Source organism: Paroedura picta, chromosome 13, assembly GCF_049243985.1.
Source record: "Paroedura picta isolate Pp20150507F chromosome 13, Ppicta_v3.0, whole genome shotgun sequence".
NCBI classification, from domain to species: domain Eukaryota; kingdom Metazoa; phylum Chordata; class Lepidosauria; order Squamata; family Gekkonidae; genus Paroedura; species Paroedura picta.
The window spans coordinates 43,036,674-43,097,621 of NC_135381.1; the positions used below are offsets into that span (position 1 = coordinate 43,036,674).

The following is a 60,948-nucleotide window of genomic DNA, read 5'->3' on the forward strand; positions in this document are numbered from 1 at the left end:
AAGTGCCTCATTCCCCTGGAAGATGCCTAGTCTTAGACAGGAAGAACTGGGGATGGGGTCTCCAGAGATTCTGCCACAGCAACTCAAGAACGTGGGGTTTCTAGGAGTGCTTCAGTTGTTTATTTACCAGCAATGTAACAGCAGCTTTCAGAAAGAGGTAAACGGTGCACGTACGCTGTACGAAACACTGTCAGGCACAAGTGAGTGGGAAGTGATCATTCTGTCACTGGCTTCTCCTCCAGGGTTTCCTTCCTGTCTCCTACCAGGAGTACAGCAGGGGTGTGCAAGGAGACTGGCTTCCTAATGTTGCCATGAAAACTCTTTCACATCTTTTCACCCAGCTTGAAAGTGGTCTGTCTATTCAAGTGCTTGTTCAGATTTGTTGTTAGAAATAGCTCTCTCCAAAGCAAGGCCTCTTTGCCTCTACCTGCAGAATCTCTTTACCATAGAGCTAGTGAGATAGATAGCAACACTGACCACTCACCTTTCTTATCTTACTGACCTGTCCCTACAGGGCTAAGTTCCTGTTTCTTACTTCCTCCTTCCCCTCTTGCCCTCCATTGTTGAAGCCTGCAACATGGTGAGTGTAGAGATGCCTCCAGTATCTCTCTCCATCCAGCTATTTAGACTCTTCGCCTTTTTGTGTGTACAACTGTGTTTCCAAATATATAGTGTCTTGGAGAATGTGTTTTTCTTAGTTATTTGCTGACCACATGCACTCATCTGCACGCTCGGCTTACTAGTCCAACCGGGCACTCTGCTAACTTTACCACAAGTCTACAAGGATATTAAGACTTTACCACAAGTCTACCAATCAATATCCTTCATATGTAGCTACTTGTGCCTACAGAAATCTCTCCCATCCCTTGTTTCCCCCATACTGTTTTGTCCATTCTTTATGTCAGATTGTAAGTGGGGGTGGCCCCAAGCTAGATGCCTCAGGATACCCTGTTGTTGTCATGCCTCAGAAGCTAAGCAGGGTAGGCCCTGGTGAACGATTGTATTTTGCCTGGAGATTAGTAGCAATCTCACGAGGTCTCGAACCACTAGCTGGAAGTTGGCAATTCAAGGCTTTGAGGTCATAATCCCTCGTGATGGGGAACACAGCAAATGTCTGTTAGCAAGTTTGCAGGAAGCCCATTTCTGGCTGCTGAGTAACGCTATAAGAAAGGATGCAATTAAACACATGCAACTCCAGTAATGCAGTGGGGTGATTTACAGAATTATTGGGGGTAACTGGATAGAACAGACACCAAGGCTCATTCCACACACATAGGATAATGCACTTTCAATGTGCTTTGGCAGTTGGATTTTCCTGTGTTGGAAAAGGAAAATCTACTTCTAAAGTGCATTGAAAGTGCATTATCTATTGTGTCCGGAATAGGCCCAGGAGTCCAGTAATTCAATCTGGACCAAAACAAATGCAGCCTGATATCAAACCTGGATTCTACACTTTGACACATGGCTGTCCATATATCTTTCCTTGCCTTGATCAGTTCCCTTGAAGAGGCATCCAAAATCTAATCTGATTTTTATAGCAGCTGCAGAACATTATATTTACGGCTTAGGCGTCCTCAGTACTTCTGTGCTCATTTCTTTTCGACAGTATTTCACTTACCAAGTAGATTAAGCTCTCGTTGGTATTCAGGTGGCTCAGAGCTTAGATTCCCTTTGTTGCAGTGCTGATATTAAATCCTTTAGAATGTGAGCCTATGAAGATGAGAGCTTGGTACTGACATTCGTTTATGGGTGGCACATCCAGAAAAGGTCTTCTTTCCCAACAACAGACTCTGTGAGCTCGGTGAGGCTGAGAGAGCTGTGAGAGAACTGCGACTGGCCCAAGGTCACCCAGCTGGCTGCAAGTGGAGACGGAGGGATGGCCGCTACTCTTAACCACTACACCACCTGGTTCCCATCTCTGGGATGGGAAATACCTGGAGGTTTGGGGGCTAGGTCCTGAGGAGGATGGGGCTTGGAGGGAGGAGGGACTTCAATAGCATATTAATGTCACAGAGTCCATTTTCCAAGACAGCCATTTTCTCCGGGTTCTCTGTTGCCGGGAGATCAGCTTCAATCCCAGGAGATCTCCAGGCACCACCTGGAGGTTGGTAACCCTGGTTCAGCAGGAACATCTGAGGACGGCATAAAAAAGTATTCCACTCCAGGGCCTTCAGGGGAGCAGAGAAGATTCAGTGTCAAAGACTGTTTTGCAGTCCCCGTGCCGAAGAAACTTCGTAGCACTTTGACATTGATTCTGGGACACAACTCCTGTTGCTTTGATTTTGGATTAAAGCAGCCTCTGGTTTCCTGCATAAGCCAGTGGGAAAATGAAGCTTATAGGCAGTCTCATCCACTTACCTGCCGCCACCTTCCAGTGACAGCGCTCTTATTGAACGGTACAATGCCCAATTGAACACTGAATGCAATCGCAGTTGAGGAAATAATTTCACATTATGATGAACTGCTTGCGACTTATTTCCATGCAGGCTGCAGGACACCTCTGACAGATTCCACCTGTGGTCTGTTTGTATACATATATTTTATGAAGCTCTGTCAAAACAGAGTGTGGCTGGCTCTGAGTTGGAAATCCTTGGAAATGTGGGGGGTTCACCGTGAAGAGGGTGGGGTCTGCGGTGGGGGAGGATCCTCAGAGGGATGGACCGTCAAAAAGTTCACCTTCCAAAGCCGCCATTTTCTCCAGTGGAAATGGTTTCCGTAATCAGGAGACCAGTTCTGATTTTATGAGATCTTCTCCAACCACTCCAACCCTAGGAAACTGGTTTTACAATTTGGCCCTTCCTGCCCACCTCCGTTGTGTACAAAGACTCTTTTCTCTTGCAGTGTAATTGTGGCAGATATGGCCACCCACTGCTGTTTCTCACTTGCCCTGAAAGCCCCTTGCTGGGGTTGTCATAATTTGGAAGATACAGGAGCAGGACTTACAAAAGAGGCCACCAACTAAGGCTCTACAGAGGAAGGCCATGGCCAGCCACCTCTGCTTTTTTCTTGCTTTGAGAGCCCCTTGCTGGGAGGGCCATAAGCTCAGCAGGGTCAGTGCTTGGGAGGGAGACCACCAAGGACATCTCTGCAGAGGAAGGCCATGGCCAACCACCTCTGTTCCTCCCTTGCCTTGAGAACCCCTTGCTGGGGTTGCCATGAGCTAAGCAGGGTCAGTGCTTGGAAGGGAGACCACCAAGGAAGTCTCTGCAGAGGAAGGCCATGGCCAACCACCTCTGCTTCTCCTTTGCCTTGAAAGCCTCTCACGGAGGTGGGGGGGGGGGAAAGTTGGCTCTGACTTGACTGCCCTTGACTGCCCCATCCCAGCATTCTGTAGTTTTAAACAAGAAAGCAAAGTAAAGTTTGAAACTGGCCCAAAAGGATTTTTTGTTTGTTTTTGCACATCCAATCTGGAGTATTCTCTACCTCTCTGGTTCCAGTTCTGTTATGCAGCCCACCGCTCACAGAGTGAATTATTGATCTGCCATTCCAAGCTGAGGCTGTGTAACAGCTGCTGGTGTTCATCATTCTCTCAGGTCTCAGTGTGTTGTTTCCATGACTTTTGAGTTGATCACACCTGCCTGGCAGTGCCTTTCAGAGAACAGAAGAAGAAGAAGAAGAAGAAGAAGAAGAAGAAGAAGAAGAAGAAGAAGAAGAAGAAGAAGAAGAAGAGTTGGTTCTTATATGCCACTTTTCCCTACCCGAAGGAGGCTCAAAGCGGCTTACAGTCGCCTTCCCATTCCTCTCCCCACAACAGACACCCTGTGAGGTAGGTGAAGCTGAGAGAGCCCTAATATCACTGTTCGGTCAGAACAGTTTTATCAGTGCTGTGGCGAGCCCTAGGTCACCCAGCTGGCTGCATGTGGGGGAGTGCAGAATCGAACCTGGCTTGCCAGATTAGAAGTCCGCACTCCTAACCACTACACCAAACTGGCTCTCAAGAGAGTCTTGTCCTGAACTGCCATTTGCTTAAAAGTTTCACCTTCCTTTCATGAGCAGAAAAGGAAGGAAAGGCTAACCAAATTTGCCTTGAACCATAGAACAGTGTATTTTTAGCTCACAATTAAAAAATTTTCAATGTTGTTGACATTTGTTTTAGCAAATTAGTATCTGAGCAGCTAAAAAAGTGCCTCCAAGTGGCTTGGTCTGTGATCATGAACAATAGCAGAATGTTTATAGAACAGCTTCCTCATCTCAACTCAAATAACTCTGCAAACTAGAGCCACACAATATAATCTGTAGGATAAGACTCATAGAATCCTAGAGTGGGAGGGGGCCATGAAGGCCATCTAGTCCCACCCCCTGCTCAATGCAGGATCAGCCTCCAGCATCCAGGAGAAGGATCTGTCTGGCCGCTGCTTGAAGATGGCCAGTGAAGGGGAGCTCCCTACCCCCTTGGGCAGCCCATTCCACGGCTGAACTAGACTCCTGGAATCCTAGAGTGGGAAGGGGCCACACAGGCCATCTAGTTCCACCCCCTGATCAATGCAGGATCAGCCTCAAGCATCCAGGAGAAGGATACGAAGGATAAGAAGGGGAATGAGGTTGAATGCAGAACTGGGAGGAATTGATTGCCATGTAATCTCCCCCTAAGAAGAGTCTCCAGTCTGATTTTCCCTTCACATATCTGATGACCTGGCTCTGGAACGCTCATCTGTAACCACTATGCCACAATTCCCAAAGGTCAGTCCTGTCCCATACTCAATGAACATTCCAAACCACCGCCAAGCTCGAGCACACGTTGTATTCCTGGATACAATGGGCTTTGCCCCTAGTGTGTGTGTATAAAAATTGGTTAAACATTTCTTGGGTGGTATGACCATATTTGGCCATCCCCTCCCAAAATGGCCAATGATGGGCTTGGAGGGGATGGGAAGGGGAGGGCCCCAGGGTGGGTATGTACGCAACTCTGCTCCCCACCCATATTCTGCACCATCACACCTCTTCTGGGATTTCCTGAATCGTTCAGAGGGTTGCACTCAAAATATTTCTCAGCTAGGACCCATTCGGCACACATAGGATAATGCCCTTTCAATGTTGTGCTTTGGCAGCTGGATTTTCCTGTGCAGAACACTTATAAAGTGCATTGAAAGTGCATTATCTATTGTGTGAAGACTATGGCAGAGTCTGCACTTACTTTGTTTATTCCATTGTCAATCCTGTTGAATTCAGATCGCTTTGAACTCGAGTCTTCCTCTCCCCCCATCCCCGTTGAAACAGGAAAGTCTTCTGCACGTGGTTAGGGAGGCTCAGAAGAGGGGGGGGAGGCAAATGGAGACTCTTTCTTTGTTTCCTTGAAGGGGGGAGAGGATCCAAGAAGTCAGAGGAGGGCGGATCCTTTCTTTTCTTGAAGGTAAGAAGATCGAAGAAGGCAGAAAAAAAAATCCAAGACCAACGGAAGTTGAGAGAAATTAGGGGCTTCTCCTTTAAGGCAGGCTTATCACATGACCACCTGTGGCCAATCATGGGTTCCCTACCACAGAGGAGAGTCCAGATTCAAAACAATGTGATTTGAAAAATATTGAGCGTTAAAAGCACTCCAAGATATTGCACAATAAAGGTAGGGTTACTCTGGATCAATCCTTCTTACTGCAGAAGGAAATTTTAAATCGCCCCAAATCCAAACGGAAATCGCATTCTGCGTAGAGGGCAGGGACTGAATCGACCTGGGGTTGCAATAAAAGCTCCGTGCAGTTTACACCCAGGCCAAGATCTGCCAACCTCTGGGTGTGGCCTGGAGATCTCCCAGAATTAAACTGAATTACAACTGAAATGGCTGCAAGGGAGAGCGGATGCACGCTATGGCATTCTCCCTTGCTGAGGACCCTGCCCTCCTCAAACTCTACTCCTCCCATACTCCATTCCCTAATTTCCAGAACTCTCCTTACCCAGAGCTGCCAACCCTAGTTTACCATGAACATAAGCAACAAACAGGGGATTGGATCATTTGGGAATGGCGGATGTTTCCGGATTCAGTCTTTGCAGACCGAGCGACAGGCCGTCAGGAGGGTGTTTAGCCTGCTTGGAAAGATCAAAGGCCTCACGTGATGTTCTTGGAAAGGGTTCTGTGCTCAAGTCAAGGCATCCCTTTCAAGTGGTCCAGCAGGATGGCTTAGGCTGTGTTTGCCATTGGGGAGGGAGCGGCTGTCATCCCGATTTGCATCACAACATCGCTGCTTTGAACTTTGCATTGAAGATTAACAGTTTTAAAAGTTTGTTTTTAAAAGATAGGGAGGGCTTGCAGTATAATCTAACTTTCCAGGCAGGCAGAAACAATCAAAGAGGTGACAGTCTGCGTTAAGGGCTCGAGGTTCTCAAGTGTTTATTGTTCTCAAGTGTTTATTGTATACTAGCAGAAAAGCCCATTGTATGAAAAATACAACAGGCACTAGCCTTTGCACCCCCACCCTCAACCTGGGCCGGCACCAGGAGGCCGGCAAGGCTGCAGCAGGGCTACTTGGGGTGGGGGCGAGCGCTGGTGGGGGCTCCCTCCCCCCTCCCCCCTGGGCAGCCCTGCCAAGGCCTGGTGGGACCACAGCCATAGCTGATCGGGGTGGGGGGAGTGCTGAGGGGGGCTGCCTCCCTCCCCTCGGGCCTGCAGCCCCAGGCCCTGCCCCCTCCCTCCTAGCTCCCGCTTGCTGCCTGGCTTACTGCGGGCTGGTACTTCTTCCACATGGAAGAAATTGGAGGGGGATGTGGCGAGGGGCTGGACATCCTACCTGATTGGCCATTCATTGGACAGACGGCCAATCCGGTAGGTGATGAGTCCCAACTCCTTTCACCACCCCAGTCAGGCTTAGTTTGTATTAGAGACTAGCAGCAAAGGCGCCAGAACAGGGGAGGCCGTCCGGACTGCACCGGGCTGGGAGGTGGCAACTGCCCCGGCTGCCCTGACAGTGCTGAATTGAGAGGCAGCAGCAGCTACCTCGATGCTGCACCAGTCCCGCTTCCCCGGCCAGGGGGAGGCGGGCAGGCGGATGTGGTGTGCCGGAGGAAGGGAGGCAGCTTCCTGGCCAGGGCCCATGGCAGCCCTAATGCGCAGCCATACCCAGTCTTCCCGCAGCACAGGGTGGGCTGGTTAGAGGGCTCTTCACACTGCTGTGGGCATGGTCTGGCCAGCACACACCATGTTTGGGGCCGTCTCCCTCCCCCCCCCACCCCAAGACCCAGACGGGTGATGGAGAGCAAGGTAAGTCATCCGGGTCAGGGGTGGGTTGATCTCAGGGCACAGGCCAGGCTCTCCCTCCCTTCCTCCTTCCCCACTCAGCCAGCAGGGATATGGCCCATCCGAGGCCCCTCAAAAGACGCCCACTGCAAATTCTTCAACCCAGAGTTCCCACCTGGAAGTTGCCATTCATAGTCCTGTGGCATCCTATTCCCTGCCGAGCTCCCTCCCATTCTGAAACTCGATGGTCCCCTTGCACCACCCTCAAGTCTCCAGGTCTATCCCAGCCCAGAGTTGGCCGTCTTACGGTTATAGTTTCCAAGAAGTAGTATGACATTCTGTGTTTTGTTCCTGCAAGGGATGAGAATGAGCCAACAAACAACAGCAATCCCTTCTTCCTGGGCACAGACCTTAGAAAAGCCATTGCAATCAATGATCTGGACGTCTGTCATTAGCTGTGATGCTTCTTTCCTGCTCTTTTATTTGCAGGTGGGGAGAAAATATCGCAGAGGTATTCAATTAGTATTTGCTCTGACTGGCAGGAAGAACCCTCCTGGTTGATCAATGTCAGCAGCACCATTGCTGTGCTAATAAAATTAGTATTTACTGCAAAGCGTAATTGAATTCCATGTGCCGGCCCCTACTGGGCAGTTCTTTGGAAAGAAATGAGAGCATCAATATTTGCAGTTTAAAGGCCTTGATATGTGTATGATGGAGCAAAAAATAAAAGGAGAGAATTATTTGGATATGCTCGAAGCCTTGAGGAATAAGATCTATTTAAATTATTTAAGTATGATTTTTCTTGTAAGCAAAAATACAAGTGGGGTTGACATTAATGCACAACCAGCTGGAGCTACAACTTCAGGCCTTTGGCTGGGATGAGCAATACGAGGAGCACATCATGCTGAGCAAGAGAGACAGGATCCCACGATCTCCCGTGTCCTGCCTGCCATCTTGCATGTGTTGCATCTCTTGACATCCGTCACCAGGGTGAAGCATGCAAATGTCAGATGGCTCTGGATGTCAGCCAGCACAAGGAAGCAAAGGCAAAACTGGACATAATCAACAGCTTTTGTCTGTGTGTGTGTGTGTGAAGCTCTGAAAACTTTCCTTATCCAGCTTCATACAATTGGCGCCCAAATACGATTTGAGCAGAGAAATAACCACCGATCACTCAAATAAGATTGGGACAAAAAAACAGAATAATAAATAATAAATAAAATAAAAATAAGATATTCAAAACATAGAACGGACCAAACGCATTTTGACCCTGTGGAATGTATTCATGTATAAAATCAAAATCCAGAGTCTTGCTGGGTGGCAAAGAAAAATCTGTTCGGTGCTGCTCCAACTAGTCTTTCTGATGTGAAGGTATCTGATTTAGAGTCCACCTTCCAAAATATGCATTTCCGGAAGTCACCAGTCTTGGCTTTTGCCCAGCTCTTAATCACCAGTGCATTTCCACTGTGGAGTTGAATTGCCTTCTCTTGCATATCTGTTCCAGTTAATATTTCTGGTAAGGCCTTGGAAGAGTAGTGTGTTTCATGGCTTAAGTTTCACTCAGCATGTTAACACCCACTCAGGGTGGCTGTCCCGCCCCTGAGTGCCTCTTCCCCTGACCACCCCCTCATCCTTCCACTTCCCTCCAAGGCTCAGAGGCTGCAGATCCCTGCTGTGTGAGAGCTGCCCCTGCTGGTGAGTTGCCTTCCCTGAGGCCTGCAGCCTTTCCAGGTCATGCAGGGAGGAGGAGGCTGTCCACAGAGTTCTTCCACTCCATCCCCCTAATCTAGCGCCCGTTGTATTCCTGAAGTATAAGGCTGGCTAACTCAGCCTTAATTGATTGCTTTCCAGCACGAGCCATTGGATTTCTGATTCCCACCCTTGCAAAAAAAATAGCAGTGATGCCAGAACTCCTTTATAATGTGGTGTGAATCCTGCTTTCTTTCTGACTCAGTTAATGCTACCATCTAGCTCAGCACAAAAACATTCTCCTGGCTGGTGATGTGATGCTGCCGTCCCTCCCTCCTCAGATTTGCTTTCTGGCTGCTGCTTAAGATGTTTTCACAACCATCAGATTCTCACCAAATTTTTTGTCTTTTAATGCTGCTGCAGCAGACTTGACCTGCAAATTGAGCTGTCTTTAAATGCCCTTGAGTTCTGCAAGGTAAGGTAAAGGTAAAGGTATCCCCTGTGCAAGCACCGAGTCATGTCTGACCCTTGGGGTGACGCCCTCTAGCGTTTTCATGGCAGACTCAATATGGGGTGGTTTGCCAGTGCCTTCCCCAGTCATGACCGTTTACCCCCCAGCAGCAAGCTGGGTACTCATTTTACCGACCTCGGAAGGATGGAAGGCTGAGTCAACCTTGAGCCGGCTGCTGGGATTGAACTCCCAGCCTTATGGGCAAAGCTTTCAGACGGCTGCCTTACCACTCTGCGCCACAAGAGGCTCTTTCCTACCTCTACAAGGTAGGAAAGTTCTAATAAATATTTTAAATAAATAATGAATAAATAAAAATATTTCTTGTTGACAGTCCTACCCTGCTTCTTGGCAAAGACTGTTGGAGGAGGCGGTGTTTGCTAAGACTGCATCTTGAGACTTGGTTAATTTTCTCCCAATGATAACCTTCTGATTGAGAATCCTATTTGTTGTTGTTAGGTGCGAAGTCGTGTCTGACCCATCGCGACCCCATGGACAATGATCCTCCAGACCTTCCTGTCCTCTACCATTCCCCAGAGTCCATTTAAGTTTGCACCGAGTGCTTCAGTAACTCCATCCAGCCACCTCATTCTCTGTCATCCCCTTCTTCTTTTGCCCTCAATCACTCCCAGCATTAGGCTCTTCTCCAGGGAGCCCTTCCTTCTCATGAGGTGGCCAAAGTATTTGAGTTTCATCTTCAGGATCTGGCCTTCTAAGGAGCAGTCAGGGCTGATCTCCTCTAGGACTGACCAGTTTGTTCGCCTTGCAGTCCAAGGGACTCCCAAGAGTCTTCTCCAGCACCAGAGTTCAAAAGCCTCAGTTCTTTGACGCTCGGCCTTCCTTATGGTCCAACTTTCACAGCCATACATTGGAACTGGGAAGACCATAGCCTTGACTAGACACACTTTCGTTGGCAGCGTGATGTCTCTGCTTTTGCTGTCTAGATTTGCCATAGCATTAGAGTGGTATCATCTGAATATCTGAAGTTGTTGATATTTCTCCCTGTCTCTGCTTTTTAGGATGCTGTCTAGATTTGCCATAGCTTTCCTCCACAGGAGCAAGCGTCTTTTAATTTCTTTGCTGCAGTCTCCATCTGCAGTGATCTTGGAGCCCAGGAAAATAAAATCTGTCACTATCTCCATTTCTTCCCCCATCTATTTGCCAGGAATTGAGAGGGCCGGGTGCCATGATCTTCATTTTCTTGATGTTGAGTTTCAAGCCAGCTTTTGCACTCTCCTCCTTCACCCGCATCAACAGGCTCTTTAGTTCTTCTTCACTTTCTGCCATTAGAGTAGTATCATCTGCATATCTGAGGTTGTTGATATTTCTCCCTGCAATCTTGATCCCAATTTGTGACTCCTCTAATCCCGCCTTTCTCATGACGTGCTCCGCATACAAGTTAAATAGGCAAGGTGACCGTATACAGCCTTGCCGAACTCCTTTCTCAATTTTGAACCAATCAGTGATTCCATGCTTGGTTCTCACTGTTGCTTCTTGACCTGCGTATAGGTTTCTCCAGAGACAAATACCAGAGATGCTCTGGTATTCCCATCTCTTTAAGAACTTGCCACAATTTGTTGTGCTCCACACAATCAGCAGTGGTTGGGGCATAGACCTGTATTACTGTGATGTTGAATGGTTTGCCTTGGATTCGAACTGAGATCATTCTGTCATTTTGAATCCTATAGGCATGGCTTAAATTAAAATCAATAAGAAACATATTAAAATTTGATTGCTGGTTAAAGGGCCACAAATAAATGAATTGGGGGAAAATAAATATTAAAATAGGTTAACTTCCAGGACTGGAAATGACAAGCCAGGTTTTTATAATTAATTAATTAAATGAAATGAAAATTTCCTGTTTGTTCAACAGCTAATAACAAGTCTGAATTAGTGGTTCTGTTTGACCTGTCAAGAAGTTCTTATCATGAGTGATGTCTCACTAGCAAGGTAGAGAAACAGTCCTGAGTTAGGTAGTAAATATATTTTAATGGGTGTTATCAGGACAAAGTAAATTATAAAGCCTGCATGCAACACTTTGTTGTTGTTGTTATTGTTATTCTTGTTGTTGTTGTTGTTGTTGTTGTTGTTGTTGTTTCCCACCTTTCCCTGTAGGCTCGACTTTGATATTGGGGTGTGTTCAGGAGAAATAATATTGTGTGTGTGTGTGTGTGTGTGTTTGGTGATTCTGGCAGAAGTATCTTATTCTGCAGCTGCTGATTAAAGATCTTCACACATATATTCTAACTGGTTAATCCATGAATTAAAATTGGGCTGAGAGTTTCTAGCGCCAAGTCATGAATCTAGAAATTTGATAAGGAGCCCAGGAGTCCCATGACCATCGGCTCCTGCTTGTCACATGAGAAGCTATGAAAACGTTTTACTTCTCAGAAGCGTCTCTGTGTTGTTTCTAAATGGGAATTGCGCCTCTCATGGACTCCCATCCTGGAACTATATTGATCCAATTTAGCTTGCAAACACTGAATTGCTTGAATGCAGCATTCACCGGGCCGACAGAAAGAGCATCTGCTATCGATTTGGAAGTAAACTCTTTTACTGATGGTCATACAGGCAAAGTGCTCGACCAGACAGGAACGCACACTCAGGGGAAAAGTCGCTAAGCCAAAAAAAAAAAAAAAACCCTCCAAGCATGATCTGTACATGGGCTGGAGCTATCTGGGTGATCCTGTGAGTGACTCTATGTCCTGATTCACGACCTGGCTTCTACAGCTGCATCTGTGAAACTAAGGGTGTGTCACTAGACCACACCCAGGATTGGTTATTTATTTGTTAGTTTGTTTGTTTGTTTATTTATTTTTTATGAAATTTATATACTGCCAACTGCCAGACCAGCCGGCTCGTGGCAGTCCACAACAGAACAAAACCAGAGGAAAAACATAAGATGGTAAGATTGCCATCTCACCGATAAAAACACAATACAGTAATCACAATTTAAAAAGCACAGATGGCAAGCACAGCGATCCTTTGCTAGACCCCTATTCCTCATCCACCCTTTCCTGGCAGTGCCATCAGATGTAAAGCTGGGGCGATGGTAGGCCCTGGGGGAATCAAGACGCTGCAAGGATGCGGGATGGCCCCATCTTATGTAGCCTGGTGTTCAGCCCAGCCTCAGCCAAAAGCCTGGCGGAAGAGCTCCATCTTGCAGGCCCTGCGGAACCCAGAGAGCTCTAGCAAAGCCCGCAGCTCTCCCGGGAGCTCATCCCACCAGGTAGGGGCCGGGACCGAAAAGGCCTTGGCCCTGGTCGAGGCCAGACATACTTCCCGGGACTCACTTCCAGATACTGATCCAACAAGTACACAGAAGTGGCTAACTACGGCTCTCCACATGTCCATAGATCACAAGTACCATGAACCCCTGCCATATATTTTTTTTAAGAATTAAACCTGAAGAATGTTTCAGGGGTTTCTCAGGGGTAAAAAAAAAAGTTGAGAAAGGCTGATCTAATCCTCTCTGAGGGAGGCAGTTCTAACCTTGCCGAATATGCTTTGAAGTGTCTCATTTTCACAAGCGCTAATATTTTAAAGGTGCATCTTATTAAAACGTTTAGAATTGAACAAGGCAAATTCCTTTGAATTATTATTTTTTTCTAGAGACCGGTAACATTTTAAAAATTAAAACAGTATATTACGAAGCTGGCCTCAATTCCTCTGTGACCTAAAAGGCAGGAATTTTGTTCTCCGGCTGTAGACCATTAAAACCAAGGGAACTGAATAATGTATGTTCCAAGGGAGAATTGCAAATGAGGGCAGGTTCTAACCAAGTGTTTCTTACTCCGATAAAGATGGAAACAGGGCAAAAGATGTGACTCTCCTGGCAAGCAGGAGAGAGACAGAGGTAAAACAGGGATGACAGCCTCCAGGAGAGGCACCCTGGGCACCCCCCTGGAATCCCCTCTTCAGCCTACAGAAATCAGTTCCCCAGGAATAAAGGGGTGCTTTTGAGGGGGGGATCCATGGCACTGGACTCCTTTGAGGTCCATCCTAGGCTCCATTCCCAAATCTTCAGCAGTTTCCAAACTTGGACTGCCAGCCCCCCCCCCCCCCCCCGGCAACTGGTGGGGAGGGAGAGAGGACTTACCAAGAGCAATTCCGATGCACAGCAATATGTCTACATCCCTGCCCACATGACCCGGTAGTGACATCATCGTGTTTGGAATGTTGGAGTGACGCTCTGGTATTTGGCCAAGAACTCCATGATAAATCTGGCTTCCATGATAGAGTTTTTGCCCAAATATCAGTGAGTGGCTCCAATATCATGATGGGATGGTGTCAATTCTGGGTAATGTGAGCAATGACATAGATATGTCACTGCACGTTGGAGAGATTCCCCCTGTTTTTCAGGGTAAGTTCCCCCTGCCAGCCTGCTGACTACTGGATGGTAAATGAAGTCTGTTGGTGGGTGCCCCTTTGTCACCATGGGGGGGGGGTGTCTAATGACCCTATTCCCAACCTGGATCTGGAAATTCCACCCTCAATCCCATCAGAGGCCAGGAGGACCTGACAAATCTAGCTCTCACAGGGTTGGTTCTATACACTCCAGAACCCACACCTGACACCTCCCTGAAAAGCACATTCCTGGGGGCTCCCTGCACAAGGGTCCATAACTCAGACACACACAACCCTCCAATGTTCCTCAGACTTGGCAGGCAGCTAGAGAAGAGTCCTCTGGAAATGCTCTGCAATTTTGGAGTTTCTAGTTCTTGGCGGGCTGCCCCACTGCATTCTGAACTTCCCCAAGCGGTTCTGTTTGGCAGAACTGCTGGGTTCAGGTTCAGGACGTTTCCTGAACCTGAACTGAGTTTTCCTGGTTTGTGTCATCCCAACTCCAGAGTCTCGGGCAGGGGTCTATCACATCACCTAGAACCATAGAGCTGTCATCTAGTCACCTGCTGCAAAATACTTGGTCTGAGAGCTGGCTGTACAAGTTCAGAGGTGCTGAGCACTGAACCTGGGACCTTCAAGATGCCAAGCAAATGCTACACCCCAGGGTCAGTTCCATGCTCCAGGGAGCCCTGGACAGACAGCGCACAGGGACCTTTTTCTGTGCCCCTTCATGCCCCTCTTTACACTTCCACCCCTGCGCATTCCTCACCTGTCATGCAGTCTTGTCTCACTTGTAAGCCGTTCCATAGTAAGTTGCCTGCACACCTGTACATCCTTTCTGCATAAGTCCTGGCCAGTGTATGCATCCAACAGAGCTGCTACCAGTGCCACGATCCACAGGAGTGCATCCCCCTCATGCCCATCTTCATTGTTACTGGGGAGGGGGAAGAAGGGAATAGACAGGTGGCAAGGGAGGCAGGTAAGTGGGAGTCAGCAGCAGTAGGCCCTAACAGAGGTTCTGGGTCCCATGCAGCTGGCCTGGCACAGCTCCTCCCCTCATGGAGTGGCTGTCTCTATTTGTTTCTTTGTGGGATGTATAGTCTGGGCAGATCTTGTGCAGCTTGATAGAATATCTGAGCAACAGGACCTTGTAATGATGGGAGACTTCAGTTTTTTTGAGACATCACATCAAAATCACAAGATGTTCTAGTCCTGCTGTATATCGCATGGGTCAGGCCCCACCTGGAGTCTTGTGTGCAGTTCTGGAGGCCTCACTTCAAAAAGGATGTGGACAAAATGGAGAGGGTGCAGAGGAGAATGATGAGGATGATCCAAGGTCTGGGGACCAAGCCCTGGGAGGAAAGGCTGAGGGACTGGGGATGTTCAGCCTGAGAGGAGGAGGTTGAAAGGGGACAAGATGGCTCTCTTGAAGGATCTGAAAGGTTGTCAGAGGAGGGCAGGGAGCAGCTCCTGTTGGCAGTAGAGAGTGGGACACACGTAATGGATTTAAACTAAGTGCAGAATGGTGGCAGCTAGATTTCAGGAAAAAAATGTTCACTGTCCAAGTAGGGGAATTACCCAGAATTGACAGGGGAATCAGCTGCCTAAGGAGGTGGGGAGCTCCCCCTCACTGGTGGTCTTCAAGCAGCGGCTGGGCAGCGGCTGGGCAGATCCTTCTCCTGGATGCTTGAGGCTGATCCTGCATTGAGCAGGGGGTGGGACTAAATGGCCTGCATGGCCCCTTCCCACTCTAGGATTCTAGGAGTCTAGTTCAGCCCTGGAATCTGTGCCTGTTGACATGGATTTCATTGTGGAAACTGACAAAAAAAACCCTTTAAAATTTAGATCCAATTTTTTTTTTAAAGCTTCAAGGCTCCAGATTGCAAGAGGACTTGCAGTAAAAAACTGACTAGCCTTCACCAGTAAGAATTCAGGTTCACAATAGTGTTAAGCACTCCTAATTTATTTCAAACACCTTGGTTGACTTTGACTTTGTGAGCAAGTTCATGTCAAGTCAGGAAGCTACTGGAGCCAAAATCCTTTATCACTGCTGTGCCTCCTATATTTCAGTCATTTGAGGTTTAATGGTGCAAAAAGGAAGAAGTGGGAGATTTAGCAAGGCAGTTGGAGATGACCTGCAGAGATTCATGGCTCCAATTTCAATTCTGCCGCAGATGAAGCAGGAACAGGCAGTGGTCTGGGCTTGCCTTGATAAACTGACAAATGCAATTTAAGGCACGGATTATTATTGTTTTCTTCTGTGGGTTCTTTTAAAACTTCTACCAGGATGGAGGTTTTGTGTAGCAAATTTCATTCCATTCATGAGCCATCTCTGGCCAATTCAAACAGCACCTTACTTTTCTCTTTGCCTTTTTGCTGAGCAATCTTCATCAAACTTTTTAAAAGAACATTCTAAGTTGAGCACTAAAGCACTAGAACAATATAGCACTATAGCAGTACGAATGGGATGCTTCAGCACCACTGAGAGCCAGCTTGGTGTACTGGTCAGGCACACTGCCTTCTAATCTGGCGAGCTGAGTTGATTCCCCGCTCCTCCCCTACATGCAGCCAGCTGGGTGACCTTGGGATCACCACAGCACTGATAAAACTGTTCTGACCGAGCAGGAATCTCAGGGCTCTCTCAGCCTCCCCTCCCTCACAGGGTGTCTGTTGTGGGGAGAGGAAAGGGAAGGCGAATTTAAGCCGCTTTGAGACTCATTCGGGTAGAGAAAAGCGGCATTTAAGAACCAACTCTTCGGGGCTTTTTGCACGCCTTCAAAATAGCACAATGGTTGCCAATTGAAAACGCTACTGATTTGCTGTTATGCACAACGTCGTCGACAATCTGCCACACACCTGAAACCAATCTGCAAAAAGCGCTTCCTTGTAGCGCTTTCAGGGAAATCACCAAAAGTGGATTCACCCTCCGGAAAGCAATACAGTCCTGCAACCAATCTGCAACACTAGCGAAAAAGACCTGTGCGTTAACATTGTTGCGGTTTCTACAAAGTCCCTCCCCCTGGCTCTCTTCTCTGATCTTCCGGCGAAGCGATCGCCATTTTTTTTTTCTCCGAGCGAGCGGGGATAAACGCACCAGCGAGCCTCTTTCAGTTTAGAGGCTTCCCCGGCTTCAGTCCCTCCCCTTCAGTCACTAAGCACAAAGAACAGAGAAGCCCGTTTGCTGATGTATTTTCACTTTATTTTTTACACATTCATTCAGCCGAAAATCGGGCCCGTGAGGGGGGGGGATTTTTTTTTTCACTCGGGGGGAGCGTGGCAACAATCAAACGACAGCTCAAACACACTAGGCAGCTAGATGGGTCTCTCCGTTGCAACGAATTAACACAGATTCGTTGCAATGGGTCTGTTTTTTTTTTTAAAAAACCTTTCTTAAAGGGAAAGGGGCTGTTTGGGAGCATGCTAACGGCTGCCCATTGGCTGCTTGACGGCCAGGGGCGGGACGAGCTTGGCAAGAGCGCTTCCTTTCTAGCGATTTTTGCCGAGACCGGAAGCCTGTGGGAAACGCTACAAAACGCAACTGGATTCCACTACAAAGGCAGGTATGCATAACGACAAATTCCACTATTTTAAATGGCGATTTTTCATTCAGTGACCAATTTGCTACAAAGATCCCGGTGCGTAAAGCCCCTTCTTCTTCTTCTTCTTCTTCTTCAGTAATCTCAGGGCTCTCTCAACCTCACCCACCTCACAGGGTGTCTGTTGTGGGGAGATGAAAGGGAAGGTGAATTTAAGCCGCTTTGAGACTCCTTCGGGTAGAGAAAAGCGGCATTTAAGAACCAACTCTTCTTCTTAAGTAATCTCAGGGCTCTCTCAGCCTCACCCACCTCACAGGGTGTCTGTTGTGGGGAGAGGAAAGGGAAGGCGACTGTAAGCCGCTTTGAGCCTCCTTCAGGTAGAGAAAAGCAGCATATAAGAACCAACTCCTCTTCTTCTTCTTCTATATAAATTTGCATGGCTTTGATCTTGACTGTAGCCAGACTTTGCCTTTTTGGACTACACATTTTGAAAGTACTTGTTTGCACTCTTCTTGCTGCATGAATTTATGTCAGGAGACTATCTCTTCCCGTCCTTGGTGAAGTCTATGCAGGAAGTAATCGATCATGATGAATGCTTTGCACAATGCCAAATGGCGGGTGGCTTAAATAAACATTAGAAAACTCAACAGAGTTTTCAATTTATTCTGAATCTTCCCCAGGCTGGGCAGATGGAGAATGATAAAGAACTTCTTGTGGAACAAGCACATGTGGCAGGCAGGGCAGAACAGTCCATCACCTGGTTGTTGCCTGGTAGCCCACAGAAGAATTCCAGATGGCCATTCATTTTTAAGGATTATTTAATTCCCAGAGATGGACTCTTCCAGAGATGACAGGTAGAGCAGCCAGGATTACAAACCATTAATCCGTATCTGAACGGCTAATTACAGTGTCATCTTTTATTTAGTGTTGGATTACAATTAATGGTTTTTCATTATAGCATGCCCTATCTAATTGGATCCTTCGTCTGAGCTGGGAAGGGGGCACTCCTTTTCATGTTTGGTATACTAGAAGAAAACAAGGGTCTGTCCTCAAGGGGGGGGGGTTGTCTCTACTTTTCAAAGAGTTGCTCTTTGGATCTGGGCCCTCACCTGACCTTAACCAAAGATCTCTGCATGGACAGTCCAGAACCACTGCTCGGGTTGTCTGCCATGAATTTAAGGTAAAGGTTCTTACATACAAATTCCTTTGAGTTCCTGGTCCTGCTTATTTGCCGGTTCACCTCTCCCCATGTTCAGCCATGACAGCATCACAGCCTGATTCCCAGAGGGTATTTGGGACACATACCTGCTCTGGGGCTACATGGTCAGGTGCCCCTCCCTCCCTGGCAAACACTCACACAGAGACATACAGAGATTCTCTTTCCTTCTGCCCCCCTCCAATTTCCACTTTACCTATTGGTTTCCCAACCTCCTCTTTGGTTCCTTCACCCCTCCCTCCCTGGCAAACACACATACATATATACACAGAGAGGGACTCCCTTCCTTCCTCCTCCTCCTCCTCCCATTTTCCCCATTATATATTGGTTTCCCAACCTCCCTCCCTCCCAAGCAAACACACACACATACACTCTTCCCTCCCCCCACCCTTCCTCTTTCTGCTTACCGTCTCCGCTGCTGTCTCAACCCCTGCTGGGTGTACAGCGGCTGCCTAGGCCCCTCTTCATCTTCTGGCATGGTTCATGTGCGGGACTATGGCCGTCACATCCGTATTCATTTCCGTTTCAGGAGGTGCGACAGAAGATGTGCCACATCAAAAATCTCCAGGGATTTCCCATCCATAGATGTCAAACCTAACTATATTATATCCCACTGAGATCCCTTCCCTCCCCAAACTTTGCTCTCCCCAAATTCTCCAGGGATTTCCCAACCGTGAGCTGGCAACCCTACCTAGAGCTGACAAACGGCAGAGGAACCTTTCTCCCTGATATGCTAGTTTTCTGCACGTGAGGATTTTGTAAAGCATAAAATGGCTTGAGTCTTGTGAGAGTTCTCTCTTGTGGGTGGTTTGTGAGAAAACATCCATGCTAAGGTGGTGCAGGTGGCAAATCAATAAGCCTGGCAAAATTGCAGTCTCCTCATGAACACCACTTCATAACGTCTGAAAACTAATATGATTTGTTGCTCAGCGTTACATGTTTATTTATAGGAATCGATAGCTGTGATATAATCCAAGCATTCCTCAGCAAGCTGCAATGAATCAATCTCGTGCTGTCTCTGACTCTCGCTCGCCATTAAGACAGAGAAGGAACAAAAGGGTCCCCTTTGCCTGCACGCAGCAGTCGGACACTACCGCAGGAACGGTTTGTTCCCTGAAAACAGCCCGTGTTTCCCTTCCTTCGCAGTTGCTAGGCCACATACCAATGAGCCATTTGCTTGGCATGTGCCATCGTTTCCATGCACCTTTTAACTACCTCCCTTACACCTTTTAACAACTGTATGAAGAGCAGAAGGAGCTTCTTGTGGCACAGAGTGGTAAGGCAGCAGACATGCAGTCCGAAAGCTCTGCCCATGAGGCTGGGAGTTTGATCCCAGCAACCGGCTCAGGGTTGACTCAGCCTTCCATCCTTCCAAGGTTGGTAAAATGAGTACCCAGCTTGCTGGGGGGTAAAACGGTAATGACTGGGGAAGGCACTGGCAAACCACCCCGTATTGAGTCTGCCATGAAAACGCTAGAGGGCGTCACCCCAAGGGTCAGACGTGACCCGGTGCTTGCACAGGGGATACCTTTACCTTTACCTTTTTTATGAAGAGCATGCATTTAAAAGCAGGGATATTTTTAAGAAGAAAAGGAAAAGATCTGATGAGGGGGAATCAGGAAAGAGTCCAAAAGCTGTGGCTGGAGCAGAACAAATTTAGAGTTCGGTGGCACCTTTAAGACCAAAAGGGTTTCATTCAAGGGATGAGCTTTCATGGGCAGGCCCACTTCCTCAGATGCAATGTCATGGAATAGAAGTAATCAATTCAAGCTTACAGGTAGAGTGTGAGAATAAATTAAGATACAGGATAACGAAAATGGTTAGGAGGCTCCAGAGATAAATAAGGGGAAAGCAGCAATTTGGATTTGTTTGTATTCACTTGAGACTGAATTGCACAGGAAACATTTGGCCACAATAAAAATGCAAAAATGTAAATTAAGAGAATAACGGGTGAATAGAATAGTCAATTGCAGACAACACTTAACTGAGATCTTGCCCTTTTGCCTCTTGCTTGCCCCCCCCCACAAGCATGGAAGCAGCCAGGGGCACCATCTGCTTTAAGGTAGAACATTTGGCTGTCTCTGTTCAAAATATTAGGACATTTGGCTTTCCTGAGGGTTTGTTTGAGGCTCTGTTAAAAATGCAGGTTAGCATATACAGTGAGCCAAGAAACCAATGTCCCTGCTGAGCCCTGGGGATTACATTGTTCTGAGTGTTGAAATAGCTTGCATTTCAGCAATTTCCCTTTTCATCCTGTTCTTGAAGATGTGAGGGAGTTGTGAATTTGGTGGTGTTCTCTTATTATATTCTACTGTTATTGAACATGATCCCCACTCGCCCCAAATCTTCAGGTATTTCCCAACTCTAGGCTGCCTTCAAGAAAAGGTGGTAGCTACACAGGGAGGATGGACCAACCTCTTGCTCCTGAGCATATTTAGGGTTAAGGAGAAGGTAGGGTAGCCAGGCTGGCCTACCAGCCAGCAAGGGGATGGGGTGCAAAGACATGAGGGGCACTGGCAGGGGATGGAGGGTTAGGACTGAAAGCTTCAGGCTGAGAAACTCCTGGAGATTGGGAAAGAGCACTCCTTAGAGTCAGAGCATCTGTTTGGTATGCAGAAGAACCCAGCCCAGGCATCCCGGCATCTCCATTTAAAAGGACCAGACAGGAGGGGATGTGAAAAATCTCTTGTCTGAAATCTCAGAGAACTGCTGCTACTCAGAGCTGACAGCAGAGACCATGAGTTTGACGCAGAAGAAGGCAGCTTCACGTATGTTCATGTAGGCAACCTGGGAAGGACAGGGACTTCAGTGGAGTGGAAATAAGCTTGGATCCCCAAATCCCAGCTGGAGGCTGGCATCCCTCCCTTCTACAGTTCTGAAAATATATGAACCGCTGCACAAACTTTTCAAAAGGCAAGTTTTGAGCTGAGCAGCTGGAGCTGCCAGCAAAATGAGGGTTTTTTCCTTCTATTTTGCCTTGTCTAACTGAGGGTGGTGTGTGTGTGAGTGTGTGACTAGGGACAGTAGTTGTGAGTTAGTGGGCATTTTGTAGCCTGCTAGGTGTGGTTTCTGTTAAGTACTGTTAAGTGCTTTAGTTAGTGGCTGATTGAGGAATTTTAAATTATACCGGGGCACATCCTACTCTCCTTCCATTTATCTGAATGGGGTTTGAGCAGGAGGCCTTCCCATTGGCCTGTGCCCCAGAGCAGAAGAAACAGGCTTTCCCATTGGCCAGTGCCCCAGAGGAGGAACAGAAGGCTATATATGGGAAGCCATTGGCCAGCGCTTGGTGCTTCCTTCAGGGCAACTGGTGGTGGTGACCATGGTCTTTCTATCACGTCTTTTACATTCAGAGTTTCCTTAACAATCATCAATTTGTGAGTAAGAAAGAGAGGATGTCTTGGCAGCCTGACAGGACCTTGATGTGCAGAAATGAATAAAAGATAAATCACCACTTGTGAGGATAAAAGAATCGAGCTGCCATTCAACACAACCGGGAGGTGAGAGGGGCTCTCTGGTGCTAGGGATGACTGCCAGCAAGGTGGTCTAAGGGGGAAATAAGGAGGAATTAACACGGGCCTGGAAGCAACATCTTAAAATGGAAGATGGAATTTTTTTTTAGGACAACTCCCCCCCCCCCCCCCCAAAAAAAACAAACACGCAGATCCTTCAATCTTCCTTTCACTGACATCTTTTCCGGAACCCACCAATTATTTTTAGGACGCAGGTGTGGCCAGGTAGGGAGTGTTTGCCCAACAATGGTTTGAACGGCTATTGGAGATTTGATTGGCTTTTCAGTGTTTTTTAAATGTTCTTACAACCACACAAGAATCTTCACTGTGTGACTGAATTAAAGCTGTGGCCATCAGTCTGAGGTTGGCAGCCATTTTGTGATTGCAACTTAAATAAACAAACAAACAAACAAATTAGAATGAATGAATGAATGAATGAATGAATGAATGAATGAATGAATGAATGAATGAATGAATGAATGAATTGCTGCGCCGACTTGTAGTCCCTGTCCTTGGACTTCTAGTTTGTTTGCAACCATTTTGGAGGGCAAAAATTCAAGGAGAATCCATTTATTCTAGTGAAGCATAACAGAATAGGACACCCAAAAAGTGTGCTTACAGCTCCTTGACATAGGGTTTGATACAGGTGGCGAGACACACCCCAATTAAGTCATCTTCCTCTTGACCATTCTGGTATAGCCCTTGATAAGATCTCCCGGTCAACTTAAGTCATATTGAATTTCATAAAAATTATATTTGACCTGCCTTCAGGGGGGCCGGAAATTTTTTAAAAGGGTGATTTTTTAGCATTTAAACTAAGCAAGGTAGCATGAGGTAACTGATCAGGAGTAGCATTTTGGCGTTCTGTTAGTTGCTCCTGTCCTCTTATCAGACATCAAGGAACACACTCTGTAAAGAACTGTTTTCAAAGAGGGGTATTTAATCATCTTTAGAACATTACGCCCCAGTCCTTCAAACATTTCAGTCCTTCAAACATTCTACTTGGAAAAAAGTACCAGGAAAAAACTCCTGATGTGATAAATGAATACTGAGAAATATTTTTAACATCTACTAAGTACAAAGAATGAAAATGCAGTCATTTCTAGAAGTTATTTTTGACTATGTTAGATCGTTCCATATATCCCCCCTGCGATGTTATTTGTAAACTGCCCTGAGCCGTATGGAAGGGCGGTATAAAAATCTATTAAAGCAAATAAATAAATAAATCAAAAGCCATGTGCAGTGAAGGTGAGACAGGAGGGGTCAGAGAGCAGCTCCCAGGCTAAGCCAAAGAGAGGCATCCCATCCAAGGAGTCAGCACCTACTTACCGTCAAAGTGTTGCGGTGCCCCTCCCCCCCCCATGTCTGGGCATGCCGAGTCATTTACTCTAACAATTGATACCTTTCTTCCCTAACCTCACTAGAGATCCTCATGGTCATGGCTGGATCAGAACTAGAGACTAAATTCTAGGCTTGGCGTGGGAAGGGTTAACAGAACATCATCTAGGAGTCTTAAAATGCCGGCATTTTGACTGCCCCTCACAGAGGCCGCATGATGTCACCCCCTATTCAGAATCCGGTTGAAGTGTCTCTTGTGGGAAGCACTGCAACCTTCTCTGAACTTATACAGCCAGCTCTCAGACCAGGAGACAGGGCCAGTCTTTGGACCATAAATAATCTCCGGACAGAAACTGTCACTCTGTCAACAGCTGGAGTTATTCCAGTGGATGTTTTCCTGAGGCTGAATGAGCCTACTTTTACCAGGGCTGAAGCTTTTATTCCAGTCCCAGTTCGATTCAGTCCCTGCTGTTTTCATTGAATGTGATTTCCATTTTGATTTTGGGTGATTTAAATTTTTCATCTGCAGCAAGCAGGATTGGTCTGGAGTGACCCTACCTTTCCCCCGCGATATCCTGGAGTGGATATAACCCTTGATATTTGAAAAATCGCCATCAGTAAAGGTGCAGCTGTCTACTTTTCCCAAACTAAATTGTTGCCGAGCTTCGAATGCTGTAGAAAAGCCCTGATTGGCCAGGGCGTAAGTTCAAGGCTTCCTTGTTCCCAGATTGCAAGGCTTCCCTTAAAGGGGAAGCTCTAACTTCTCTCAGCAGTGATTTTCTTCTTGGATTTATTCCCACTCCTCTGCTGTCTCCAATCCTCTCCCCCCCCCCCCTCTTCAAAGAAAGAAAGAAAGAGGCTCCTGCTGTGCTTGGCTCCCCCCCCCCCCTTCTGAGCTTTCCTAATCACCTGCAAAACACTTTCTGTTTCAATGGGGAGGGGGGATAGAGGAAGACCCAAGTTTAACTTCATCTGAATTCAGCAGGATCCACAACAGAATAAACAAAGTAAGTGCAGAATCGCCCCAGGTGACCTAATTGGGTGACGGACCTAAGCCTAGCTAGCCAGACTAGGTACATTGCATTTTTAAAAACAGGCTTTCCAGCAGAGATGGACTCCAGAGGGTCAGGAACCTACAGAAAGCTACTGAGAGGTTGCAGCTATTCTTTTCAATACAGAATGCCTAGGGAAACCCCACAAGGGTCGCTGAGAGTGAGAGCCAGAGCCTACTTGGGCAAGTGAAGGTCAAAATACCTGTGAGGAAAACGCATTGTTGTTAATTGTCACAGTCAGATATTTGACGGATAGATGGTGTTCTGCAATTCGAGACCCAGCCCAGTTCTTGGGAATTGCAGAGGTCACTTCACAGGATGCACGCGGCCTTCTGGAGCCAAGCTGGTGATAGTTGCTGAATGCCCAGAATGCCTGGGTGGGCATTTTTAGACTGCTTCAAGGGCTCCAGTGTCATCTGGCACAGTGGTCACCTTCTCTTGGATGCCCTCTAACTTTGTAGGTCTTGGTGTTTGGTGACTTTCTGCTTTTCGTTCTTTTCTATCCTGCTCTCTCCTGGAGTTGCAGTGTCATTGATCCAAACCCCATTTTTCATTCCCCCCCCCCTACAATTTTGATATCGCAGTTAATACAGCAGAGTTTGCCAATCAGGTTTTCAATCTGAAGTCCCAAAGAATCTTCATTTTATCATTCACTATGATCTTGGCTGGTTTGTGCCCCCATGAATTTCTGGCGGATGCTAAGCCATACTTCTTTCAAAGATTCCAATGCAACCTGGTGCTCTTTATAGCCAGTTCGAACAATTTTATTATTATTATTATTATTATTATTATTATTATTATTATTATTATTATTATTATTATTACTGTGAACTGTTAAAGCCATATATTTGACTGATAGTTGGTGTTCTGCAGTTTGATATCTAGCCACGTTCTTGGAAAACGCACAGGTATCTTGATAATAATGAAAGCATAAAGGTACATTTCCAATTAAGCTCATATATAAATTTATACATTGCTAAAAAAAATTCCTGAATTTAGTCTCGAGGCCACATGAATGTTGATAACACTTTTCTACAGTGGATAAGCTTTACTCCAATAATTAAGAAATGACAGCCATTGGTAATTCCTCTGTCTAATAGTTTTCTTAAATGCTTTCCCACGGAGTCCTAAGAACACTTTCCTTGGACTCAGCCCAATTACGGAGACATGAGCAGGATTCTGAGTAGATGGTCGTTGTCCATTTATTGATGATATATCGATCAGCATTACATGTTACACTCTGCAAAATCCACATATCTATACATGACAAGGAGTTTCTTTCCCAAGGGGTCTGCAAGACCAAGCTCTTCCCCCAAGCTTTTGGTTGGGGCCAATGATGTGGTAACAGTTGTCGGACCCCACCCACTACCAACTATTACTTGGTATGTATTGTCTACCATCATGATAAGAAGCCCCAAATGATATTCTGGATCTGGGGAGCATATAGGAGAAGGAAGGAAAGCAGGGTCTGACCCCCTTAGAGGGAGCAGATTTATCGTAATTCCCTGCCCAATTCTGCATATCCTGCTTTCAGCAAGGAGGCTGCATATCTTGCTTTTGGCAAGGAGAGGGCCTAAGTTTAATGCGGTCCCTTCCCTTGCAGTCCGGAGTGCAGCACGTAAATGCAGTTCATCAGGCGCAAATGCTCATTGTAGCTAAGTGCCATGGTGCTTAATGAATTAAAGATGAAAGTCGCAACAGGGGACCGAACAGCAAGAGAGCACGAAGCGGACCTTAAATGGTTTGTTTCCTTTTGTGTTGAAATCTGCAGAGAAGGGTTCTTAGGCCCATTCAAAGTCATTTGTTTACCTGAAAAATATAAGATCATCTAGTCCAGCCTCATGTCTCACACAGGTGCCAACCAGTCCCTCTGGAGGGTCAACAACAGGGCAGAGAGGCCTTCCTAAAAACCTCATAAGAGCCCTGCTGGATCAGACCAGGGGTCCATCTAGTCCAGCCTCCTGTCTCACACAGGGCCCAACCAGGTCTTCTGAAGGGACAGCAGAGCATAGAGGCTGAAGTCTTCATTATAACATCAGAAGACCACTGCAAGGCTGTCCTCCATTTTCTAGTGTCAGTGAGGTAGTGAATAAGAATCTCATGATCTACCATGTCAAACGCTGTCATGAGATCTCGTGGCATGAGCAGCACCCACCTACCTTGATGCAGCTGGTGCAGAATATCATCCGTCAGGGCGACCAGAGCTGTCTCAACTCCGTGCCAAGTCGGAAGCCAGACTGGAACTCATCGAAAACCAAAACTTCCTCTAGTATGCCACCAAAAATATTGGAAGAGACATTCGAATAAATGTGACTGCAGCTAGAACTATTTATGCAGTGAAATGGAAATAGAAAAACACTGTCCAAGTTTAGAAGGCTAAAACGACTGAATGTGCAGTATGACCAGATTAACGACATATTTGAAAAACGGATCAATTTTGAAGTTTGAGGAAAGACGGAGAGTCTACTATGAGAGCAGAAATTAAACTTATGATGATTTTTTTAAAGAAAATGTAAAACTATATATAGAGTTAGAAGTTGCATCTCAACCATTTATATTTTCTTTATTGTCTTCCTCAGGATACCAGATTTATGCTGAATTATTCTGAATTACATGATATAGTTCTCCCTGATATCCTCTTTGTCATAATTTTTACAGTAGCCCTTATTTAGAACTAACAACAGCATTTGATACAATCGACCATGGGCTTCTTGCCCAACTCCTCATCAGCAGAGGGGTACAAGGTGCCCTGAAATGGCTGCAGTCTTTCCTCCAAGGTCAGAGGATGAGGCTGGGAGAGAGAACTTCTCTCTTGTTTGTGAAGTTCTGCAGAGAGCTGTGCTCTCCCCAATGTTACTTAGCATCTCTATACATTCGCTCACCCTACTGATCCAGAGTTTTGGGCTGAGGCGTCATCAGCGTGACAATGAGGGCCAGTTATAGCTTCTCATGGACAGCCATCCATCCATCCATCCACAGCCCCAGATTCTTTGGTAGGGAGTTTGGGGGCTGTGCCGGATTGACTCAAGTGAAGATGGCTGAAGCTGAATCCAGCTAAGGAGGAGGTCCTCTGGCTGGGCAGGCATGCCCTGGATGGGTTGCTACATCTTCCAACTCTTAACAGTGTCCAGTTAACAACTTCAGTGTCCAGTTAACAACTTACAAAAAAAAAATTGTAAGCCGTTTCTTCGGGTAAAAAAGAAAAATGTGTGAGGGGGCAATCCCTTATATCCCAACTAGGGGCCAAGCCCTTTGCATTCAGGAATACAAGGGATGCCAGATTAGAGGGGAGGAACAGAAGAACTCTGAGGACGGCCCCCTCCTCTCCCCAGGCCCTGGAAAGGCTGCAGGCAGCTGTTAGGGAACTCACCAGCTGGGATCTGCAGCTTCCGAGCCACAGAGGGAACTAGAAGGAGGAGGGGGTGATCAGGGGTGAGGGACGGAAGGCGATTGGCTGGCCACTGGATAGACAGGGAAGCCGGTTGGAGGAGGAGGCACTCAGGGGCGGGACAGCCGCACTGAATGGATGTTAAGCGCTGAGTGGCACTTAATCCATGAGACACGCTCCTTCTCCAAGCCCTTACCAGAAATATATTATGTGGAACAGATAACGTTCATAGAATCATAGAGATGGAAAATGGGCAAATGGGCAAATGAGAACAAGATGCAATTTAATAAAGATAAGTGTAAAGTTCTGCATCTGGGTCAGAAAAATGAAAAGCATGCCTACTGGATGGGGGATACGCTTCTAGGTAGCACTGTGTGTGAACGAGACCTTGGGGTACTTGTGGATTGTAAACTAAACATGAGCAGGCAGTGTGATGCAGCGGTAAAAAAGGCAAATGCCATTTTGGGCTGTATCAACGGAGGCATCACATCAAAATCACAAGATGTCATAGTCCCATTGTATACGGCACTGGTCAGACCACACCTGGAGTACTGTGTGCAGTTCTGGAGGCCTCACTTCAAGAAGGATGTAGATAAAATTGAAAGGGTACAGAGGAGAGCGACGAAGATGATCTGGGGCCAAGGGACCAAGCCCTATGAAGATAGGTTCAGGGACTTGGGAATGTTCAGCCTGGAGAAAAGGAGGTTGAGAGGGGACATGATAGCCCTCTTTAAGTATTTGAAAGGTTGTCACTTGGAGGAGGGCAGGATGCTGTTTCTGCTGGCTGCAGAGGAGAGGACACGCAGTAATGGGTTTAAACTTCAAGTACAACGATATAGGCTAGATATCAGGAAAAAGTTTTTCACAGTCAGAGTAGTTCAGCAGTGGAATAGGCTGCCTAAGGAGGTGGTGAGCGCCCCCTCACTGGAAGTCTTCAAGCAAAGGTTGGATACACACTTTTCTTGGATGCTTTAGGATGCTTAGGGCTAATCCTGTGTTGAGCAGGGGGTTGGACTAGATGGCCTGTATGGCCCCTTCCAACTCTATGATTCTATGATTCTATGGAAGGGACCTACTGGGTCATCTAGTCCACCCCCTGCACTATGCAGGATGCTCACATCCCAATCGCTCACCCACTGTCACCTGCCACCCCCTTGAACCTCCACAGAATCAGCCTCTCCATCAGATGGCTATCCAGCCTCTGTTTAAAAATCTCTAAAGATTGAATTAATTCCATCCCATTGGTTCTGGTCTGTCCCTCTGGAGCAAGAGAGAACAACTCTGCTCCATCCTCAATATGGCAGCCTTTTAAATACTTGAAGAGGGGGAAAGGCATTAACTATTTCCTGCCTTGTTTCCCAAAGGAAATAGCTGCCCCCTGTACTGTTTTATTCTTGCTGGGGAAACCTTAGTTACCCATTCCCCCCACCAGTGGAATTAAAAGCAACTCAGGAATTTTTTTCTCCAGTTAGGACAAGTCAAGGGAAGAAAGGGTTAAAGATACTCCTTGCTATTCTCCTCCTTGATAAAGCTACTCTGGAAGATAATTTGCAAAAAAAAAAAAGAGAGAGAGAGAGAGAGAGAGAGAGAGAGAGAGAGAGAGAAATGTCATTTAAAATGAACAGGGACTCACGAGCAGTTGAACCATGTAAAGAAGCAGTTGGAGATTTCTTCAGCACCAGCCTGAGGAATGGCACCATTGCTTCTACACCCTTACCAGGGAGAAATCCAGTAAGTGCAGTTGCTTCTGATCCTGCCTGTTCTGTTTCCTCCCACTCACATGTCACTCATGACACCCTCCTGGCTCCAGAAAGCTTTGAAAAGGAGTCAGCCACTGCAGGGCAAAAGGCAACAAGGACGAATTGGTGGCACATCCAAGCCAGCACCAAGGTTGCCGGTCTAGGCTTAAAGCCAGTGTTGCTGACATCCAGCCCAGCTGACTGGCCTGGAGAAAGCAAAAATGAGCTGAATGCATAATGGGGAAATTGCAAAAAACAACAACAACCCAGTGACTCTGATTACAGGCCTGTCATGTCCCTAGCCGCCTATGACAGGCTCAGCCCGGGCCCTGGGGGAAAGATGGGAACCCCGCAGAGCAGAAGGAAATTGCCTCTTCCTCTCTACATGGTCTGGGCAAAGGTCAGAGAGGAAAGCAATTGGGGAAGGCAGAACCGGCTGGGAGGAGAAAGGAATGTCTGCTCCGCATACTGTCATGGCACAGAATATGCTATCTCGTGTTGTTGTATTTGAGATATTGGGATGGTATTTAATTCCCATTCCCATGAGCCTCTTGTGGCGCAGAGTGGTAAGGCAGCAGAAATGCTGTCTGAAGCTGTCTGCCCATGAGGTTGGGAGTTCGATCCCAGCAGCCGGCTCAAGGTTGACTCAGCCTTCCATCCTTCTGAGGTCGGTAAAATGAGTACCCAGCTTGCTGCTGGTGGGTAAACGGTAATGACTGGGGAAGGCACTGGCAAACCACCCCGTATTGAGTCTGCCATGAAAACGCTGGAGGGCGTCACCCCAAGGGTCAGACATGACTCGGTGCTTGCACAGGGGATACCTTTACCTTTACCTTTATTTAATTCCCAGAGACGAGTGTGTCACATCTCTTCCCAGATTTCATGACCGCATGAACATATAACTTGCTAAACAGAAGCATGCGAGTGTCTTTCATGTGTAGTTCACATTTGATGTGTGGCTTGCCATAGCCAAGTCTTACCCCTGACACAAGCTCTAGATGAGCAAGTGGCCTCTTTTCTGCCACTGAACTTGGTTCTTATGGCTCCCAGAATCCTGCCCAGTCCTTGGAATTAACAACTTCTTTAAAAGAAAGTGTTTTATTTTCCAAACGGATTGATACCACAGACGTTCAAAGCCGAAACTGTTTTGCACTTTCAAAATACAGTATTTTTACCCCAAAGTTTCCCACCCAAAGATGTTCTCACTCCCAGAGAGGGGTCCCCCTCCCAAGCCCAGGTGCCGTCCGGGAAAACAGCCAAGTCGATAACCCAAATTTCCTTGACCTTGGTTCCATGGGCTACAGCCACTTGCCCAGATCAGACTGTCTGGAAATGCTGCAAAGAAGAACAAAGCATCTTAGAAATACAGTCCACAGAAGGCCAAAGCAGACAAGCCGGTTATACAAAATCCAAGATGGTGACACTTTGGTTCTCAAAGACCATGGCAGCAATCACGTGATTCTGACTGTCCTCTTGGCCCAGCCAGATGGATGAAGATAAAATGGAGGTGAAAAGCTGCTTTGGTTTTGGATCAACACAGCCGTTCTTCAGACCGGATTCTGTACAGCAGGGGTAGTCAACCTGTGGTCCTCCAGATGTCCATGGACTACAATTCCCATGATCCCCTGCCAGCAAATGCTGGCAGGGGCTCATGGGAATTGTAGTCCATTGACAACTGGAAGACCACAAGTGGACTACCCCTGCTGTACACAAATCACTGCTCTGTTCCTCCTGCTTCAGTTCCGTACCCATACTTTGTTTTTTTCTTTCTTTTTTCTTGCATTGTTGATTCTCCTGAACGCACTTCTGTGCCTTGTGAGTTCTGGCACTAAAGCACATGACCTCACAGGAGCAATTGCCATGATGGGGGAGGGGACAGAGTGCTGATTTCCTTTGAAGGGCTGTAAAATTACCATTGACAGCTACACTATTGTATGATTTGCATGCTGGTTAATGCTTATAATTCTAGCAAGCATTTCAACGGTGCTACATGATTAGGAAAATGATGTGTTACGCTGGCTTGCATATATAATGCTCAAGCGGGAACCGGAGGAAATGTACAGGGATCCTGCCCTGATTCTGTGGCTGCCATTCCTGGTTTGTTTATTTCTCTCCCCGCTCCCTTATTTTTCTCGCAAAAAGTATACGAAGAGTCTCTGGCTGTGTAATTATATCAGACAAAGATGCTTTAATTGGGATTGTTTGTTGTCATTGAGATTAGGGTCAGTTCTCAATGCCTTTTCTAAAAAACAACTTTTTTTTTTTGCATTGGTGACTGTCAATAAGAAGTTGGCTGTGTTTTTTTTTTTTTTACAGATCTTGATATTTTCCGAAACTATGACTCACAATGTCCCGACTTGGATAGCCCAGATCTTGGAAACTAAGAAGTTGTCCCTGGTCAGTGTTTGGGAAACAAGCACTTTATCCTAGTACATGAATCCTTAAACTGGACCCTCCTGTCAGCCCTAAGAGCTCCTCTGAGGAAGAGCTGGTCATGTCTGCAGAGCCTCCAGCCCAGCCAGAAACAAGCAGCAGGGCATTGGAGACGGGACTGCTCAGTTGGAAGCAATTAGTCAGATTGAGTTCTGACTCCTCTCCTCCAGCTCATAGGTGCAGATGGAAGCTTAGGGCAGAACTACGAGCAGGTGTAAGTCTGCTCATCTGCAAAGCTGGTGTGGCTTGCAGGAAGCAGGCTCTTAATACTTGCAGGAGCAATTCCCAGGATAATGGCACAATGGATTTAAGGCACACCCAGAAAAACATGGCGTGGAAGCACATGTATGTGAGTCTGAAACCACTTTACTCCAGCCTGCATACCGTGAATTTCCTGATGACCCTGGACTGGAACCATCACCTTGTATTTGAAAACTCCCTGACTGGCCCCTCGACTATATGGCACTGACTTTGCAGCTTGCTTTTGGACACTCTCGGATCTGGCAATCTCTTGGTGTTGACCTTGGCTTGTTTATGACTCTGATAACTGGGATACTCCTTTCATTGCACTCCTGTTCCAGTTCAGACTGGGTTCAGCAGCTGCTCCAGCTCAAGGTCACTCCTCTGAACCAGTACTCCAGCAGCACACCTGCCCTGCTTGGCCAACACAGCTGAATCCTGAAACCAGGCCTGTGACCAAGGGATACTAGGGCTCCATATGTAGGCAATGGCAAACCACCTCTGAATGCCACTTGCTTTGACAACCCCATGAGGTCGCCATAAGTCAGCTGTGAATTGACAGGAAAAGTTAAGAAAGAAAAAAAAAAGACTCGCCACACACTGATCTTTCCCACCTTGGGAAGACCCTTCTAGGCCCAATGGAAGCGGATACCCAATCCACAAAGCATAAGTCTCCTTTTAAAAAAAAATTAAGTTTGGTGCTCAGAGCAGCTTTTGAGTCCCCTGCTGAGAGGGGATTGGTTGCCTCCAATGATTGACAGTAAAGTACACATTGCTCTCTGTTCAGGCTTCTCTGCCACCTTGTACCAAGGGGAAAAGGCACAGTGCAGTGGCAGAGAAATGTGGGAGGGGCCTCCAGTATGGAGGGCTGCAAACATGAGGTTTACAAGCAGGAGGCCACGTGCGTTTTACCCCTCTGTGCAGAAATGGTCAAAAAATTGGGCTTTGAATTAACTTTAGCCAAACATAGAATGAATTGCAGAAAGGGTAAAATTTTGAAGGTGCCACCACTCCAGATCTTTTTAGAAGATTTTGAGCACAGGACTACTAAGAAGAGGATCCGAGGACAAATAGAGGCAGAGGCTGCTAATATTTGCTTTTAATATTTTTACTAATACAATTACTCTTGGAATTGTTGTAACTCTTTCTGGATCTCTTTAGAAAGGCGAGGTAGAAGTGTTCTAAATAAATAGTGTTTTGTCCAAAAAAAAAAACAAACAAAACCATGGCAGCGAACATTTCCCACAAAAGATTACATTTTGCAGCGCATACCAAAGGCACCAGCCCTTGCATGCGCTAATGAGCTTCCATTCATGCACTCAAAGGTCACGAAAACAGAGAAGCGTCACCGCCAATGAAAAGGTAATTGAGCAGTGTAGAAGGGGGGGAGAGGCTTAGCTGCCAACAACTATCCACCCCACTGTTTGCATGCAGATTCCAAGGTCTGGAGGGAAAGTGAGATATATACCATGCTGAAAGAAAGGTGAAAGAGCGCGGCATGTACCAAAGAGGAGATGGAGAAAAAGTAATCCTTTTGAGAAAAGATTCAGAAAGAAAATAATTTGCTCACCGACTTGAAAGACGAAGTTGCTGTTTGATTCCCCAGGAGAGTTGCTAACCTCCAGGTGGGGCCTGGACATCTCCCAGAATTACAGCTGCTCCAGGCTTCAGAGATTGGTCCCCCCTGGAAAAAAGTGGATTTGGAGGATAACTATGTTGGTCTGCAGTAGAAGATTTACAATTTGGGGGGTAAAGTCAAAGCCCCCTTCACCAGAAATGAGTCAAAGTGGAGATCTCTGAACCCTTCTGTCTCAGAAGGTGGGAGGGTTGTTGTGAAAGAAGGAGTCAGGATGCAGAGGGCCAGGGCCAGGGCCAAATGTAATCAGCTTGATTACAGCAAGGCAGAAATGTTTAGGGCAGCCTTTCTCAACTTTTTTTTTTTTACCATTGAGAACCCCCTGAAACATTCTTTAGGTTTCAACAAACCCCAGAAAATTGTGCAGAATAAGGTTGGGAAGTAGAGCTTGTGTGCATGCCCACCCAGAGACCCTCGCTCCCTCCCCCCAAACCTTGGTTGGTGATGATGTTAAGACTGCTGACACAGTTACCACACTTATCCTGTACTCTGTTACTCACCTAACGCGTTCTGCCAACCGCCCTGAGAGTGGTATACAAAGGCCAATAAATAAAATCAGGACTCTAGTCCATGCCACAGGTTATATATTATTGATTTGTTGTACGGTCTCTCATGCTCCTTTGACATCATTTTCAATTTCTGTAATTCCATTTCCTGCATTGCTGGACACAGCATATTAATATTTCCCCCCCATATTTGTTATTTTTGTAACGCAATTGCATTGTTTGTTAAATCTCTCATGTTGTTTGATTACAATGTTCTATATCCTGTAATCCGTCTAGAATCCCAAATAGAGGATTATCCAACCTAGATGCAGAATACAGGATTCCAAGCTATTGGGATGTGGAGAATTATGTTTAAAAGGGTGATTGGGACCTCCTACTTACTGCAAAAGGTGTGTACTGATGAGAGCCATCGTTTCTGACTTAGGGCAACTCTTTGTATCAGTGTCCTCCAAAACATCATGCCCTTAACAGCTGGTTTCGCATCTTCCTAGCCGAAGGCTGTGGCTTCCCTTATTGAGCCCCTCCACCTCCTGTGGGCCTGCCCCTTTTCCTGCTGCCTTCAACGTTTCCTAGCATTCTTTTGTTGTATTATTATACAACTAGGAATAAAGCCCATTGTAGTGGGAATACAATGGGCGCTAGCAGGTGGTGCGGCTTCCCGTGGGGTGCTGGCAGGGGTCCGGGAAGCGACCCTATACCAGCAGGGCGGAGTAAGCGAGGGGTCCCAGGGGCAAAGTGAGGAAGAGGCAAGGTCAGGTTTAGGAAGGGAGGGCAGCGTAGAGGGCAGCGCGAGGTGTACCTGAGGGAGCGGCCATCTTGGGGTGCGGTCGGCAGCTCGGCGGCATCCTTGTAGTGCCGTTGGGCGGCAGGAGGACGTGCGAAGGGAGGCCATGGCGTGTTGGGGCGGCTCGTCGTCAGCATCCTCGTCTCGGCAGCCATCTTGGAGCGTGGGCGGCGGCCCGTTCTTGTCGTCGTCTGCTCAGGCCACAGCGGCGGCGGCGAAGTGTGTGAGAGGAGGGCAAGTGGGTAAGGGGGCTAGGAGGTCGGGGCATCTGCGCGTCTGCAGTGGGGAAGCTCGGGGACAGATGGGGAAGCGGCGAGGCGCAAGTGGGGTGGAGGGGGAAGTGTGTGGGCGGCAGCAGCCATGGCAGGACGTCAGAGATTGGGGTGGAGGGCAGGGAGGGCCGTCCAGGGTGCAGGTGGGAAGGGTGCGTTTGTCGGGGGCGGCCAGGCAGAGGACAATCGCGTGGGGTTGCCGGGGAAGGGCATTCCGTGGGTGGAGGGAAAGCCATGTTCCCGAAGCCCAGGGAAGTTGGGCGAGACTCCTCCCTGGTGGCCATCCGTGCAGGATGGCGGCTTGGGTGGAGTGGAGTCTGTGGCACGGTGTCTGGGAGACGGGCCAAGTGTCCAACAGGGAAGCGCGCTTCGCACACCTCCCAATTGGACACTTGGCCCTGTAGTACCAATCGGAGGAGCGAATCAGGAGCTGCTTCGCGGCTCCTGATTCGCTCCTCCAAGTTTTTATCCCGGACAGAGCCCGCCCTAACTCCTCCCCAACAGCCCTTACTCCTTTATTTAATCCGCTCCACTGGATTAAAGACTGATGGCATGTACTGGGCTCCAGAACCCCCTCCCATTTAGATATGCCCATTATAAGCACATTAGGGGGCAGTCCTGCACTGACTAATCTGTGGCGTTATAGGGGATATGTTAGAAGTTCAATTGTGAGTGATGTTATTGTTATTGCTGTTATTGATATTAGGGGAGGCCGGTCTATAAATGTAAGAAATAAATAAAATAAATAGTCTGCATAGTACCTCTTATAACACATCTTGTTAAACAACAGAGCTGGGCAGGGTAAAAATGAGTGCTGACTCCTGGTTACTGTGATCAATATGTTCTACACGGAAATAAATTCTTTGTAATAAACCTGAAATATTTTTTTGTGTGATCCACTACTGGACTTAATTATTCAGGAACTAGTAATAAAGGCCGCTGTATGCCGAATACAGCGGGCGCTAGAAGCTTACCTTGTCGGGCGGCGGGGCTCACGGCGGCGGCGGCTCTCTGTGTTGGCGGCCTGATGCGGCGAGAGGGGGCTCCCTCGGGAGTCAGTTGCTGGGGCTGGGAATCAGAGGGACCAATCGGCAGGCACTTCGCTCATATATAAGCGTGACAGTTCTGTGAAGGCACATAAAAGGCCCGTGATCCTGAACTGAAGGGAAAAAATCCGCCCCCCAACAAAAAATTTCTGGCTATGGGCCTGAACACAGCCCAACAACTGGCTAGATCCATCTCCCAAAAGCCAGGTAGATCTGCTGTTAAGATGGCTGAGCTCTGGGTGGGACTTGGAAATCTCCTGGGATGACAATGGATCCCTGGAACTGATCATAGAATCAGAGAATCATAGAGCTGGAAGGGACCTCCTGGGTCATCTAGTCCAACCCCCTGCACTATGCAGGACACTCACCACCCTATCGCTCATCCACTATCACCTGCCACCCCCTTGAACCTTCACAGAATCAGCCTCTCCGTCAGATGACTATCCAGCCTCTGCTTTAAAATCTTCAAAGATGGAGAAGCCACCACCTCCCGAGGAAGCCTGTTCCACTAAGAAACTGCTCTGTCAGGAACTTCTTCTGGATGTTTAGATGGAATCTCTTTTGAATTAATTTCATCTCATTGGATCTGGTCCATCCCTCTGGGGCAAGAGAGAACAACTCTGCTCCATCCTCTAAATGAAGAAGAGCTGGTTCTTATATGCTGCTTTATAGTCACCTTCCCTTTCCTCTCCCCACAACAGACACCCCAGTTTGGGTTATCTGTGTTTACTTTCTTCTGGTTACATTACAGTTGGTCATTGGAGCGGAGTATCTGCATCTTACTGAACCGCACAGTTTGAATAGTGTCATTGCCCAGATTTCACAGCAGAAGTGGCCGATCCCATGCTCCTGTGCCATACCCACACTAGCGGTCAGTCTTTATAGGGAGCAGAACGCTGTTCAAGCAGAGATTATGGCTGTGTTCATGCAATTGCATGAGCGATCATTGAAGCACATTGACACTAAACTGGAAGTGCATTATTCAGCAAGACAAGAGGTGCAACTTCTGGCATCCTTCTTGTAACAGTGGATAGATGAAAGTGGCGCAGTAGAGTGTGCCACTATGGCCTACAGGGAGAAATATGCCTTTTTTGGAATGTCCCCTTATCGGTTAGAAAACCTTGCAAGAAAAAGCTGGAGTAGCAAGCAGAGGAATGATGTCAAAGCAAAGTGTCATGATGGTCAGTTCATAGTCTGAGGAAGAGCGCTTGCACTCGAAAGCCTACACTTTGAATAAATCTTTGTTGATCTTAGAGGTGCTACTGAACTCTGTCATGCTTTTAATGGGTTGAGAGTCTACTGTATTGTTTGTTCTTTTCTTTCCACATGTCTTTTGCTCCCTCTGCTGGGTGCTTTGACCTGTCAAGTAAACTGGACACGTTAAGGAAATTTGAGAACGAGTGAACAGAGTTAGGTTTATTGTTTTGTTTCATAACAGAACAATTAATGGTTGGGATGATTGGTTCCAGTATTATGTGACATCAAAAGGATTATTTGCAAGTTTAAAAGTTTAGTCGTGTATATTGATTTGGTTTCATTTGTATTTGGCAATGTACGTAGTTCCTTCTTTAATAATTATTATTCTTGTGCATGAAATAAAAAGAAAATTCACAGGCTTTGTTTTTAGGGGATACAGAGCAGGCACTTTATTGAAAAACGTGTCACCTTCAGAATGAGACAGAAGGCAGGTACTGTATTCCCTGCAGGTACTGTAGGTCCACCCCATTTATTTATTTACATGCCATATTTATCAAATGAATAAATACACCTGGAGGCTGAAAACCCGCAGAGAGAACTAATCTCTGAGGTCTAAAGCAGCCATTCTCAACCTTTTGGGGGGTCACTACCCTTTTAGGACTCTTCTCAGGTTACACGGACCCCCCCCCCAAAAAAAAAAAAATCAAATGAAGACACAGCACAGAGAGACCCAAAAACATTTATTATCGAGCATCGAGAAAACTGGACCCTTCTTCTGACCTCCTGGGAAAGCCTTTCTTAAAGCCTGCCCGAGCTCCCCGAGACTCCCCTGGGCTTATGTACCCTAATCAGAAGGGAAACCGTGTTGCCAACTCCCAGGGGGGGCCTGGATCTCTCCCACTGTGACAGCAAACTGCCTCGGAGGGGCTTTGGGGCCACTTTCCCCACTGAAGTCCCCCCCCGGGGCCACTCTGACCAATGCAGCAGTTGGCTCATGGGAAATGGAGTCCAGGGCCGTCTGGAGGGCCCCCGTTGGCTCCCCGCGCCTCTCAGGCCGCAGAAGCCCCGCCCGCCACGCCAATGGCCGCCCCGCCGCCACTTCCGCCCTTCGCCGCCTGTCCCGCCCCCGAGCCGCTTCCGCTTCCGGCCGGATCCTTGGGCGTCTTCTGCCCACTCGCCCGTCTCGCCCCAGGTGGGCCCGGCAGAGACCCGGGAGGGGCTGGGGCAGGCGGCGGCGGCGGCTGCCCAGAGGGTTCATTGTGCCCCCCTCTTAATTCAGCATTTTTGGCCCGGCTGGAGTTGGCAAGCGGCCGGAGGAGGGGCGGGCAGGGACGGAAGCGGGCTGGTTCTGCCACCCCTCAATCGCACCCAAGCCCCGCCCTCGGGGGTGGAGCCTTGCCCTGAAGAGGGCGGGAGAAAGGCCGTGGCGATGGGGGCCGGTGGCCTGCAGTACTTGGGCGGGAGGTTCCGGGAGGTCTGGCTGAGGACGCTTTGACCCATCAAGTGCGGGGGGGGGGGAGCAGGGCTTGTTCGGAGTACTAATTCCATATATTTCTTAAAGATTTTAGATGTGGTAAAGCTGGATTCTGGAAGGCGGCCGAAATGTCCGACGGCAACATGGCCAGTGGCCGAAGAGGTGCAGCACGGAAGCGAGGGCCAGCGGCCACAGCCACAGCCCCTGCCTGCAAGAGGCCCCGGAGCGTGGTGGCCTGGCAGAGCAAGGCCGAATGGGACCAAGTGATGGTGGGGCTGTATTGCGGGGACTGCCAGGTGCAGGGGGAAGCCCTGGACCGAGTCTCTGCGTGGAAGAGCAGGTGAGGGGGCTTGTGGGGAGTAGATAGAGGAGTAGTACAATGCTGGTGGGGAGCAGTTGACGAGAGCAGCTTTATTAGCGAACAGAATGGAATCCCGTTTGTCTGCATGGCAGGGAAAGTCCACTGTCGGTCGGATAAGCTGTCTCTCATCGGAATGAGCATTTAGAATTTTCAAGCATATAGTGCAGTGCGTCCTTTAAGGAAGGGGTAGTCAAGCAGTGGTCCTCCAGATGTTCATGAACTACAATTCCCATGAGCCCCTGCCAGCATTTGCTGACAGGGGCTCATGGGAATTGTAGTTCATGAACATCTGGAGGACCACTGCTTGACTACCCCTGCTTTAAGGGGCAAGGCTCAGAGGGAAAGCCTCTGCTTTGCATTTAGAAGTTACCAGGTTCAATCCCTGGCATCTCCAGTTAAAAGGACCAGGCAGCGGGTGATGTGGAAGACCTCTGCCTGATACCCTGGAAAACCACTGCCAGTCTAAGGAAGCATACCAGAATGTAATCCATAGTCCCATGTCTCTGTGATGAGGCCCGCTTTGGGTGGGCATTATGGGTGCTGGTTGATCATTACTGCTCTTCTCAGGGAGCTCTTCATAATTTCCCAAAGGACCCAGGGCCATTAAAAGTTTGAAAACTTCCACTCTAGATGTTTAATCTGTTAATTTTGAGCTGACTTTCTCTCTTGTAGAACTCAAGACAAAATAAAATGTTATTTAAAAATACAATAAAAACAGTGATAAAAACCATAATCATAGTCTAAAACCTCCAGTTAGGACTGCCAATAACAAAAGTTAAATCAATCAAATGCAGTCTTAAATAAAACTGCTTTCAAGTGCCTCTTGAACATTCAGGGGGACGAGGTGAGGTGCATCTTCCTGGGGAAGTTGTTCCATAACCAGGGGGCGGTCACCAGAAAGGCCCCCTCTCATGTGCCTACCAGCTAGGCATGGGAGAAGATGGTGCTTCAGGCACCCCAGTCCCAAGCCAAGTTTTAAATGGATGCCTTGGACCCTGGCAGGGAGATGGTCTTGATCTTGTTGAGTTGTATTCCTTGCCATTTTAGGTACGGGCGCAGAATGCCTTTGGCAGTGGAGTGTACTGCGGATCTGATTCGCTGTAAAATCCTGGATGCCTCTGGCGGGCTGAAATCCCACGAGCTGGTCCTCACATACGGTCTGGCTCTCGTGAGGTGAGATCTGGGCCTGAGAGGGGGAGGAAGAGCATTGTAGGAGAAGAGTACCAAGCAGAGCTCAGCTTTTCACAGGAACGGCACCACGATTGCTCCCCTGTGGCATCATCCTGCAGCCAAAATCCTAGCATTTCTTGCAGATTCAGTGTAGACCTCGGCCTTCTTTGCTAAGGTGCTGATTACGTGGTGCCAGGGCTGTTCAGGCTATGGTGGTGGGATGTGCCGTGAAGTCACAGATGACTTACAGAGAACCCCCCCCTCCCCATGGCGTTTTCAAGGGGAGTGTGGTTCTATTTAACAACCATGTATTTCCTCCGTGATGCCCCATCCACGCATTAACCATGGCTGGCCCTTCTTGACTTGTAAGATCTGAGATCAAGCTAGCCTGGGCCATTCTGGTCAGGATGTAAAAACTTGTTGAACTCTTAGGGATCTGGGATTTCTTTTGCCAGGACAGGCTCCACTTCGGCCCACACCCCCATTGAGACTCATCAGTGATATTCTTGAGCTGGTCTCCATCCACTTCCCTTCCTGGGGCTTCTTTTAAACATATGTATGCTACTTACTATAGTTGTCTTAGAAAGTACATTAGTAAATGTTGCACTTGCACATAATACCTGTGATATCTTGGACAAAGTATGTGTGACAGGTCTCTTTTCTTTTGAATTCTGCCTAGATTTGTGAATCTCATCACAGAGCGGAAGCAGAAAATTTTCACCGTGCCTCTGAGACGGCTGGCTACAGAGGTAGAGAGAACGCTGGCATCTTAAAAATTACATCTTTTGCAGGGCCACGGGTCGCATTTAGCACAGTTGACTTACCAGTAATGTTTTTACCCTTCAGAAGGGCTCTAGCAAGGCACCACATGTATATTTTCTAAATAAAAAGTGAATCAATAGCAGGTGTTTTGAAGTAGTCAGGAGTGTGTGGTGGATTTTTTCTCTTTAGTGAACTTCATATCTGTCTGGTTCTTCTCCAAGATGAACATCCCAGTTTGGATTGTGGACCTTCGCCATGATCTGACCCACGGGAACCTCCCACAGCTGAGTGCTTGTCGAAAAGGTAAGTTTGGTTGATGTCTTCTGACAGTTTCTGAATTTTTATTTTGGGTGGAGACAGATAATTTTGTGGGGTTTTTTTTCCAGTTGGGAGAAGTTTGATACTATCTCCGTATCTCATCTCAATTCTTAGATTTTGCAAGTCTGTAGGTCCTCCAGTTCTTTATGGCCAAAAACTGACAGGGCGGCAAAGAGCATGAGCATTTGGAGAAGCGATGCTTGTTATCAAGCCAACTTCAGCTTTCAAAAGCAGTTCCTCTTCTTGGAGCAGTGCTTTCTGCGGATTGATAAGTGGCCTTAAACTGGCAGCATGCAGTTTTTTGGGATTCCCACTGGGTGGCATTAGGCTGAACGCCTTCCCAAAAAATAATGCAGAAGGAGAGTCCCTATTCTCTGCACCCTGCTGCAGGGCGTCTGGAGCACTTGGGGCAGAAGGGTGCTGTGTGGTCATTTGTAGGAGGCACAGGTGGAGGAGAGACAGAAGAGGGAGGTCTGGTGTGTGGGTTAGTGTCACTTCTGTAGCCATTTGGCAGGAAGATGGCCAGTTCCCAGGAGGTCTTGCTGGAGGGATAAATCATTAAATTACCCCTGGCCCAGATCTCCAAGTTGCTATTTTCTTAGGGGACTGAGCAAGCCAACCGCCTCAATTCCGTCTCTCTTTTTGGAGGAGTATGTTTTTTCCTTTAACTAATCCCCTGAGCTTCTGCAGGATCAGGAAGCGAGCTTACCCACCTTGGCAGGAGTGAACCTTACCATTGCGCCCCAAGCCAAGAATTTGAGGGTGACCATTGATATCTCTCTGACTATGGAGGCACAGGTCAAAAGAGTAGCGGGCCAGGCATTCTTCTATCTTTGCCAGGCCCGACTACTAGCGCCCTACCTGTCCCCCGAACGCTTGACCACAGTGATCCATGCAACGGTCACCTCCAGACTAGATTTCTGTAACTCGCTCTACGCGGGCCTTCCCTTGTCCTTAATCCGGAAACTTCAGCTAGTGCAGAATGCGGCTGCTAGGGTCCTCACTGGGACACCTTGGAGGGCCCACATCCAGCCTGTGCTGAGGCAGCTGCATTGGCTGCCAAATGCTGCCCGGATTCAGTTCAAGGTGCTGGTTCTAACCTTCAAGGCTATACACGGGTTGGGCCCCACATACCTGCGGGACCGACTACTGCCCTATGTTTCCCGCAGGGCCTTACGCTCTGCGGGGGAAAACCTATTGGTCGTTCTCAGCCTCAGGGAAGCGCGCCTGGCCTCGACCAGAGCCAGGGCCTTTTCGGTCCTGGCCCCTACCTGGTGGAATGAGCTCCCGGGTGATCTGCGGGCCCTGCTGGATTTGACATCTTTCCGCAGGGCCTGCAAAACGGAGCTCTCCCGCCAGGTTTATGGTTGAGGCTGGGACCAGCGGAGGAGATTGTCTGCCTCACCCGGCGAAGGGAGGTTGTGGGCCGGTGGACATCATGCCGCCCCATGCTCTCAACGCCTCTAGTTGGGATGGCGAAGTAGGTTGGGAAATCATCCGCCATGTTATGGGTTTTTAAGTCTTTTAATGGGGGTGTTTTAATGGGGTTTTAAGACCATGTTACCTGCCACGAGCCCATTGGGGAGTGGCGGGATACAAATCAAATAAATAAATAAATAAGTAAATTTGCTTAGATACTGTTGCTTCCAACCCACAGGGTGCGATGCTGTCCTGGAATGGCTCCGACACACATATTGGAGCCGTCAGCTGAGCAATAACCTCGCCGGAGGATGTGAGGAGGAGGACGAAGAGGAGTCGCCCACGTCTGATATTGATGTCGGGGATTCCAGCAGCCCAGAGGAGACGGATCCACTGAAATTGGGTATCCAAGAGAAGCACCAAGAGCTTCGAGGTGAGTGAAATTTGCTCTTTACTTTTTTTTGCTTATGTGTGTTTCGGCCAGGACCTTTCCTAAATTAAGTTCATGGTTTGACTTTGTACTTGGATGCTCATCAGTCTCCCATCAGTCTTTTCCTTTTAGCTTTCTCAGGTTGCCACCCCCCCCCCCCCATGGGTAGAAATACCAGTTCCCCTATTCGTATGCTTTTTCCCGGTGGAAGGTCTTGCACAAGGACCTCTGTTCTTCCACGCGCCTGCAGAAAGTGCAGACTCGTAATGTTCGTCAGGGGCCAGGTTAAATAGGAGCGGAGGGGGGAACAGCGTTGTAACTTGCTTTGGGTCCCATCGGGCAGGACAACTGAGTCTGAGTATCTAAACAAATAAACAACCAAGCAAGCCAATCCCTTTTCTTTTAGAAAGATATTGGGAATTAAAAAATATGTTATAGGTTTGTTGTTGTTGTTAGGTGCGAAGTCGTGTCCAACCCATCGCGACCCCATGGACAATGATCCTCCAGGCCTTCCTGTCCTCATCTGTATATTGTGGTATCATCTGCATATCTGAGGTTGTTGATATTTCTCCCTGCAATCATGATCCCAATTTGTGATTCCTCTAATCCCGCCTTTCTCATGATGTGCTCCGCATACAAGTTAAATAGGCAAGGCGACAGTATACAGCCTTGCCGAACTCCTTTCTCAATTGGTGGTCTCCTGTCCAAGCCCTAACCAGGGCTGACCCTGCTTAGCTTCTGAGCTCTGAAAAGCCTGAGTTAGTCTGGGTCATTCAGACCGTTGTCAGGCCTGTAGGATCCATAAGCCAACAAAGAGCCTCTAAAACCTGGATGTTGCATTAGCTGTTGCTAGTGCAGAGCATAAGGGATTTCCTCTCAACCTACTTGGCTGCAGTGTTTGATTTGCTCTTTAGAACAGCCAAATGAAAGCCTGAGGAAAACAATTTATTTCAGGGACCAAGATAGCTGTATAAGAAAGGATGTGTTGGGCTATGCTTGTGTGTTTCTCATTTTTGAAAACACTCTTCTCTTCCCTTGTAGAGAAAGTCGTTGATGTTTTGGTTTCCTACAAAAACCAGCAATTGGGGGTAAGTCCAGCAGTTGCTTCAATGCCCATTTCTCCCCTCTTAAAGTTAAAGGTATCTCCTGTGCAAGCAACTGGTCATGTCTGACCCTTGGGGTGACGCCCTCTAGCGTTCTCGTGGCAGACTCAATATGGGGTGGTTTGCCAGTGCCTTCCCCAGTCATTACCATTTACCCCCCAGCAGCAAGCTGGGTAATCATTTTACCGACCTTGGAAGGATAGAAGGTTGAGTCAACCTTGAGCCGGCTGCTGGGATTGAACTCCCAGCCTTATGGGCAGAGCTTCAGACTGCATGTCTGCTGCCTTACCACTCTGCGCCACAAGAGGCTCTTCTCCCCTCTTAAGGTAATTTAAAGCCTCTCTTCCTTTAAATATACTAATTATTGTTGTTGTTAGTTCCAGGCCTTCCTGTCCTCTACCATTCCCCAGAGTCCATTTAAGTTTGCACCTACTGCTTCAGTGACTCCGTCCAGCCACCTCATTCTCTGTCGTCCCCTTCTTCTTTTGCCCTCGATCGCTCCCAGCATTAGGCTCTTCTCCAGGGAGTCCTTCCTTCTCATGAGGTGGCCAAAGTATTTGAGTTTCATCTTCAGGATCTGGCCTTCTAAGAAGCAGTCCGGGCTGATCTCTAGGACTGACTGGTTTGTTCGCCTTGCAGTCCAAGGGACTCGCAGGAGTCTTCTCCAGCACCAGAGTTCAAAAGCCTCATTCTTTGACGCTCAGCCTTCCTTATGGTCCAACTTTCACAGCCATGCATTGCAACTGGGAAGACCATAGCCTTGACTAGACATACTAATCTGTAAACCGCTCCTATGGAGCGGTAGAAATTAAGCAGTAAGGGCATTGTAGGCGGAGAAAGGGGCAGGGCGAGTCCGTGATTAAAATTCGGAGGGGCCCCATTGGTCCTCTGAGTGTCACTCTGGGGCCAAGCGGCCAATTGGCTGCTTGCCCCATCGTGGACTGGAGGGTGAGGGGGTTGGGAGAAGACACTTCGCCGCCGGAAAAGGAGCAAGGCCACCGCGTCAAAGATGCGGCGGCCCTGCTAGTTTCCCACTGCCAAAGCCGGAGGTGGCCAAAAGGCACCCCTTGCCACTGAGCTGACGACTTGGGAGGCGCGCAGTGCCTCCCAAGCCACCTTCCCCCCATGCCACCATTACAAGGCTGACCGCCACTGCAACAGCCACCCGCCCGCCATGGGCAGCCTGGTGGAGGTGGCACGGGGTGGAGGCAGGCGGGGGAACGTCCCTGCCAAGCCGCCCCACGCGCCTGGAGCCAGCCTGGTGCTGACAGCCTTCGGCCCCGGCAAAGGGACAATCCCACCGCATCACTGACGTGCCGGCCCTGTCTCTTTGCCGCCCGTGAAGCCCGGCAGCTGCCTGGAGTCTGCCCGCCCGAGCTAGCCCCGCGTTGAGCCGGAGGAGCCCCGCTCAGGAAGCATGCTACACACCATGTAAGCCGATGCTCGCTGTACCCTTTCATTTGATCCTGGGAGGGGGGGCCTGTGCCCCTGCGAACCGCCACCACTTCCCAGCCCCCCCAACCACCAAGGCACCCACACAACATGGCCATCCACGCTGCCACGCTGACGTACACTTCCGCCAACCACCCCCCCACATGTCGCCCCCGCGCTCCCCCCCGCTCTGCCGCAGATTCCCCGACCTGACACACCCAGTCACCCACCCACCGCACTCTTCCGCTGCCCACCCCCTCAACAGGTCCGCCCCGCGATCCGCCGCCGCTTACCCCACCCCAAACACCCACACACAACCCTCCTCTCCCCCCACGTCCCATCCCATTCCACCTACCTCCCTGCATTCCTGCCTTCCTTCCTTCCTGACTTCCTCTATTTCTCGCTCTCCTTTCTGCCTCTCTCTCTCTCTTTCTCTCCCTCTCACTTGCTCTCTTTCGGGCTTCCTTTCCTCCCTTCCCTTCCCTTCCCTTCCCTTCCCTTCCATCTTTCTTTCTTTCTTTCTTTCTTTCTTTCTTTCTTTCTTTCTTTCTTTCTTTCTTTCTTTCTTTCTCCCTTCTATCTATACCTTCACCCACCCCTTGCCCTCCTTTCTCACCCCCATCCCTCCTTCCCTCTTCTACCTTCCTTTCCTGAATTCTTCCTCCCAATCTGCTAGGGCCCGCTGTATTTTTCCTACAGCGCGCTTAATTTCTAGTAGAACATAATAATTTATTAACTTCTAAGGAAACAAGCTGGCTAACGTTAGAGAGACTTAAAGAAATCATCGAATTACAAAATCATAGAATCATAGAGTTGGAAGGGGCCATACAGGCCATCTAGTCCAACCCCCTGCTCAACACAGGATCAGCCCTAAGCATCCTAAAGCATCCAAGAAAAGTGTGTCTCCAACCTTTGCTTGAAGACTGCCAGGGCGGGGGAGCTCACCACCTCCTTAGGCAGCCTATTCCACTGCTGACTGTGAAATTTTTTTTCCTGATGTCTAGCCTATATCGTTGTACTTGTAGTTTAAACCCATTACTGCGTGTTTGGCTGTATCATGCAGTGGTTACCAGTGACGCAGCATGTGCCAGATGTGCTGGTTCCTTGCAGCCAGGCCGTCTCTGCCCAATGCCCTTCCATTAAATTGGGTCCATCTTCTTCCATCCAGGTTCTTCAGGAGCTGCAGAGCGCCGAAAAGGCCTGGAAAGAGTGGTGTGGCTCTTCCTCAGAGGTACAGTGGATCGTGGCCCAGATGAAAGACTTACTGCAAGACAACAGGTAACGGGCTCAGCTGCTTGCCCAAGAGTGGACTCTGCAAAGGAGCTGCTGCCCAGGAGCTTGCAGAGGTCACTTGTGATCCCAGCAGGCAGCCATGGGAAACTTGGAATTCAGCGCATGGCGTGTGTCATTAGCAGAGGGGGTGTCAGGGTAACCGGTGAAGACAATGCGCTCGTGAGCATTAGTACATTGCTGGGTTAGGGCAGCAAACCAGGTGCCGCAGGCAGATTCAGAAACCCAATATGATACCTGAATTCACACCAAATTGTAGTTTGTTTTCTTCTGTAAAGCATCTAGAGTTTTGATTACAATTAGTAGCCTCACCTCATCGGCACTACAACTTTTGATTTGTCAACATTTATGTTTTTTTATTATTATGGTAAAGTATCCAGACAACTGAGCCCAACCCAGGAGAAGTTTGACTGAGTTGTCTTGAAATGAAATGTTCTTAATCCAGGGAGGTGGTTAAGAGTCAGCACGTAGCACCTGATGGGCGTGCTAACCAGGGTTTATCATCGTGCAGGGAGGTGGTGGCCAAAGCGATGCTCGGGGACGGTTTTCTCATCCCAACAGTGGAAGACTTGCAAACCTTAAACATCAAACTCCAAGGTGAGTGTCTTGTCCCACTGCTGTTTGAGCTGAAGGGCCAGGTGCTCCTTGGGCTAAGTTGTCAAGAGGTGTGGAGAAGAAAAGTTCTCTTCCTTTCACCGAGGCCAGATGTGTGGGCCTGAGCCAGAGAAGGTTTCACAGAAGCAAATTGTGTCACCTGGCCAACAGCTGCTCAGTTGGCTTCCACTTAAGGGACAGGGCGCTTTTTTTGCCAGGCAAGTTGTAGAAAACATGAAAACCTTGAGTGTTCAAACCTGCTGCCACGGAAGGCCCTAGTAGTGCATAAGCTTTTCAGGGCTAGAGGAGTAGATGTAAGTCCAGCAACACCTTGGGAACCGACAAGATTTTCAGGGTATGAATTTCCACGAGTCGACACTCTTTGACCAAGGCCAGGGTTGTTCGCTGTTAGTTGCTGGGAAATTTGGAGAATCGTCTGGCTTTTAAAGAAATACATGCTCTCCTTTGTCTGTGCTCTTGGTACTTTGTTTTGACTCCTTGTTAGAAATGCTCCTTTTATTGAGCTATTCAAAAGACCTAATCATCATGAGAACCTAAGAGAAGCCACGTTGGATCGGCCAGTGGCCCACCCAGTCCAACCTCCAGTGCATAAACGGTCAGAGTGTTGGACTGGGTGGGCCACTGGCTGATCCAACATGGCTTCTCTTAGGTTCTCATGATCATTAGGTCTTTTAAATAGCTCAGATTAGCCCGAGAGAAGGGAAAGAAGGATGGTGAGCATATAAACTGTGACCTCAATACAGTTCTATGCAAATTTAGTGCTGAGGGCTTTATTTGCTTTATGTATTCTGCCTAGGGAGACCTACCAAGAGACATGTATGTTCTTTCATTCATTTAACACATTTCTTAGCCGCCTCTCCAGAAGGAAAAATGCTTGAAGCATTTAAAAAAGACAAATATTAAAAGGAGTGCTCACTTGGTTAAATTCTTTTTCCTTGCTCCTACTGGATGAGTCTCGGGCATATGCTATTTGGACATACTTGGATTTTACTTGGATTTTAGTAAAGCTTTTGATAAGGTTCCCCATGATGTTCTGATGGATAAGTTGAAGGACTGCAATCTGGATTTTCAGATAGTTAGGTGGATAGGGAATTGGTTAGAGAACCGCACTCAAAGAGTTGTTGTCAATGGTGTTTCATCAGACTGGAGAGAGGTGAGTAGCGGGGTACCTCAGGGCTCGGTGCTTGGTCTGGAACTTTTTAACATATTTATTAATGATCTAGATGAGGGGGTGGAGGGACTACTCATCAGGTTTGCAGATGACACCAAATTGGGAGGACTGGCAAATACTCCAGAAGATAGAGACAGAGTTCAACGAGATCTGAACACAATGGAAAAATGGGCAAATGAGAACAAGATGCAATTTAATAAAGATAAGTGTAAAGTTCTGCATCTGGGTCAGAAAAATTAAAAGCATGCCTACTGGATGGGGGATACGCTTCTAGGTAACACTGTGTGTGAACGAGACCTTGGGGTACTTGTGGATTGTAAACTAAACATGAGCAGGCAGTGTGATGCAGCGGTAAAAAAGGCAAATGCCATTTTGGGCTGTATCAACGGGGGCATCACATCAAAATCACAATATGTCATAGTCCCATTGTATACGGCACTGGTCAGACCACACCTGGAGTACTGTGTGCAGTTCTGGAGGCCTCACTTCAAGAAGGACGTAGATAAAATTGAAAGGGTACAGAGGAGAGTGACGAAGATGATCTGGGGCCAAGGGACCAAGCCCTATGAAGATAGGTTGAGGGATTTGGGAATGTTCAGCCTGGAGAAAAGAGAGAGCCCTCTTTAAGTATTTGAAAGGTTGTCATTTGGAGGAGAGCAGGATGCTGTTCCCATTGGCTGCAGAGGAAAGGACACGCAGTAATGGGTTTAAACCAGTGGTCCCCAACCTGCGGGCCGCGGCCCGGTGCCGGGCCGCGAAGGCCATGGCGCCGGGCCGCTGCTCCCTCTCCCCGCCCCCCCCCCGCAGTAAAAAAACTTCCCAGGCGGCAAGCTTGCGGCCCAGGAAGCTTCTTACTGCGGGAGGGCAGGGAGAAGGAATCGGGGCCGGGCCGCGCCCATGCGGGTGCGGCTCGCGGGCGCGGCCAGATGCGGGGGCGCGGCCCGTGGGCGCGGCACAATGCGTGGGCGTGGCCCGCGCCCCAATGCCCTGCCAGTCCCCAACCTCAGAAAGGTTGGGGACCACTGGTTTAAACTACAAGTACAACGATATAGGCTAGATATCAGGAACAAAATTTTCACAGTCAGAGTAGTTCAGCAGTGGAATAGGCTGCCTAAGGAGGTGGTGAGCTCCCCCTCACTGGCAGTCTTCAAGCAAAGGTTGGATACACACTTTTCTTGGATGCTTTAGGATGCTTAGGGCTGATCCTGCGTTGAGTAGGGGGTTGGACTAGATGGCCTGAATGGCCCCTTCCAACTCTATGATTCTATGACCCTATGAATTCAGCAATTAAAATTAGGAAGGTTTTTATACAAGATTTGCCCATCTGTAGGGCTGATGATGATGATTCAGTCTTTGTGTCTTGAAACTTGAAGGGAATTGTGCTTGGGGTTCTGTTTAGTGTTTTGTGTCATCCTTGTTTGCTTGCTGTTAAAACTGTCACCTGCTTCTCTGCTATGGCTGTGCTCCACAGACCCCAAAGAGTGGGACTTCAGAATCCCCCCTACCTTCCTTCGCTTTTGGCAGCCTCTGCTGAAGGGCCTCCACTCCAGAGATTTCACACAGACCCTCCTCGAGAAAATGTTTGGCGAGCTGAAACAACGCACGCGGGAATCAGGGCTCTGGACCCGGTACCTCATCAACTGGATCACAGAAATTCTCAAGGCCAACATACAAGCCAGTAAGTGTCTTGGAGACCCTCCCCCCCAGTAAGGGTGGTGGTGAACTTAAAAGCAAGGGACTCCCACAGCATGGTCCTTAATGGGCTTGTATGTATTTAAATCCTACAGAGTCTGTGGCTGTGATCCAATCTCTTTCTTACCCACCTCTTGATGGAAAATGATCTTGGGTGCCTGAATCAGAATCCTAGAGTTGGAAGGGGCCATACGGGTCATCTAGTCTAACCCACTGCTCAATGCAGGATAAGCTAAAGCATGGGTAGTTTTCCTATGGTCCACCAGATGTTCATGGACTACAATTCCCATGAGCCTACAAGCAAACGCCAGCAGGGGCTCATGGGAATTGTAGTCCATGAGCATCTGGAGGACCACAGGTTAAAGCATCCATGAAGATGCATTGAAAGGTCTTTGAGCCTCTTGATGATTCTTCTGGCTTCTTCCTCTATGACAGCCTTTATGGTTTCCTTTCTGTGCATCCCAACGTCTCAGTAGAATACATTTTGCAGACGCAAATAAAAGTAACTGATTATGTAAAGTAATAAGAATTTTGGGTTCGGGGACCTTGGAATGGAGAATTGCTGCTTTGCAGTTTTTCGAGCAGGCCAGCTTGTCATGTGAAGATCCCTTCCGGCCACTGATCGTTGTCTTGAGACTGACTAGCCGGCATGACCCACCACGAAGCCTTGTAGGAAATAGCAGGGAGTTGATGGATTTCCTTCTAAAAACAAGCCAGACAATGAAGTAAGCCATTTGCACACCCATGTCACAGGCGGAGGAGCAGAAGGCTCATGGCCGTATGATGGGCTCATGTCACTGCTGGTACCCTGCCCAGGTCCTCCTTTTTATTACACGGTGATCAACGCCAGCATAAATTTCTTTCATTTCCCTTTTCTTCCATGGTTCGCCTGAAGAGAAGAAGTCAAAGCGCTCTTCCAAGACCTCCAGAACCAGAAACCAGACTTCCCCCGTGCTTTTTCTCCATCGCATTTCACTGCAGTGGTTGAAGCTTCTTAAGGATTGCTTGGAAGCTCCTTGCTGGGCAAGTCCCCACCTCCTGCATCTGTAAGTGAACATGGTGCCACCGGCATGGACTGTGGGTGGGAAGAGTTGAATTCCGGCTTCTGGGGTTCTGGCCTTGTTGGTGGACTTCTTGATGGCCGCTGGGTTTTGGCCACTGTGGGAAACAGAGCGTTGGACTGGAGGGGCCATGGGCCGGATCCAACATGGCTCCTCTGATGTCCTCATATTCTCTCCCCCATTTCCTCCTACAAGGAGCACCTTGATTTTTCGTTCCTTTGATGTCCCAGTCATGTCAGGCTTGAAGTCAACCCTCCCTCTCCTGCCCACAGTAGTGTTTCAAGTTGTGTTGAGTGTGTGTTTTTTGGTATGATTTTTTTTTAGTGAAACAGTTGTTCTCAGTCTCCTAAATTCAGAAGCTGTGAAAAGACAATTTGAGAGGAAGGGGAGAAAGATGTGTTTTTGTCGTTGTTGTTGTTCATTCGGTGTGTATGTGTGTGCATGCCTTTGTAAAGAATGCCTATCTAGATCGTCTCTGGAATTGGAGCAGAATCACAGAATCATAGAGTTGGAAGGGGTCATTCAGGCCATCTAGTCCAACCCCCTGCTCAACGCAGGATCAGCCCTAAGCACCCTAAAGCATCCAAGAAAAGTGTGTATCCAACCTTTGCTTGAAGACTGCCAGTGAGGGGGAGCTCACCACCTCCTTAGGCAGCCTATTTCACTGCTGAACTACTCTGACTGTGAATTTTTTTTCCTGGTATCTAGTCTATATCGTTCTACTTGTAGTTTAAACCCATTACTGTGTGTCCTTTCCTCTGCAGCCAACGGAAACAGCATCCTGCCCTCCTCCAAGTGACAACCTTTCAAATACTTAAAGAGGGCTCTCATGTCCCCTCTCAACCTCCTTTTCTCCAGGCTGAACATTCTCAAGTCCCTCAACCTATCTTCATAGGGCTTGGTCCCTTGGCCCCAGATCATTCTTGTTGCTCTCCTCTGTACCCTTTCATTTTTATCTATGTCCTTCTTGAAGTGAGGCCTCCAGAACTGCACACAGTACTCCAGGTGTGGTCTGACCAGTGCCGTATACTATAGGACTATGACATCTTGTGATTTTGATGTGATGCCTCTGTTGATACAGCCCAAAATGGCATTTGCCTTTTTTACCGCTGCATCACACTGCTTGCTCATGTTTAGTTTACAATCCACAAGTACCCCAAGGTCTCGTTCACACACAGTGTTACCTAGAAGCGTATCCCCCATCCAGTAGGCATGCTTTTCATTTTTCTGACCCAGATGCAGAACTTTACACGTATTGTTATTAAATTGCATCTTGTTCTCATGTGCCCATTTTCCCATTGTGTTCAGATCTCATTGAACTCTGTCTCAATCTTCTGGAGTATTTGCCAGTCCTCCCAATTTGGTGTCATCTGCAAACTTGATGAGTAGTCCCTCTACCCCTTCATCTAGATCATTAATAAATATGTTAAAAAGTACCAGACCGAGCACCGAGCCCTGAGGTACCCCGCTACTCACCTCCCTCCAGTCTGATGAAACACCATTGACAACAATAGTGTCAAAACAGGCTGAGTGTGTCTTTACAGAGATCAGACAACGGGAAACAGAACTTGCCCCAAAGCAGAAAGAATCACCCAAGCTTTTATGGGGAGAAGCATCTGTGAATAAACGCAACCTCCATGTTCAAGAACAGGCACTAGTACCGGCTGCTGCCTTGATGTCTTCCTCGTGGACTTCCCACTGGCCCCAGCTGGCCATAGGAACCTGGTCCTAATAGTGCTTTGGGCACATTCACGCATGCTCAATAATGCAGTTTCAATCCAGTTCAGTCACCGTTTGCAAGTGGATTTAGCCATCCTGCTAATTTAATAAAGATAAGTGCATAAAGATAAAAGCATGCCTACTGGATGGGGGATACGCTTCTAGGTAACACTGTGTGTGAACGAGACCTTGGGGTACTTGTGGATTGTAAACTAAACATGAGCAGGCAGTGTGATGCAGCGATAAAAAAGGCAAATGCCATTTTTGGGCTGTATCAACAGGGGCATCACATCAAAATCACAAGATGTCATAGTCCCATTGTATACAGCACTGGTCAGACCACACCTGGAGTACTGTGTGCAGTTCTGGAGGCCTCACTTCAAGAAGGACGTAGATAAAATGGCAAAGAGCACTGGAAGTGGATTCAAAACGTGTTGTTTTAGCGTGTGTGGCAGCCCCTGGCTTCTCTTGGGTCCTGATTCAGCCTTCTCCCCTTTCAAGAGTGATTGTTCTTGCTCAGCTTGACTTTTTCCCCTAGGATTCTGACCAGCATGGAGCCCTCGTTGCCTCCGGAGATACAGGAGAAACTTCTCTGCCTCACCACCATTTACACCCAAGAGGACGACGAGCTTCCCAGCCCAGGCTCAGCCGTGGATCTTAGCAGGCAGCCCATTTATACAGTGGAGAGCCTGCAGGGGAAGGTCGCACAAAGCGGGGCAGCCCAGGAGCTGGGCAAGAGGGCGAGAAAGGCAGACGGCCCCGCTGAAGAGGAAGACGTGGCCGAGGAAGAAGAGATGGGAGCTCAGCCTGTGCTTCTGCCAGAATCGTTCCATGCCGAGAACGCCAGGACTTTAGCCGAGAAGAGGGTGACGCTCCAGGGGTCGGCCTGGCAAGTCAGCTCAGGTGCCAGCTGCTGTGTGGGTGGGTGGGTGGGGGCAGGAGTGACGTTTGTGTGTCAAGCAGGAAGTGGAGAAGGTGGTTGGCTCCACTCCCCAGTGTGCACCCAAACAGCAGTGGGTGGGTGGAGTGTGTGAAATGGGATCGAGGAGCTCGGGCAGGGGTGGCCAAGTTGTGGCTCTCCTGAGGTCTGTGGACTACGATTCCCATGAGCCTCTGCTGCTGCTGGCCAGGCCTCATGGGAATTGTCGTCCGTGGGTGAGCCGCAGTTTGGCCACCCCTAATCTAGGGCTTGGTTGCCCCATGGTAATAGACTGTGGAAATCAGGGTGGGGTCGTTTTGCTTCCCGCTACTTGTTAAAACTGAGGTTGGGATCAGTGGTTGAGATGACCCAGATGTACTTGCTGACAATACATTGTTTTGGTGAGGAGATTCTGAGCCTCGTGAGTGATTGCCTTTTGTAGCGCTCAGAAGCTGAAGTCTTAGATGTTCCATCTGGTCGTGATCTCTTTTTGCTCTGCAGGTGGAAGATCAGGGTAGGAGTTCAATAGGTCTTCCTCTATTGTGTTTTCAGGGTCAAAATGAACTTGATCCAAGCTGGGTTGAGTGGGTAGATCAGTCCACTGTATCAAATCTTGCTGGCGAGTATCTGTTGGTGGTTCTTCAGGAGGACTGCCCAATTCCATCAAGGGATTAGTATGCTGCTTCCGCAATAAAGATTTTAAAATTGTGTTTTCAAAAATGCGGACTGGGAAAATCCCTTTTGAGCGGAGAAATAACTTCTTACGGAGTCGTAGGGTAGGAAACTTGGGGCTATGAAATTCAAGCAAGATTCCAGCCATTACTTTCCTTTCCCCTCAAGATGCACTCTGAACACGGTCGTTCCGTTTAGCTAAAGTGGCTAATAAAACATTAGCATGTTCCGTTTAGCTAAAGTGGCTAATAAAACATTAGGATGTGGCCTGCATGGATTTGTATACATATATATGTTTAAGCTAAACTATTGGGCATCCTGAGTACCCAGCTTGCTGGGGGGTAAACGGTAATGACTGGGGAAGGCACTGGCAAACCACCCCGTATTGAGTCTGCCATGAAAACTCTAGACTAGAGGGCGTCACCCCAAGGGTCAGACATGACTCGGTGCTTGCACAGGGCATCCTGTCTTGTAGTAATGGACGCCCTAGACTATTCTTTTCTGTGTGAAATGCTCCCTTTTGTTAGAAATTAATAATTCACCTTATTGGGACGTGGCTTCCAACGACTTTCAAACACAGCTTGGGACAATATCTCTGTTGATCCAATAGGAGGAGCTGATTGTACTGCATTTGCTGAGTTGTCTCACCCTTAACGGGGGACTTGTCTCTCTGATATTTTGGCAGGTGGGGAGGTGGAGTAATTTGATGAAATTCAGTAGGTGAAAAAGCATGGTACAGCAGCACCACAACCAACCTGGGGGACCTGGATTAAAACCTGGCACTCATCCCTGTCTGTGATTTGTGAAAATAAGCCTAGGGAGCAGAAGGCCGTTCCGGATTGGAGGAAATTTTAAGGGAATGATATACCAAACCTTGGTCTGCTTACAAAGAGTTTTAAGCAAAACATCAAGCTTACAAAAATGCAGACTACGTTTCCATCCATTGGATCTCAGGTGCACACATGGACAGAGAAGCTTGACAGAATCCAAGACCACATGCCTAGCTAAAATCAGGCATATTATACCCGGTGCTGGCTGGGTCAAGAAGTCATTAATTAAGTTATCCCCAAAAACTACAGTGAGTGAGGCCCCCTTGCACCTGGTGTCCAGTGGTGAGAAGGAACAACCCGGACTTTGAAGTCAGGAACCTCTGAGGAGCATGAGAGGGAGGAAAGTTCTCTTTGGAGCAGCTGAACACCATTCTCCCATGAGAGCACCAGCATGTAACAAAGATGGAGTCACCCAGGCCATACGTTGGCTCTGATGGCTGCCCTTCCCAGTTTGTAATCTGCCTGTGCCGTGTCGCTTGTGTCTTCTCTCCCAGAGGGAACTAAGTGGCAGCATTGCCCTCTGGGGAAACTGCCTGGTCAGACGGATGATCCCGATGCCCTGCGCGTGGAAGCGTATTCCGTGATGTCAGCTCTGGAGCAGCCGGCCAACGGAGACCAGAGAACCCCACTTTGCGTTGCGTGAGTATTGCCGTGGAGATTCTGGCATGGAGCATTTAACTTTGGGGTTATTTGCAGCTGTTTGTGACGTAGTTTTCATGTCACATTTTTTGTATTTTGGCAGGGGGGAGGTGGAGTAATTTTACAAAATTCTCAATGGGTTAAATACAAATAAGCCTCATTATTAATGATCACAGGATGAGCTAAATCATCACCAGGAATTCTTACCTTCAGTGTTCAGGGATGCAGTCAGAATAGAAATGTGTCCTGAGATGTATATTCAGAATATGCATGGTGGGTTTTTCAGCTTCTGTGTGGACTTCTATGTGGACTTTGGCTGACGTTCCAATGTTCACTGAGACAAAACTGTGAAGTATAGTCTTGACCTATTTGGCTTATCAGATGAGCACTGAGCTACAGCCCCTCCTAGTGTTGCAAACAGAACATTACACAGCATTGCCCTTTCCCTTCCGTAAGCAAGAAAATTGCCTGTTCATAAAAGCCTTACACATACTTGGGCTTCTAATTTTAGGCTCTGCGAGCTGGTGGCTTAAACAGCCATTTAAACTCTGCTTCCTGCTTCCCGCAGCTTTTCAGCTTTGTTTACTGCCTCTGAATGTGGAGGTTCCCTTCAATTAATGTCACTAGTAGTGCCACCAACAGACCTATCTTCCTCCAGCTTAACATCCTTTTCCAGACCAGGGCAGCCACCCACCGAGTCCAAGGTGACACTCTGAGGTACTATTCCAAGTGCAGCTGGTCAAGTGCAGCCCTTCTCTTCCCATCTCCACTCCCTCCCTCCTTTTTGGGAGGGGCCAGCACACCAGCATCTTCACAATCATTTTTCAGCACTTGGACCTGCCGTTAGATACAAGAGAAACTCAGCATGCAAAGAGATCCTCTGCGTTGTTATTGATCTTTAGTGGGAGAGAACAGATTGGTCATAGATGATTCCCAAAGGACACCCCTTCCTTAAATTGTCAAAAAAACAGTCATCCAGCCTAGCTCTCTGTGACTCAAACTCTGTTGTTTTCTCAATGCCTTCTCCTTCTTTGCTGGCTACCAGCCAGCCAAGCTTTCCCCAGTTGCACAGAGAAGAGATTCCTTTTGCTCACTGGCTTCTAAACATAGATTGATAAAAAGCACTTTTGGTTTGAGCCCATTCAAATAGTAGGCTGTTCTGTTGGGTTTGTGGAGTCTAGGCTTTCCCCTCTGCCTGCCCCCCATCTGCTGAGAGATTCCTCTTCCTGTGAAATCTGAGGAAGAGCCACCTGCAGGGAAACCCAGAGGTCCCATGTCAGCTGTGAGGTGTGAATTTGCGTTGGCTAACATCGACTTTGGAAGGAAACCGAGGGGAATGAGGTTAAGTTCACAGTTGTGCAATCTCTCAAGAAGGAAGTTCTGCATACTGGTGGGGGAATTTGACAATGAGGTATCGGTATACAGCAGCTGTCATGGGCAGAGGGGTCTTCCCCAGCCTCTTCTGTAAGCAAAAGAGGAAGCGGCTGAGGGACGTACAAGATGCAGCTACTGGTGGGTGGGGAGCCACTCATGTTTACAAGGTAATTGGGAGGCAGAGGCCACGTTTGCCTTTACAGCATGACTCATTCCAAACGTTGTTGGTTCTCACACTTACGCATACTCTACCCCACTTTCCAAGCCTGTGATGGAAGAAATCTTTTGTTGTTTAACTCAAGCCTTTTCCCTTTAACTGGAACCAGAGGCAGCCTCAAGAGCAAGTTTTGCCAGCTGAGAATGACCTAACAGTCCTGGATGCATTGTCCCATCTCTCGTTGCTTCCCCCCCCCCCCCAGACAACTTCTACTATGTGAACCAAGAACGTAGATAAGAGAGAACTCTTTGCAACGGGGGGGGGGGGGGGAGTCTCTACAGGTCATAAACCGTGGGTTAGAGGCGAGAGGGAAGGCACAGAAAAATATGAAAGGAACATTGGGGTGGGGGTAGAGGATTCTCAGGCCCATTAAGCCTCTGTGTCAACATTTCCGAGGAAATTGGGAGAGCGATTCTGACAATATTGTCTGCCTGCCTGCCTGCCTGCCTGCCGGGCCTCTTGGGGTTGCTGGTGCTTCTCATGGGCTTTCTAGTGTTGGGTATTGCAGGATGCAGGACATAACGTCAGTTTGTTTCGGGCTGCCTTTGGATTGCTACATGTAGCTTTCTGGCTCAGCCCTGAAAATGGAATTTCTGGGGATTTGTCTTTTGCTCCCAAATGGAAGAGTCTGATGTGAAGGTATCTGATCTAGAGCCCACCTTGTCTGCAGGGTTCTTACACTCCACCCCTCTAAATCTAGTGCTACTTGTATTCCTGGAAGCAACAGGCCTGGCCCCTAGTACAGAAATAACACTGGAAAATGTGTTGATGTATCGAAATACAATATGTGCCATTTAATTTCCGTTTGACATTTACTTAGGTGTAATATTTGCTTGTTGCATGGCCAACACGTCGACTGCAGTAATTACTTGCTTAAAAACTCTTTTAAAAATCAGAAATAATAGTGTGCTTAACTGAATGAAACTTCTTGAAACTCTTTCTTTCCCCTACCAGTTCCTCAGAATGGAACGGGTCAGGTGCGGAGGGATTACTGTGGACCCAGAGCGAACTCCATAAACTAAAAAGCTGTCTTCAGCTCTTCTGAGTGGAATTTCAGCAGCTGGAAATGTGATCGCATCCTCGTTACAAGGGGAAAGTGAAGAGTGCTGATGCGTGTCCAGACTTAGCACTGGATTCCTGTCCAGGACAACTGCTTACCTAGTTGCATGGGGTGCCTTTTGCCCTGAAACTCCCTACCTTACACTAGCAATTATTAACAGAACAATCTACTGCTGATACTTATTTTGTACTTTAATAAAAAAAATGCCGAAACCCACCCCAAAAGGAATATGGGATTTGTGTTCTTTGTGTTCCTTCTACAATTTAGGAAACAGTTTGGAGCTTAAGTACTTATTACACACATCAGTGGTGCTTAATGGTGACTCTCTAACCCAGGGGTAGTCAAACTGCGGCCCTCCAGAAGTCCATGGACTACAATTCCCAGGAGCCCCCTGCCAGCGAATGCTGGCAGGGGGCTCCTGGGAATTGTAGTCCATGGACATCTGGAGGGCCGCAGTTTGACTACCCCTGCTCTAACCGGACTATTAAGTTCCCTTGAATTCTGCTTCTGGAGGTCAACTGACAGGAACAGTCTAGAGCAGGGGGAGTCAACCTGTGGTCCTCCAGATGTCCATGGACTACAATTCCCATGAGCCCCTGCCAGCAAATGCAGGACCACAGGCTGACTACCCCTGGTATAGAAGGCATGCCATTAAGTTCTGTTGAGTTCACAGTTTTGAAAAGCTGGGAGAGTGACATCATCTGTAGCATCTGCTTCAAAACCTTCACGTAAGCTTGTTAGTTGTTTCCCCAAAAGTTGTAAAGAAAATACACAACAACATCAAAGGTGATGGAGCACACAACTCATTTTATTAAATGCTGAATACATGTAAATTGTGGGATACAAAACAGCTACATCAACCTGGTATAGAGTATTCAGGATTGCCCTGAGAAAGGGGTAGGAAAAGAAGACGACCGTTCCCGTAGCAACCCTCAGGAGGCATCACTAGAAAAGCCACTTTGTGGGCATCACTTGGCACAAATCATGGGCCAGAAGTGCCAAGAAAGGCCCAGCCTCTGTAAATGGCCATGTCGGTGAATGATCCCTTGCGTTCTTTCGGCATGAAATTACTGCACTGGAACGACACACACGCTCAGTGGGTCCTGTCTGACAAACGGACAGGCCCCATGACTTTCAGGGAAGAGCACTACTGCTAAAGCCCCAACCGGGATGGGGCTAGTCATCAGAAGCAGACGGTGGTTTGATCCCTTTGGCAAGATGCCTGCCAAAGAAATTACAGCTCTGAACCCTTGACTGTTCAGCAGTCTCTGATCTGTTTCCTCAGCATAGCCCCTTCCCAGCTCCGAAGCAGACTTAGCAACCACTGGCTCGGATGCATACCTACCAGCATGACCACGGGACAGGAAATCTGGCCTACTCCCATCCTTGGTCAGTGGTATCAGAGAGCTGATGTGATGTCCTAGCCAGAAGAGATTTACTGAAGTATCCTTCCTGCAGAGGAGGCGTGACAGGGAAAAGTCTACAACTGGCTTGCTAGGAAAAGTTCATCTTTAGATTCCACCCCTCCTCAAAAAAAAAAAAAAGTCCAAAGGCATAGGTTTTTCACATTAAGTCAAATAGCTTCTATCACCCTGCCCCCACCCACCCCCATCCCCAAGATGA

At 48.0% G+C, this 60,948-nt stretch overlaps 1 protein-coding gene across 2 annotated transcripts; it reads left to right on the plus strand.

The window, feature by feature from the left end:
• The first annotated feature begins 38,663 nt into the window (after window positions 1–38,663).
• LAS1L (LAS1 like ribosome biogenesis factor) lies at window positions 38,664–59,553 on the plus strand. 2 transcript variants are annotated; one of them, XM_077307777.1, is made up of 14 exons: window positions 38,664–38,790; window positions 39,160–39,412; window positions 40,481–40,606; window positions 41,283–41,352; window positions 41,587–41,668; window positions 43,341–43,535; window positions 44,574–44,620; window positions 47,235–47,344; window positions 47,868–47,953; window positions 50,614–50,820; window positions 51,730–51,880; window positions 54,153–54,517; window positions 56,530–56,674; window positions 59,220–59,553. In XM_077307777.1, exons 1-14 carry the CDS (start codon window positions 38,679–38,681, stop codon window positions 59,308–59,310), a joined length of 2,040 nt encoding a protein of 679 aa, XP_077163892.1. In that variant the 5' UTR covers window positions 38,664–38,678; the 3' UTR covers window positions 59,311–59,553. The 2 variants fall into 2 exon arrangements, with proteins under 2 accessions (XP_077163892.1, XP_077163893.1); XM_077307778.1 differs by lacking the exon at window positions 38,664–38,790 and adding an exon at window positions 38,890–39,072.
• The last annotated feature ends 1,395 nt before the right edge of the window (window positions 59,554–60,948 follow it).

Bases quoted from the DNA above. Each gene is read 5' to 3' on its own strand.
- LAS1L (XM_077307777.1), top strand. From the start codon at position 38,679: ATGGCCGCCCCGCCGCCACTTCCGCCCTTCGCCGCCTGTCCCGCCCCC. The intron at 38,791-39,159 runs GTGGGCCCGGCA...TATTTCTTAAAG, and splicing joins ACTCGCCCGTCTCGCCCCAG to ATTTTAGATGTGGTAAAGCT. The intron at 41,353-41,586 runs GTAGAGAGAACG...TTCTTCTCCAAG, and splicing joins TGAGACGGCTGGCTACAGAG to ATGAACATCCCAGTTTGGAT.